Below are 62,615 nucleotides of genomic sequence, written 5' to 3' on the forward strand. Positions count from 1 at the left end.
GTATGAGCCACTACCCAGAGTCCTTGCACCTTTGTCTCCTGGCCACGGTGCAAGAATTTTGTCTCAATAAAAGTGGTTGAGATACCTGAATCTTGTTTACATGCAAGCTGTGGGGAACCTAGCCACAGTACGGGGAATTATCTACACTTGGCTGCCTACCTCCAATATACTCAAATAGAAACAAAGGAGTCTAGCATGCTGCATGTTGGAATTACGTTATTCGTCCCAGACAATGGGAGAGAAACCAGGATTGAACAATAAGTCTCATTGCAGGGTCCAAAGTACTATTCCCCATTTAGGAATGAGGAGGGGCAGGGATAAACATACCCCAGCAAGAATCCAAAGCAACTCCTAAGCTAACTGGGGAAACCTTTGGAGTGGAATTAAATTTTCTTTGCACCCCTAGCCCCCAACTTTATGGTTAACTCATTCGTCTTTTAAGTCCTTTGTATCTGCTGCAAACTGATCACACTTTGTCCATGGAGATTCTCAATTATCCAGGTCATGGTTGTCCCAAAGGTGCTTTTTCCAAAAGACTGAAGAAGCTTCTTGGATGAGAACATTTTCAAAGGAAAAACGCCAAGCCTAATTGCCCTTTGGTTAAAGTTCCTTTGAGATGACCACAGTTGGATTGGACTTTTGATTATTTTAAGGCTGCTACATGTCTTCCTTTGTTGTGTTTGTTGTGGCTGTGAATACTTTGGGACTTCTGAAAATCCAAAAAAATGGTAGCAGGGGGAAGGAGGAGCTCTGTTTCCCAGAAGACCAAAGACCCATTTTCAAGAAAGTAGATAGTGATGTTGATACGTCAGGTTTTTCAAACAAAGCTTTAAATTATAGCATTTTCATTTGATAAGGGAATTCTGGGAGTTGAAGTCCATGAATCTCGAAATGACCAAGCTTGGCTACTTTTGCTCTATAAACAAAATTCATGAAGAGAATAAACTGTTACGGCTTGCTGAAAGATGTAAAACCCAGGCAGTGTCCCTCTTCGCAGTTGTAAAAACAAATATTTCTGTTTGATTTCTTTACTCTTATATTTGCATCTCATCTTTTCTCTTTGCAGGTCAAGACACAACATTCCACGCTCATCTCGTGAGGTAAGTAGGCTGAGAGACTATGATTGGTCCCCTGCCTTGAATGGGAAACTTGAATCTGATTCTCTCCCGTCCTGGTCACATTGCTGGTCATGACATGGAGTTATCTTGCATTCATTATCCATCTCCCTATTGTAGAACCTGTCTTTGCAATTCTGTGGTTCCGACATTCCAGACTTGCAGAAGTGGATGGTTTCCGTGCTGTGATAGTTCATCATAGTCCGCTTATTTATCTGTCACATTGATGTAGCTGCCTGTCTCCCAGATTCTGGGCAGTGTCCAATGGAAAACGACTATACCTTAGTGTCATGTAAAAATGTATTTGTAACTTAACATTATACATACAGTATATTTCTTGAATTACAACCACTTGTTTAATGACATGACCATTTTTCACACTTATGACCAGGGGTCCTCAAACGTTTTACACAGGGGGCCAGTTCACTGTCCCTCGGACTGTTGGAGGGCCGGACTATTAAAAAAACCTATGAACAAATCCCTATGCACACTGCACATACCTTGTTTTAAAGTAAAAAACAAAATGGGAATGTACTATTTAGAGGGGGGGGAGAAGTCTGAAATTCATATATGTTTATGTTTTGTTTTTAATTTTCTTTTGTTAACATCTGATTGGCTATACAAGGTTTTCTTGGCTTATAGAAAAATGTATAAAGAAAGAAGGAAGCACTTTGGCATAATGGTTAATAAGTTAGAAATATAATTGGTGGTGTACTTTTTTGAGGAGGGAATTTAAGTAAAAGAAAATGAATGTAACTGGATGACAAAATTAGAAAAAAAACTTTTGCAACTTTTTTGATGATTGATATTAGTTACTAACAAAATACCACATTTTATTCATGGAAAATTAGATGTGCTCCTGTCATTCACCTGCGGGCCGGATAAATGGCCGCATGTGGCCCGCCGGCCGTAGTTTGGGGACCACTGCTTATGACTGTTGTAGCCTCCTCATTGTTCTGATCAAAATTCAGGTGCTTTGCAACCGGGATCTATTTCTGACAGTTGCCATGTTCCGAGGTCAGGTGATTCCCCCTTTGCGACCTTCTGACAAGCGAAGTCAATGAAGAACCCAGATTCATTTAACAACCGTGTTACTAACTTAACAACTGCAGTGATGCACTCAACAACTGTGGCAAGAAAAGCTGTAAAATGGGGCAAAGCTCACTTAATCAGTGTCTTGCTTAGCAACAGAAATGTTGGGCTCAGTTGAGGTCGTAAGTCAAGGACCACCTTTATAAAAAGGGGGAAAATATCCTTATCCAGTCTTTCGGTGCGAAAAGCCCCTGCCTCCTCTTTTTTCCTAGGCCCGTGCAACTCCTGAGATAGACCCAGGTAACTTTCAGCTCTAAGGATGCTTAGCAGGCTCGCAAGACCACATTCCCTCCTCTCTTTCTCCAGTGGCTCTGTCTTGATCGTCTCCCCCTGCCATTCTGCCATTTTTCAGCAGCAAACAGGAAGTCCTGGTTAATCATCAACCGGGCAGCCCCACGGTGACAGGTGTGGGCCAAGGACGCCAAGAGATAAGGAAACAGACGGTGCTGGTAGCAGTGGTGGAGCTGGAGGGGACCCACCCTGTAGATAACATGTCGCCTAGCTGTCGCTTAACCTTTTCCAGCTCATCTCCCATATGCTTTGAAAAGGCAGCAGGAGGGTTCTTGGAAAGGGAACCCCAAAGGTGATAAATCAGGACAATCCTGATACCTGTTGGACTTGGAGATGAGATCTAGGAAGTTCAATGGTCCTTGGCATCTAGGTGCTGTGTTTTTGCATGGTGTGTTTCGCGCAAAGCTCCAACCGTTTTTTATTTCAGAGTATGTGTCACACATCCGGGAGAATAACTTGTTTCCGAAATGGATATTAAAAAAAAAATAGATGCGAACTAAATGTGAGGAAAAGGTTGAGATAGTCCTTTTTTGCAGCTAAGCTACCCTGCCAGGTGTTTGGAAAAAACAAACAAACTGCCTCCAAAATGTGGACTGAAAGGGCGAGATGCAAATTTGCTGGGCTTTCCCCCCCAAAATGAAAATAGGATATTATTTATTATTTATTTATTTATTTATTTATTTATTAGATTTGTATGCCGCCCCTTTCCGTAGACTCGAGGCTGCTCACAACACAATAAAACAGTTCATGACAAATCTAATAATTTACAATTTAAAATATTTTAAAAAACCATTATTTAAGCAAACATACATTCAAGCATACCATACATAAATTGAATTGAATAGGTCCGGGGGAGATGTCTCAGTTCCCCCATGCCTGACGACAAAGGTGGGTTTTAAGGAGCTTATGAAAGGCAAGGAAGGTAGGGGCAGTTCTAATCTCTGGGGGGAGCTGGTTCCAGAGAGTCGGGGCCGCCACAGAGAAGGGTCTTCCCCTGGGGCCCGCCAGACGACATTGTTTATTTGACGGGACCCGGAGAAGGCCCACTCTGTGGGACCTAATCGGTCGCTGGGATTCGTGCGGCAGAAGGCGGCCTCAAAGGTATTCTGGTCAGATGCCATGAAGGGCATCAGACCAGAATATTGTCCCTTTGAACTTGAATTGACATCCTTTTTGTCTCCTTCAACCAGTTGTGGGGGGGGGGGGGGGAGGCAAATAGGTGAAGAGCAGGTAAATGTATTTTAGTATTAGCTCCATTAAGAGTCTTCATCAAAGGGGGCCTTCCCCTCAATTCAGCCTCCTCTGGAAGTTTGAAAGGCAAATGGGAAACAGCCCTTGAAGTGTTTATACCAGGGGTGTCCAACCTTGGCAACTTGTGGACTTCAACTCCCAGAATTCCCCAATGAGCCATGGGAAAAGAGAACAAACACAATGTCTGATCTGTCCTCTCTTTGGCTGGCATTGCCTTTGACCTACTTGTAACTGTCCTGCAGAAGGCAAAGGGCGGCTTTCGGGCAGAAATGATCCAATTTTTGCCAACTGGTGGAATCAACAGCCAGGGGCACAAAGCCTCTAAGAAATGGTGTTTGCGCGTGTACGCCTTAACTTTTCTGTTCTGTAGATCATTTGTTGTTAGTTGCAAAGTCGTGTCCAACCCATCGTGACCCCATGGACAACATTCCTGTCCTCTACCATCCTCTTTAAGCTCACACCGACGGCTTCAGTGGCTCCGTCCAGCCACCTCATTCTCTGCCATCCCCTTCTTCTTTTGCCCTCAATTTTTCCCAGCATTAGGCTCTTCTCCAGGAAGTCTGTAGATCATTCTTTCTAGATCATGGCTTGGCTTTTACCTGGCTGTGTGAATCTACTCAGCAGTGGCTGATGAAATCAACCATGATGATAATCTTATCCAATTCAGTCGCGTCAAAAATCTTGGCAATGCTATGGGCCAGTCTCTCCATATCTTCTGATCTTGTACCACCACTTTGTGGAGTTGGTGTCAGCTTTGACAGAGTCCAGCCAAACTGTGTTTTTATCCTGGTTTCCTTTTACCACTAACTCTTCCAAATTTCAATCATTCATTTTCCAGTGAATTTCCCCACATGTCATGGCCAGAGTAAGAGAGACGCAGCTTTGTGATTTTGCCTTCTAGTGATGTGCCTGGTATTACCTGCTATGATGCTTACTAGTCACTTTCAACTATAGTCAACTATCGAAAGTAAACAGAGTCAAGTCAAGCCAAGATGGTTTTAAGCAGCCCTAGCACAACGAAGAACATTTGATTTCAGACCAACAGTGGGTTGCTCGCAGTTTGGCCTGGGTCAGCAAACCAGCAGCTGTGGAAACAGGAGCTTCCACCCACCCAGGATGCTTCTGTACATGCGCAGAAGCACGTGTATGCACACAAGCACACACACAAACTGGTAACAACAGGATTTGGGACCCACTACTGTTCCAGAAACATGGCTGTCTTCCTTATTTAAATAATTTCCCCACAGTTTTCTGTCTGTCACACATTTGAATCACCATTCACATTTTTTTGCAATGGGGCAGTCCTGCAATTTCTCCTAAACCTCCCTCCCCCAGTCTAGATTCCCCCCACTTATCCTATGCTGGCCAAAAGGGTGTTTGATTCAGAGCATTTTTAAAATGTATTTATTTTTTTAAAAAAAGCATTTTATCATGATAAAGTAATGATTAAAACCCAGAAACTATCTGATCCTTAACTACGGATTCTGGGGGTGAATTTCTTGATAGAATGAAATACAAAATCTGGTATTTTTCCTTTCCTTTTTATTGGGACTATTAAAATATCAGTTTTAAAGTTAGGATTCTCTGGGCTGTCTGATTAGATTCCTGGGAACCAGCTGTGACTTTTTCCAAGAATCCAATTATTTATATATGCTTTGTTTATTTATTAGCACTTTTAAGTTGCCCTATCACCAGCTGGAGCATAAGAATATACAACCGTCCTCTAAGGTAAATACAGTGACGTAGCCCTCCAATAGAGTAAAAATTATTCCATCACTTCTAAAATGTCAGTCATAATGGTTTCAGAGGGTCTGGACAGTGTGATCAAAAGTCAAGAGGATGTTCCACACGTAAGAACTAAATGTTTGGGGGCATCATGACTTTTTTGACCTCTGGAGGGGCTAGCAAACCTTTGGAGAGGGGAAGGAATTCCAAAACTTAAGGCTGCCTTAGAAAAATCCTGCTTTCTAGAGCATTTTAAGGAAGTGTTTCTCATCCTTGGCACCTTGAGGACGTGTGGTCTTCAACTCCCAGAATTCCAGAGCTGACTGGAGCATTCTGGGAGTTGAAGTCCACATATCTTCAAACTGCCAAGATTGGAAAACACTGTATTAAGACATTAGGATCCGATTTCCAGTGGAAAAATGGCCACTAGTTATAGCCACTAAATTTTTTTTAAAAAAAATCTTTGAACCCCTCCTGGGAGGTTCTGCTTTTTCAAACCAATCTTCCCCACCCTTTTTTTTCTTTTGCTAAGGAACAAAACTTTGTGATTTAAAAAAAAATCCAGAGCCATAAAAGAGATGAGAAAAAAGAGATTCCTGATCCTACAGCTCAGAAAAGAGCCTGGTTTAACCCTGCTGTTCTGTTCGAAAAAAGTTACAAATCTTATGTTCGGGTCACATACGACCCGGACCGAAAACTCTTCATTTGAAGTGCTTATGTTTGGTCAATTTGAAAACTTTTTTCACTTGGAAAGTAGTCTGAACATTTCTGCACACAATGATATGAAAATTGAAATGAAAAAATTAATCCTTATTGGTTTATTTTGCACATAAATGTGCGGGCCCCCCCCCCCCGTTTTTGTGATTTTTATTCAATTTATGGATAGTTTTGCTTGCAAAATGCATTCTATTTTACTAAAGTTGGTGTGGGATTGGTAGCTTGAACATTACTGCACACAATGATATGAAAATTGAACTGAAAAAATTAATCCTTATTGGTTTATTTTGCACATAAATGTGCCTCCCCCCGTTTTTGTGAAATAGTCTTTACTTTATGGATAGTTTTGCTAGCAGAATGCATTCTATTTTGCTAAAGTTGGTGTGGGATTTGTAGCTTGAACATTTCTGAACATAATGATATGAAAATTGAACTGGAAAAATTGATGCATATTGGTTTATTTTGCATATAAATTTATTTCAATTTATATAAAAATTATGCTGTTAATTTCAAACTTACATACTTTTTTTTAGTAAAATGGATTTCTTTCATAAAATTAGTTATCTGGCTACAATGTGGTTGATTTTCAAAAGGATATTCCAAATATTTATAGACAAATATGTATAAACAGTGACAATAATGGCACACAGCAAGGCCGGGGGGGGTGGCCCTTTTGTGGCAAAAATAAACCAATAAGAACCATTTTTTTCAGTTCATTTATATTTTTCTCATGTTCAGAAATGTTCAATTTAGTATATCAAACCTTTTGGGGGAAAATTCCTTAGGGATTTGTAGCCTTAAAAAATATAAATTGACACGAAATTCAGAAAGGATGGGGGGAGGGAGGGGCTTTTTGATCAAAATAAAAATATAAGTCTCAATTTTTCCAGTTCAATTTTCATATCATTATGTTCATAAATGTTCAAACTAGTTTTCCAGTTGAAAAAGTTTTCAAAAAGATTAAATTCAAGTACCTAAAAAAAATATATTTGGTCCTGTCATATACGAACAGAAACAGATTTGAAGTTATGATTTTTTTTTGCCCAGAAAACAATTAGCCACCACCCCAAAAATATTTTTTGATGACCAGCATTGTTAAATTGAGTAAATGAATGCCTAAGATTTTAAAGAATATTTCGGATTTGGAGCATAAAAAAATAAAAAGTGAAAATGATTGCAAGCAGACGAGGGGGGGGGGAGGCCTTATTTCTGATGTTAAAAAACCAGTAAGAATCATTTTTTTCAGTTCCTTTATATTTTTCTTATATTCAGAAATGTTCAAGCTACCAATCCCACACCAACTCCAGTAAAATAGAATGGATTTTGCAAGCAAAACTATCCATAAATTGAAAAAAAATCACAAAAACGGGGGGGGGGCACATTTATGTGCAAAATAAACCAATAAGGATTAATTTTTTCATTTCAATTTTCATATCATTGTGTGCAGAAATGTTCAGACTACTTTCCAAGTGAAAAAAGTTTTCAAATTGACCAAACATAAGCACTTCAAATGAAGTGTTTTCGGTCCGGGTCGTATGTGACCCGAACATAAGATTTGTAACTTTTTTTGCTCAGCAAAAACTAAGCCCCCCACCCCCCCAAAAAAATTCTCATAGAGAGAACCCCTGAAATGATGAAAAGTCATGAAATTTCAAGTTTCAGATATGCAGGGAAAATTCTTTACAGGGACTCAAACTTGGCTTCGGGTCACATACGACCCGAACAGAACAGCAAGCTGTTTCCCTTCTTAGCCACTGAAATGGACCCCGTTTGCCCCTCCCCAACTCTCTGCAACCTGGAAAAAATATGGAAAAGCTCCAGTTTGGTACTTTGGGGACAAAAAGTGCCTGTGAGGCTGGTCCTTGAACTAATATGCTGGCTCTGTTAAAAAGGGCTATTGCTAACAAGTTGTAAGCCGCCCTGAGTCTAAGGAGAAGGGCAGCATAAAAAAAAATTCTAATCAAATAAATAAATAAATAAACAAACAAACAAACAAACAAACAAACAAATAAATAAATAAATAAATAAATAAATAAATAAATAAATAAGGATAAATTTTCAGACAATGGGAACAATTAGTGGAAGGGCTTGCCTCTAAGTAGGTGCTTCATCATGGAAGGTTTTCAAGAAAAGATTCGATAACCATTTGTTTGAAACGGAGTAAGGTCTCCTGCTGGGGCAAGGGGTTGGACTAGATGACCAAGGTCTTTTCTAGCTCTGTGTTCAGCGATTTGAGGCTTTAGCTTTGCACAGCTTGCAGGAACTCCTAACCAGAGGAGTGAGACCCCTTCCTTGGAAAGCTCCTGGTTCACACCTGTCCCTTTAAGAGCTCTCCTGCAGCCCTCCCTGTATAGACCTGGAGGGGGGGGAGAGTGAAATAGCCCTCAGGTAATCCCTCCTGGCAAACATGGCTTGTGTGCTCAAGATAGAGGGCCGCCCCGTCGCCTCTTCCCCCTCCTGAGTGAAAAAGCCAGGCCTCTCCCCTCAACCCCACCGCCACCCAAGGGCAAAAGTAATCCATCAAATGGGGACAGGCTTGCTGGCAGCGCATTAACCATTAACCTGGGGAAGGCTTTGCGGCCTCCCTGGGCAGCGCCAAGAGGGTGTTCCTGGGTGTCCCCGGCTTGGGTGGTACCTGTTGGTTGATGCCAATCTTTTCACTTGGCCCTTAAGAAAGAAGCTTGGCACCCACCTGGTTCCAGCTCTTGGGATGCTACCCAATCTGGCTAAGTCTTTGCTCTGGGTTCAAATTCTGCTCAGCTGCATGCCAGTGGTTTGCCTCCTGCACACAGAAATGGGCAGCAGGAGGCAAAGGAACCATTCAATTTCAATTCAATTTATTAGATTTGTATGCCACCCCTCTGCGTAGACTCGGGGCGGCATACAAATATACAGCCTTGATGGATCCTCAAGAGCTCATTGGAGGTTGACCTTGGTAGGACATTGGTGGGGGACTTCTCAGTTGATGTAACAGGACAATCATCCCAGTAGCAGGCATGGGTGAACCAGGACTTCATGGAAGTGTCCAGGAGGAGACAGATGTTAGCTGAGCTTGGTGGTTTTCTTGCAGACGTTTCATTATCCAACTAGGTCACTCCATCAGTGCACTATCTAGTTGGGTAATGAACCCTCTGTGTGAAAACCACCAAGCTCAGAAAGCACCATGGGCCCCTCATTTCAACCCTGAGCTACAAGTGGCCCTCCGTCAGGAGATATACTTTTAAATGACCTTAATCTGTTCCCTAACGTATGTGGGCTAGGAGGATGGGAGCTGTAGTCCGACCTGTTTCTAAAGAGTTCCCTAGAAGGACTTCCAGGCTGTTCAGCTGCCGGCTCTGCCCCTTCAGGTAGAGAAGAGCAGAGGTGGGGAAAAAGGACTAGACGCTCCAGCTCTTATTTTCCCTCCGTGGCTTCTGAGAATCCACTTTCTTCCACATCATCTGTGGCCTCTTTCTCCCTCCCCCTCCCTCCCTCCCCTCCAAGCCCATCTCTGTTTCCACCGGGCACACGCACGCTCGCACGCACATCTGACTTGTCCTCCGGCCCTGCACCTCTGGAGGAAGCTGGCAGCCTGGACAGGCGCATCATTATGCTGGCTGGAAGGAAGCTGAGGTCTTTGCATCCAGCCCACCTAGCCAGATACAAAGGCCCAAGTGTTTGGTGTCGTCACCCCCCACCCCACCCCCCTGGCCCCACCCCACCTTCCCCGCTGGCCTGTCCTCCAAGGCTCAACAGGCTGGCTGTGTTGATTTAAGAATGTATGGATCTATATAAAGCCGTTCCCAGCAACCGGGGCCAGGAGACGGATGTTTTCAGGGAACTCTAGTGAGGATGTGAAGAAGGGAGGACAGGCAACAGCTCAACAACAGGAGGGTCAGAGAGGAAAATCAGCTGCTTGTCCTAAAAGTGCTTTTTCCAAAGGGCAACAGGACTTTCTTGGTCGTTGTTTTTTCTCCCCCTTTCACTTCTTCTCATCATCTGAAGGCTTCTTCAGACCTTGGCTCTTCCATGTTTGGTGTCCCATTTCTGAAGCTGAAGTCTGGGACACGGACCTGGGTGGGTGGAGGAGGAAGCAGACCAACCACCTTCTTATAATTAGAGGACAGAGAAGGTTGGTTGCTTCCTCTCGCCCACCAGTTCCTAATGGACACCTTGCTGTTTCTAAAACTGACTGAAATTTTAATTTCTATATACGCTTTTTGAGGTTTAATGTTTGGAGGAGACGAGCGGTTCAGAAATATGAAAAATAAATGTATTCATTTATTTAATTGACATCCCGCCTTGATCATTTGTATAAATCACTTAAGGTGGAGAACATATTAAATACTTCCCCCTATTTCTCCCACAACAACCTTGTGAGGTAGGTTGGATTGAGAAGGAGGGACTGGCCAAAAGGCCCCCAGTTGGCTCTTGTGCCTAGAAAAGGACTAGAAATTCCAGCCATCTGCTTTTAGACTTGAACTCCTAGTCTTCTGATTGTTAACCTGGTGCCTTAACCACTAGGTCACCTGGCTCTCCAAAATAAATAAATAAATAAAGAATATTAAAATAAAACAAAACAAGTATGTTTCTCTCTTTCTTGAGCTGCCCCCCAATCTCTGGTTCTCCTTGTGTTTTAGGTTGCATCCAAGGGGTCTATTACAATTGGAACGATTTTTGCTTTCTTTTGCACAGTTGTTCTATTTCTATTTGCAGGTCTTTGCATTTCATTATCTTCTCCAGTTCTTTCTCTTCTATTCTCCTGTGTCCAGGTCCTGCCATGTCCACTATCATTATTATTATTGGCATTGTGTATGATTACACTCTTTGTGACACTTCTGGTTTTTTTTAACAATTTAAGGTAATGATGATCTGGAGCTTATCTTCACTAATACAATGCAAGGGCTCTTCCAGTAGTTAAGTAAATAAAGTAAATTGCTATTTTATTGATTGATTGTGTGTGTGCGTGCGTGCGTGTGTGTGTGCGTGTGTGTGTGTGTGTTTGTATGTAACATTTGGCTGATAATGAAAAGGGAGACTACTATATGTTAATTTATTATATGTCAGCAAGGAAGATTGGAGTTTTTCCCCTTTATCAGTGATCAACTTTGCTGCCTTTTTCACAGTTACAGAAAATCAAACACTTATCTCGGATTGATTAGATTAATTTTGAATGATATGCATTTTTCTTCATTTAATTAGCTGAATATCTCTCTGCTCTCTTTTAAGTTTCTAACATTCCCTGGAGCTTTATTCCTTTCCTACTCTTATTTTCTCTTTGGGTGTAAATTGTTTTAATTGCTTTAATTCCATGATTAAATCATTTCCATTTTTACCAGTACATCTAATGATAAGGAAGGGAAAGGGAGGGAGGGGGGAGGGGGAGAGGGGGGAGGAAGAATAGAATAGAATAGAATTTTATTGACCGTCTGATTGGACACACCAGGAATTTGTCTTTATGCTTGTTTGTTTGTTCATTAATTGATTGATTGATTGATTGATTAATTCATTGGATTTATATGCCGCCCCTCTCTGAAGACTCGGGGTGGCTCCTTGTGTACATAAAAGAAAAGACAAATTTGTCAAAAATCATAAGGTGGTGGTTTGGGTACATAGAAGCAATCATATCTAATCCAAGGAAGGAAGGAAGGAAGGAAGGAAGGGGGTGGGGGTGGGAGGGACAAGAAATGAAGGGTGAGGGAGGGAAGGACAAGGAAGGAAGGAAGGGAAAGAAAGAGGGAAGGGCAAGGAAAGAAGAGAGGGAGGAAGGATTGATTTCCACAGGTGCTTAACTGAGTGTTATTTGGGTTCCGGTCCTACCTGTGGGGGCCCACCAGTCCTCCTGATTTACTGAATCAGCCCTTTCAGATTTACATCCTCTACTATGGAACACACTTAATTGAACCCTTCCGTTCTGACGAAGGACAGGGCCACGGGGCAAGGCCTGGGCTGGCAGGAGGCAAAGCAGTGAACCGGAGCCACCGTCCCCTCCGTCCTGAAAGTAACGGAGGCAGCCGGGGCCGGTCTCTGGCGAGTGCCCCAACAGCCACCGCCCCTGCAGACGAGCATGAAAGGGGCCTTTGTAGTCTCAGGCGGGGCATGCCAGGAGCCAGGGAAAGGGCTGGGCGCTGTGCCCTCCTGCCAGTTATTTATAAGGGCCAGCAGGTATTCCATGTCCACCCAGAGCCCATTGCTGGAGTCCGTGGCAAACTCACCTGATCCTGCGTGGCTACTGCCAGCCTCCCCCCACCCCACCCCAGGGCTGAGGAGTCAAAAATTGACTGATATCATCCAGTGGCTTCTTCTGGGCTCAGGGAGTCCGCAATAAGGCCAGGCCAGACATGCATATATGTAAATAATGTCTTCTTAAAAGGCCTCATTTGGGAGCTTCCCACTCCACATTTTTAACTGGAGTCACCACCCTGCATCTCTCGAACCCCAGAGGAGGGATCAGTTATCCATCCAAAAGTGCTATCAAGCTATTCCTGCCTGCCTTTGTTTGGAAAGGAAATGCTGGGGGGGCACCAGGCTAGAAAGTGGGAGACAGGGAGTCTAGTCCTCATGGCCATGAAAGCCAGCTGGTTGACTTTGGACCAATCACTCCCCTTCAGCCCAAGTCACCTCACAGGGTTGTTGTGGTGGGAAAAAACAGTGGAGGAAGGTGTGTTGGCTACATCAGCCACCTTGAGTTCCTAATAAAATGATGAAGATGGCAAAGCAGTAATAAAAATAAAAATAAAAATAGAATTAACAACAGCATAGGAGGAGCTCTGCTCCCACCTACTACTCTCTGCCCCGTCCCGTCAACAAAATGTGTTCCCCAAGGAAAGATGATTGCACACGCCCAAAGCATTGCCAGGAAGTCTCCAGCCAGTTGCTGCAAATACCATAATCCTATCCCACATTCCACCTAGAGCAGCATTTGCACACAAGTGGGAAGCATATTTCGTAGAAATGTCACTAGGTATATGTATCTGTATTTTGTACTCCCATCCTTCAAGGAGTTGGTGTTTTTTTTAAAAAAAAAATATTGCAGTGGTTCTGCTGTGGGCTGGAAAGAAAGGCAGTATTTATATTTGGCTGAGGTTTCCTTCACCCTGATTGTTAAACAGGTCCCCAATGGCTGGGCTCACACAGTGCCTAAATTCCTAAAACATGGCTTCCAATGTTTTCACGTCAAAGAAGTAGGCTTTGTGTTGTTAGTCAGCCTGGTCTTCCTGGTGGACTAACACCCCAATTAAGTTCTGAATTTAGCCAGTTTAGTACCTCAGATGTGGGGCTCTAATTCCCTTTTTCTTTGCCTTCTTTCTTGTGCAACCTGCTTTTCCAAGACTCAAAGTTCAGCTCCTAAATTTCACCAGTGTGTCTTGTGGCTATCACCATGGCCAGAAGGTGTCAAGCTGTCAGGAACTCCTCAATTTGAAGGGAAGAGAATTCTTCAAATAGATATTTGGCAAAAAGAGGAGGGTTTTTTATTTTTTTTTAAAAGAGTACCAATAGAAGATAATATTTGTAGCTCAGAGTTGAACTGTGGTGGTCTATGAGCTTGGTTGTTTGACTGCAGAGACTTCATTATCCAACTAGTTAATGTCATCCCTGCTAGAGGGGAGGGGATTTGTGGAGGGGAGGAGGAGAATGATGACTTTGGGGGCTTGAGCTTGGTGATTTCCTTACAGATTTTTCATGACCCAGCTAGGTATAACATCATCAGTGCTGGAAGGAAGGGGATTTTGTGGGGAGGAGGAGAAGGACGGTGAGGTCCTTGCTTCTCTCTGAACTTGAGGGTTTTCTTGCAGATGTTTCATGACCCAACTAGATGACATCATCAGTGCTAGAAGTGAGTAGGGTTGGCTCTTATTTTAAGGGACTATTTTACATTTCCACATGTAGTCATTTTGAGAGGGAACAACCCAAACGTATAGAGACTTTAGTTCAGACCCTCCTGCCCTTTCTTATTTTACATTATTTTTTGTTTGTATCGAGCCTACCAAAGGTCCATTTCTTGACCTCCTCAGGCCAACATGGAGGATATGGTCTTAGCTGCCTCTGTTGTCTGAGCAAAGCAAACCCAACCTCTTCCTTAGAGCCCCAGCACTTCTCACCCAGCCTTCTCACCCAGCCCAAGGAGGCAATTCTCTGGCTTGTTTGCCCTTGTAATGCACGAATGGCAAGGACTCGCCATAGCAAAGCAAACAGATGAAATTGAATGGAGTGAAGAGCTGGGCAGGAAAGGCATCAGTTGCCACCTCCACCTGCCAGCCTCAACAAAAGCCTGGTGGGTGTGGATCAGGATGTGGGGCATCCTGGTGGAGATTGGGTGGATGCATGGGATCCTCACCTAGTGGGAAGCTGGTCTGGCAGGTAAACTCACCTTAACATACACCCCAGGTGAGGATGCTAGGTCAACAAATTCTCACGCTGGAAGGCTACCTTTGGCTGCCTTGTTGATTGATGTAGAGTAGGGTTTTCCTAACCTTGACCATTTTAAGATGGCTAGCTGGGAAATGGAGTCTAATTTAGAAGTTGGTACTCCATCAAGAGGTACTCAACCATTGAAGACACAACATTGCCAAGCAGTCCGTGGAGATAAGCACCCCCCAATGCTTGCTTGAATCTCTGCCTCCAACGTTCCTTACAAACCAGGAGGCCAATTTGGTTTAGTGGGTTAAGGTACCAGGTTAGAAAACTGGAGACCCTGAGTTCAAGATCCACCTTAAGCATGAAAGCCGGCTGGGTGACTTTGGACCAAGTCGCCAGGAGACTGGGAGGTCTAGTCCCACCTTAGGCATGAAAGCTGGCTACGTGGCTTTGGGCCACCCTCTCTCAGCCCTACCCACTTCACAGGGTTGTTGTGGGGAAAATAAAAGGAGGAAAGCATACTGGATATGTTCACCATTTTGAGTTAATTGTAAAAATAATGGCGGGATACAAACAAACAAACAAATTCCAGCCTGCAAGTGCTGCCTAACTTGCTTTGGTTTTCTGTACTTTTCCAGCCCTGAGTTCTGCCTATTCTTATTTCTGTTTTCCAGACCTGCTCTCTGAACCTCTTTCTTTCATTCATTCATTCATTTCTTTCTTTCTTTCTCTTTCTCTTTCTTTCTCTTTCTTTCTTTCTCTCTGTCTCTGTCTCTCTCTCTCTTTCTTAATCTCCTTTCTCCTTCCTCACATTGCCTGGTGACAAGCCTGGAGCTGATTTCAGGACCTTCTTTGCAGCTTCCATCTGACCATTGTGGTCAACATGAGCTAGCACACACCATGCCTTAGTATAATCAGTGTTTTGCTTAAAAGGAGGATCCATGGGAAGAAGAAGGAAGGAAAAAAACACGAGATGGACTGAAGTGTTTTTCATTTGGAATGAGAACGGAGGGTGACGCCAGGTCGTGGGCTTTGGCAGATAAATTTAGCACTTCTTAAGAGTCCAGGTGGCTGTTCTTTCTTCTTTTCTGTCTAGCCTGAACCCCCCCTGAAAAAAGATATTGAAGAAACATTCACCTGGGTCCCAAACAAGCTACAGTCCTTTCTCTCGTCTGGATGAAAGCGTTTCCAAACGGGAATGAAACTTTTTATTAGTTCAAGGGATGCTTTGCAGAGCTGTTGGGGGCATGCGTTGTAATGAGGCAGGCAGAGCAAAAATAAAATAAAACCATCTTCTTAATATTCCTTGCTCCAATCCAGGAGGACCAGTTACTACTATTTTGCCTTTTGCCACAAGTGGAATTGTCCACACTTTCAGAGATTTCTACTGCTAATCTCACTTAATCTATGGCTGCTTAATATGCTGAGGCGCCTTTAGTGCTCTGTGAGCGTGGTTGTTTTCTTGTAGACGTTTCATGACCAAACTAGGTAACATCATCAGAGCGGCACTGATGATGAGTTATCTAGTTAGGTATGTAACACCTGCAAGGAAACTACCAAGCTCAGAGAACACCAAAGACTGCACAATTCTCCTCGTCCCCTGCCTCCTCTTCTTCTCTGCAAGCCCCACTCCTTTCTAGCACTGATGATGCGACCTAGTTGGACAATGAAACATCTGCAAGAAAACAAGTAAGCTCAGGGAGCACCAAGGACCCCACAGTCTGCTCCTCCTCTTCCTCCCCTTCTTCCCTTCTACTCCACAACCCACTCCCCTCCAGCACTGAGGATGGCACCTAGCTTGCTCATGAAGTGTTTGCAAGTAAACCACCCAGCTCAGAGAGCACCAAGGACCCCTCACTTCAACCCTGAACTACAGAGATTCTCCTCCATGAGCATACTGGGTTTCCCCCACTCTTGTGCAATGTGATGTTTAAAGGATTGTGGTCCCGGTGTTTGAAGGCTGCCTGAACCACTTATCTTCACATTTCCATACTTGATTACTTCTACAGGGAGCAAAGCCGCTTTCATCCAATCCCGGGGTCCCTTCCATTCTAAAACTGCACTTCCTCTTGACTGGGTTTTGAAGAAGTGTCTTAATTATCGCCTCCCTCCTCCCCTTTCTTGGCTCCAGGAAAGAAAAGCGTTCACCTATATTCAGCTTCTTCATGGGAAACAAAAGCAAGTTTGTCTTCCGCGCATACTTTGCAGTCATCAACCTGCTGTGGTTTGGTTTTGTTCTGAAGTGCCAAAGCTTGTGCATCCATTTGCATGAGTCAGGCAGGTGGGAAACCGTTCCAGGTGAGTGAGGCCCATTCAGCCTGGGATATCCTGGTGGGCCTGGACCATTTTTGAACCAGCTCCTGGCTTCCTTTTGTCTAAGGTGGAGCTGGCCCATTGGCATCTTACCAAGGGGACTCAGAGAATGGGCATCCCCGATTGGTTTTTACGACCAAGAACTGTAAATCCCAAACCAGGAAACAATATCCTGTTCGTGTGAGGCCACTGCAGCCACACCTTGCCTTTATCACGGCGGCGCAAGAGGAGCAACCAGGAAGCTGAAGTGCCTGTGCCGGCCTCCTTCCTCTTGCTTTCTCCTGGACCCAGGCAGAGAGAGAGGTTGCCCTCCCCAGAGAGCCAAACTACTTGCTGGTGCTCCTATGGTGCTCACTGCAATGCTGAACAGTTGCCTAGCAGGACTTGGGCAGTCCAGCCTCAAAATAAAGCTTGCTATCCTCAGCAAGGCCAGCCCATAGATTTATTTTGGCTCATTTAAAAATCCCGCCTTTATTACTACATAAGTAACTCATGGCGGTGAACATATTTCCGAATATGCCTTTCTCCTCCTAGTTTCCCCATAACGACAACGGTCAGCTGAGTTGGGCTGAGAAGAGTGACTGGCCTAGTCACCCAGTTGGCTTTCCTGGCTAGTGTGGGACTAGAACTCACTGTCTCCTGGTGACTGACTAAACTCACCCTGTCTGGCTTTCATACCTAAGGCGGAACTCGAGTTAATAGAACTCCCAGCCTACTGGCGATTGGCTCAAGGTCACCCAGCTTGCTTTCAGGTCTAAGGCGGGACTATAACTCCCTGTCTCCTAGTGATTGGCACAAAGTCACCCAGCTGGCTTTCCTGCCTAATATGGGATGCTGAGCCTGCAGTTTGGCAGCTCAATTCCCGTGAACGAATAAACTGCCCAGGGACAGGAAAGCAGCCTCCCCCGGTTGCCTCCTGGCATTCAGCATCACCTGAAAAAATTCCTTTCACGGAAGCAGCCAGCCACTTCGATGATCCCTGGCTAACCTGTGCCATACACTAAAAAAAAGGGGGTGGGATAGAATTCACCATCTCCTGGTTTCTAAGCCAGCAACTTTGCCAGCTCTCTGGTAGTTTGGTGGCATCCTCTCTTAGAGGGCAGTCACGACTGCAAGTAGATCTCTGTTGAGGAACTGAGGGGCGCCCTTCGGCTCAGGGGCCTGGCTCTTTTTGCTTCTCCTTCCCTGGCAGAGGTGGCATAGAGAGGCTGCAGAGGCCTGGCCTTCTCTCCAGCCAGTCTGCGGTGTTTTCATTAAGAAGGTGTTGCTGGAATGACGTTTTGCCCATCCAGCTCTCTGAATAAAGAGCTCTTTCTGGTCAGTGCTTTATCCTAACCCACCTTGGCCTGGAAACTCTTAAAATAAAAAACAGCCCTGCGAAGGAAAGGAGAGAGATGGTCAAATGGAAAAGATGGGTGAGGCACAAGGAGGAGGAGGAGGAGGAGAGACGGTCACCTCACTTGGGAAAGCTGTCATTTTGGGCAGACTGGAGGTCACGGAGAGATTGGTGGGCACTGCAGGGATGGTTTGCGCCATCCTCCTCTACACATCAGAGTGACAGTTGCAATCAAAGCTTTGCCTCTATTATTGGCATAGACACCTCTGGGTTCCGTTTTCTATCAACCTTGCATTCATCTTTGCAGGCTTGGCTGGGGATGAGGGGAGGTGTAGCCCAGGGATAGGTTATTGTGGGTGGGGGATGCAATGGGGTAGCAAAAATGGAGCTCCACCCCAGAGCACCCAATTTGCACTGGAAAATGTTGAAAGAAAATGCGGGGCATCCTGCATAAGCCACGCCCACAGTGTGGTAGTAAAAATTTGGGTAGCCCTTCACTGGGTGTAGCTCCTCCGAATGTGAAAGGCATCTGGTCAGGAAGACCTCCGGGACACGGCTCTTGGCAAAGATGGGGGTCTACGTTAGGACCTTGCCTCTTGCAACAGCCTAAGAGGTGGGCTCTGCAACCAGGTGGTCTTTCCCTCCCTCCCTAAACATTGTCCCAACCTATAAGTGAGGGAAGATTGGAAGCCAGCCATGCTTGGACAGGCCTGCCTGGATAAAATGAAGCCATCTGGGAGGAAGCCTTTGGATGCTGAGGGGAAGGTCAGTGTAAATATCCCCCCCTCCCAATTCAATTAAACTGAGATCAGCAGACCTGGTGGTCCCATCCCACTTCCCACTTGCAGGTGAGTACCTCAATGGGCCTACCTAATAGGATTGGTGTGAGACCCATAAAGCATTTTGGACCCAGAAATTGTGGGACCATCAGAGGAGGAGAGCTGGCTGAGGATGAGAGGTGCTGTAGTCCAGGCTGTCAAGGAGTAAAAAGGCAGATTTTGGAGCGTCTGATGCGCCCTCCCCCAAGGCTTCTCCCCGCATGTCTTGACCTGGCTGTGGGGGCTGAAGGGGCTCCGGGTCGGGCGGCCTCTGGTCTTTCCCCGTCCGACCGGGCGTCGGCCACCGCCCCCCCCCCCCCCCCCGGACACAGAGGCCCCTTTTTCCCTCCCGGCCGGGGTGTTGTTTTTTCCAGGAATGTGCGGAATCGCGCTGCGTCCGGCCAGCCGGCGGATCCGCGCACACTGCCTCCATTCAAGCCGGCGGCCGAAACCGCACCGCGGGCTGGCTGGCTGGCACCCCGCGGGCAGTGGCCAATCCGCCCCTGCCAGAGCAGGCTTCGCGGCCGGCGGAGCCGGGGCGGACCAGCGCCCTCCTTCCCCGGGCTGCCTTCCGAACGGGGCGCCGGGCTGCAGCTCTCATCACCGGCCCTAAAGCATCCTCAGGCCGGCTGCCGGGCAGGAAGGGAGCGGTTCTCCCACCTCCCTTCGGGAGGGCGCCAGGTTGGGGAAGGCGGAGAGGACAGAGCAACGAGAAGGGAAGAGCCGAAAGGCGGGAGGTCCTGGAAGCCTCTTTTCCGGCTGACCCATCGGGTTAAATTGTATAGTGTTCATTTTCTTCATCAGCTGCGAGAAAACTTCCTTCGGGTAAAATGTGTTGGGCAGAAAAGGGGCGGTTTGTAGCTCAGAGTTAAATTAGGGGTCGTTGGGGGAATTTTTTTGCAGATGTTTCATGACAACTGTGGCTTCCTTTCTGAGTTTGAAGGTTTTCATGCAGATGTTTCACGACCCAACTAGATAAGTTCATCAGTGATAGGAGGGACGGGGTGTGCAGAGAGGAGGAGGGTGACTGTGGGGTCCTTGGAGTTCCCTGAGCGTTCATGATCCAATTAAGTAACTTCATCAGTGCAAATTCACTTTCTTCTACTAATGATGTTATCAAGTTGGGCAATGAAACATGTGCAAGAAACCTACCCAGCTCAAGGAGCCCCAAGGCCCCCACAGCTGTCGCCCCCCCTCTCACCCACCCTGGAAGAGCAAGGAACCCCACCTGAGATGCGCAAACTCAGAACGTGCTTTCAGGATGTCCCCCAAGCATGCTCCTCTCTGACCCCATTGCCCAGGTGTCCTGCCCCAGTGAGTTAGTGATTAATCTGCTCTGCAAGGGCAGCGGGTGGGGGTGAGATAGGAGGCCGTGGGTGTCCAAGAGATGGGCATTGTGTTTGAGGAGTAAACAACCCTGGGTCACACACTGCCCTGTGTGGGTGGCAGGAAAAGGTAACTGTTGTAGCCGTGTCCTGGGCCTTCTTGGACGGGGGGGTTTCAGAAGCTGGATGGGAGTTGAAATTAGTAGGAGCAGGAGTCCTTTGCACCCCTCTCTAGTTGCTCTTCATAGTCTACTCCAAGGCTATCCAACCTTGGCAACTTTTAAGATTTGTGGATTTTAACTCCCAGAATGCCTCAGCCATTGATGTTGAGGAATGAGCCATTAGCCACTTTCACATGATATATATATATGTATGTATGCATGTATGTATGTATGTAAATCATGCTTTGTTGGTCAGGATATCAATGCTGTAGTGTTCCTCAACCGTAGCAATTTGAAGATGGGTGGATTTCTGGGAATTGAAGTTCACCCATCTTCAAGTTGCCACGGTTGAGAAATATCTCTGTAGACACAGAAACAGAAGTTAAGAGAATTTCATAGATATTGGTTATCTATTTTTTTCTAGATTGTACTTTTCTCTTAAAAGCATTTATGCGATTTAAATGATAAGGCAGAGGTTATTTGGAGAGGGAAAGCAAGATTTCATAGTGTACCTAGGCATGGTTGACTTGGAAAAAAGATGTTAACAGTTATTCGTTTATTATCAATAATAATGCAACTATTTGTAAGGCCTCATTAAGGATTAGGAGTCATTATATCCCCAGGGCAGATTTATCAATGTTTCAGAAGTATCTTTTTGTTATTGTTCGAAAAGCAAGAGTGAAAGACACAAAATTGAAACCAAGACACCGCTCTGAGCTGTCTCTAAAGCACGATATATTAAATCAACTCTTACCCTTTTCCCAACAGAGAGCACATGTATTTAAATATAAAGCCATTACAAAAAATATATATATTTGAATTATATTCCCTGCTCCACTTCAGGCTGTGGCATAATCGTCTTTGGTGTAACCAAACCTCTTTCTGTACCTGTAACAATGGAAGTCCTCACCAAGCTTGATTCTGACCTAAACAGGTTTAAGTATCCCAAGACAAAATTTCAATCACCGACTGTAACATTTTCATTGAGACAGCAAAGTCCTAGGCTGCAGCACAATCTCTTCCCTCCTCGTTTACATATGGACATTCACCATAAGTCCATTCCTGGAGAGAGAAAACAAAACATAACTAATAACTGAAACATTCCGAGTGAGGCCTCTCAGTCCGAGATGGTGGGGTTTTGCCCTTGGGGAATCCATGCTGATCCATGACCTCCATGTCAACGTAGACGGATCCGCCACTGCTCTTAACCAGTCTGCCCTTGATAGCAGCAAGGCATAGAGCTGGGGGGGGGGGGGGGGGGTGTCTCCTGGCTGCTCCCTGCTCCCTTTTACTTTGGGCACAAGAAGCAGAAGGTGTCGTTGACCATGATGAGATTTGGAAAGTTCATCCGAATCAAGTAGGCTAGGCCTCGCGGTACGCTCCTTTCCTCTACCCATGTAGTAGCTGGCTGGTGATGGGAGGGAACATCTCGTGGATGGTCTTCCTGGTGATTTTGGCTGAGTTTCTCTGATCCGTCCGGTGTCCTTTCTTTTGATTTGGTGGTAGGGCAGCAGCCTTATGAGGCGTTGAGCAATGAACGGCTGTAGAGGCTCTGGTAGTAGGACCCGGTCTCGCCAAGTGAGGTGGAGCTCTCATAGGTATGTTTACTTTCTACCGCATGTGGGGAGTTATAGCCGCTGTACGCCATAGCCTGCTCGTAGGATTTCAGGTCAATCTTGTGGCTTTGCTCGGTGGACATCAAGTTGGTGATGGAAAAAGGATGGTTGAAGTTGAACTGAGGGTCCATTTTGAGATCATTCGGAAGATCCAGGTTGGTAATGGAGTTGGCAAAGTAGTGACTAGTCATAGATTGGGAGATGGGGGCTGGGGAGGCCTCGGACGCCGGGGAAGAGGCCTGAGCTCCTGAACAATCCAGTTGAACCAAACTTCTTTGCTCCTCAGAACCATGGGAGGTATCTGAATGGCCGGACTCGGCTCCTTCTGAACCAGGGTTGGGACTCTGACCTTCCTGGAGGCCTTCAGAAACCTTTGAGGCTTGCTCTCGGGCGTGGGAAGCCTTGGAGTTGGTCTTCTTAGCCTTATCCTCGATTTTGAAACGCTTCTGGCGTCTCAGATAGCAGCCATTTTCAAACATGTTGCCCGAATTGGGGTGGAGGGCCCAGTAGGACCCCTTGCCTGGCTTGTCTGGCGAACGGGCCACCTTGACAAAGCAGTCATTGAAAGACAGCGAATGGCGGATTGAGTTCTGCCAACGTTGCTGGTTCTCACGATAGTAGGGGAAGAGATCCATGATCCACTGGTAGATCTCGTTGAGGGTCAGCATTTTGCTGGGGGCCTGCTGAATGGCCATAGTGATGAGGGAGATGTATGAGTACGGTGGCTTGGCATGGGTCAGTGTGCGCCGGTAGGACTTGTTGATCTCCTTGGGCCTGCTCATGTTTGGGGTGGAGTAACCCAGAGGGGCCATGGGCTGGCCAATGTTTTGGTAGGGCGACAGTGAATTGAGAATGGGGGGCTGGGCTCCCAGTGGCGTCAACACTGGGCTGACCGGAGATGCCACCGTGGGGAGGCCCATGGTGCTGGTGGCGTTAGTCAGTCCAGTGACTGAAGGGCTGCTCAAGCCGCTGTTTGGGTAACTCATATTTATAGAATTGGGAGAACTCAACGGATTGAGGGTCACGTAAGAATTGATGGGGTTCATTGGCCCTAAGCTGGAGGCCATTGTGCTGACAGAAGGAAATACCTGAGAAAAAGAGAAGAAAGACTTGGTCAGAAGATACGTTCTTTAAGGAGAGAATCACAAAACAGGCAGAAAATCCATAGGTGAAGCTTTTCCCCCACAGTGGGGATCAAGCTGGACATTGATTTATGCTGCTGCTTCCGAGATAGTTCGAAGAGAAGCAGAGGGTCAGCTGCTGACAGTACAATCCTCTGAGACTTGTTGGTCTCAGGAGAGAATAATAGAAAGGGAAGACACAGCACAGTTTATCTAGGGAGCTAGAAGGACAGGGCCCCAGTGATTCATAGGGGCTAGCCCAATGTAGTTTCATGGCATTTACAGAACTCTTATCAGTTTCATTGAAGGGATCAGCCCAACATATTTTTCTGTGAGGTCTTGCATTATCTACCACTCATTGTAAGGAGGTATTTTTTTCTGTTATCTTTTCCAACAATACCCCAAAATGTTACAAAACTATAATTTTGAATGTGATTGAAGGATAAATTTAGTCAATGCCTACCTGGAATACAACCACATTTCTTTTTGTTAACTGTAAGCAGAATAAAATTTAGAAGACTAAACCTCTGGTTCCAGGGACTGACCCAGACTGGATCTTGATCACACCCGGTTTTGACTCTGTATCACTCAATTCTTCTTAAAATGCAGCCTTCAGCCCCCTGCTCAAAAGCCATGCTCAGCGTTTGCAGCATTAAAAAATTGGGATCCTTTGCCATAAATTGACAGATTGACTGATGCACAAATTTAGTAATTTCCCATTTGAGCCTAATTTTGGCTATCCAATATTTGTTGGCTCAAAATCACAGAAGAGAGAATTTAGATGCTGATGTTTGAAAGAGTGGGGACTCCATCACCACCTAGTGTTTTTTATACAATATAAGGACTTAATTGACAATATGATCTGTCTTCCTTAATTAATAGAAAGTCGTTGCCAAGGGCTCAGCCAAACCAGTTAATGTAGATTGGTGTCATGCTGGCCCTTGGCTGCGTCAGCAGAATAGCAAAAAGGAAACGGTGGATTTGCATAGGCTTTTATAGAAGACAGGAAGTGCACCTGAAGAGGTGAGCATCGGGTGGGAAAACCCAGGTTCAGATCCCAGAACAGTTAGGATATTTCCTGGATCCGAATCGTGAACACCAAGCAGGGAGGGAAAGATTAGAAAGCAGGGCTAGAGACTCAAATCAAAGAAGCTTTCTCCAAGCCAAAGTCTTCCAGATGATTTGGACTGCAGCCCCCAGACCTCACAGCCATTTCTTAGCTCTGGGATTTAAATGTAGCATTCCAACTTAATTGAAAACTCTATGATCACACACACATACACACACAGACACACACACACACAGACACACAGACATACACAGACACACCCACACAAACACAATCTCCTCAAGAAACAGGATTCTCAGACCTCTTGAGAACTTCAATCCCCAATTTCCTATAAGCCAGCAGAATGTCCTCTCATTCACACAGTGATTGTATGTGTAAAATTCTTTGGGCTATTTTAAATCACCTCTTGTGCAATAAAAGTATTCCAGAGAACATATCTGAAATTAAAAATATATATGATATATAGAAAGTGATGGCACAAATTTTGGGCTCAGTTGTAGTTGTTAGTGAAAAAGGTTGCCTGAGTAGTTCCCATCACCCCCATTGGCAACACCACGATGACTGTGAAGACTGGACCTTGTGGTTTAGCATCTATTTTTACAGTTCAATAAAAAGAGAGTATATCTGTCTCAAAGTTATCTAAGGAAGGCAGAACAAGAAGCAGTGGGTGGAAACTAATTAAGAAGGGAACAAATGTAGAAAGAAGAAGAAATTTCCTGAGAGTGAGAACGATTAATTAGTGAAATAGCTTTCTTCCAGAAGTTGTGGGTGCTCCAACCTTGGAAGTTTTTAAGAAGCCGTTGGACAACATTTGTCTGAATTATTCTATCTTAGCGTTTCCTGCCTGAGCAAGGGGTTAGGTTAGAAGACCTCTAAGATTCCTTCCAACTCTATCGTTCAATTTTGTTCCTTATGCTTGGAAAAAAACACTTTGGAAAGTCATCCTTAGATCCTCAAGCAGTAACTCATCACCTCGGAGCAAAAAACGAACTTTCGACTGACTCTGATTTGGCTGCCTTTGTCTTGGATGCCTATTGCAGCTTAGTGTGGTGGGCCAAACCTTCTAAATCCTTTTTAGAATAAGGGAAGGAGATTAGTGGTCCCAAGGCCAGGGTCCCATTGTCTCTGAGATCACAGATGGCTTTTGAACCTTCTTTCCTTATCTTAGATTAAAAGGAGCTATTTCAGGGCCACTCTTCAAGACCCTTGTCACATGGCTGGGATTTACTAGCCAGATGTTTCTTAGGTCCAGTAGGAACTTTTCCCCTTAAGATGGACAGCAACCTTTGGAACAAGCCCTGGGAGGAGGATTCCTTAACAAGGACATTTTGAAACCCATGCAAGATTCCTCATCTCTTGCTCTAGGGGTCAAATCTCTAAGGGTGAGGAGCAAATACAGCTATTTAATACCTTGATATATGACTACTGATATCTGTTGCTAAGTGAGACATTGGTTAAATGAATTTTGCTACTATCGTTAAGTGAATCACTGCAATTGTTAAGCTAGTCACATGGTTGTTAAGTGAATCCGGCTTCCTTGTAGACTTGCCTTGTCAGAACGTCGCAAAAGGGGATTACGTGACCTGGAGACACTGCAACTGTCATAAATGAATCAGTTGCTAAGCACCCAAAATTTATTCATGTGACTGTGGGGATTTTACAACACCCGTAAATGGGAAAAATGGTTGTAAGTCAATTTTTCAGAGCCATTGTAACATTGTACGGTCACTAAATGAATGGCTCTAAATTGAGGACTTCCTGTGTATCTTTATAAATGTAGGGTGATGTGTGCTGTTAGTCTCAGATCGGTCATGTATTTACCAATAAATCAACTGTGCTGCCTACTTACTGGTTTGATTGTTTCTGACACTAGAATGGATGCAGCACATAAATATATGTGCAAGGCAGCAGTTGTTCTTTTTCCTGATAGGCTAAAAATAATATGGTATGTTTGTTTATGTGTGTGTATGTTTGGTTTTTATAATAAGGGTTTTTAGTTGTTTTATTAAATTGGATTGTTACATGTTGTTTTTTATCATTGTTGTTAGCCGCCCCGAGTCTGCGGAGAGGGGTGGCATACAAATCCAATAAATAATAATAATAATGATAATGATGATAATGATAATAATAATAATAATAATAATAATAATAATAATAATAATGGTGAATCTTATCCTGGGTCAGGTGGTCGGAGTTTAAACATTTCTGCATAATTTTGTGAGCTGTGGTCATCTTTTTCTTCAAAATGAATATTCACGGACTATCTGAATTATAGACAATCAGTTACACAGCCTACAGGGTTTCCAGTCTTCCAGTACTTAAGGACTGTGATAGAGAGAAAAAGGCCAACCTATTCAGAAGCAACGGAAACTATTCAAGGAGAAAAACAACCTAGAACTAAGGAGGAATTTCCTGACAGTGAGAACAACTCACCATAGAATGGTTTGACTCCAGAAATTGTGGGTGTTCTAATACCAGAGGCTTTCAAAAATAGACAGGACGACCATTTGACAGGGATGGTATAATTGCCCCTGCTCAAGCTGGGAGTTGGACTAGGAGACCTCTGAGGTCCCTTCCATTCTCTCATTCTATGTTGTAGATCAGGGCTCTCCAAGCTTGGCAACTTTATGCCTCACCGACTTCAACTCCCAAAATTCCGGAAGTTGAAGTGCGCCAGGCTCAAAGTTGCCAAGGTTGGAGACCCCTGTTCTAGAGGGTTTCAAGTCTAATTTAAATCTGGAATTAGGAGCTCTGGGTTAAACTCTCCAGATATGGAAAACTTTGGAAGAATTAATCTTTGTTTTCCGAGAAGGCAAAGCAATTTTGCTCACACAGGGTGTGGGTTCCCTCATTTCTCCCCCCTTTTTTTTTTCATTTTCATTTGGTGAATTCCAGCATTTTTCCCTCTAGGTTTTCAAGATGGGGGAATAAAAGAGCTTGAATTGCAGTTTTGGGGAGGGAAAATTTGGTTCCTCTAGAGCGCTCTCATCTTCCCGATAGGCCCAAATCCTCTCCAAACAGCCCAGCAGACGCAGGGATTGTGCAAGTGAGCCCGGGGCCGTCACCCCTCACCCTTCCCCCTGAGTAGGCAGCCTTGGACGTTAGCATCTGTTGTTTGCCTGGGGTCTGGCAATCAGGGCTGCTGGGCTTGGTTCTCTCCCAAAAGGACAGAGGGAGCTCTTATCCCCCCCACCCCACGTGGACAAGATGACCTTTAGAACATGAGAGCAGCAGGGCTGCGGCCCACCCCTTAGTTGGGAAACCAGAGTTCAACCCCCTGGCGCAATGGAAAGAAAGACGGAGAGAGGGATGCAGAATTTAACAGAATGACCAAGTTGGAAGGGACCTTGGAGGTCTTCTAGTCCAACCCCCTGCTCACGCAGGAGATCCTATACAATCCCAGACCAAATGGAAGCCCAATTTCTTCTTAAAAACCTTCAGCGCTGAAGCACCCACAACTTCTGAAGGCAAGCCCTTTCACTGATTGAATGTTCTGATCTTTTCAAATCTTCTTCACACCTCTGTTATTTTATCAATCCAGCCGACCTCTGACCCATGGCCTGCAGATGTGCTTAGTTGCAGTTTCCATCCTGACCCCTCATCCAGTATTTCAGGTAGATATTAGGAAAAAGCTCCATTTCATCGGGATAACAGTCAATTAACTGAATTGGGACAATCATTTTGATTTCCCAGTCAGAGGGCAAGCTTGGGAAGGCTTACTCAGTCTTGCATGTGAGCCCACTCCCGTCGCAACTTCAGCCCCGAGCAATTGTGACACTGTTCACCTAGGTCCCCCAGACCACAGTTGTTTTTTAAATTCATATTTCTTAAACACCAAGCTGGTGGCGAATGACGTTTGTACGAACACCTTGAGTTGGGGATCAAGAGTTCTTAAGTAAAGAACTCTTGATCCTTTAGAGCTAATCTGGGTTCGATGAATGGGTTTTTAAAACTTCCAAGGACTAACCCATCCCCATCCTCCAAAGGTGGGATTCATTGGATCACCTTCAGTTACTTTTTGCCATATAAGGAAAGAGCCAGAAGATCTGTTCCATTTTGAAAACAGCCTGTTTCTCTTACATGATTTTCCCCCCTTAATTTTGCTCGTTTCCAGGTTATCTGGTTTATGATCCAAAATCTGCATGAGATAATAATTTCAAAGGAACATACTTTTTGGGCTTCCTTCCTTCCTTCTCTTCCTTTCCTTCCTTTCCTTCATTCCTTCCTTTCCTCCTTTTCTTCCTTCCCTCCCTCCCTCCTTCCCTCTCTTACTCACATCAAGGATCCCAGCATGGGTAAAAAAAAAATGTAAAACCTTATTTTAAAAAATCAGCTAAATATACAAAGGTAAAATAGCCATTCAGCTGGGGTCTTCAGCATGAGTGGGAGGCATCCCAGAGGAAGGGTGACTCTGCTTACCACCCACAAGTGGGATGAGGCCAATGGATTAAAGTCCCTTCCCCAACCAGGTACTCTGCCCTTGCCCTGATAACTGCAGTTCCCAGAATTCAGGGCACCAAATCAGGCTGAGTCAACCTATCCCAACCTCCCTGCAAATTTCGTTCCTCCCCCACCCCCACCCCTGCAATTTGCTGGCTTCTGGTCAAAAGCAAAACCAGAGGTACAAGGAGGAACTACGTGGCAAATGTGGTATCTGTGCTGTCCCTCGGTGTTTGTGTTGACTGCATGTTCTGTCGCTCTTGCTCAAACTTTAGCCGGCCAAATTGGACCCTTCCCCCAGACCCCTGCCATCCCTTCCCAAATCTGGCTGCCAAATTGAAAAGATTGATGTGAAAGCAGACAGGAACGGTTATGATTCAGGGTGTGCGGAGCACGGGTTATCAAATTACCATTTAATTAAGGGTAAGAACCAGAAATAAATCAATTTTGCTTCCTTCTGGATCAGCCTCTTTGGGAAGCTGTCCTCCTCCTAGCATCCTGTCCAAAAGCTGAGCGTGGCCTTGCCTGAGAAAAACCTGCGGCTTCTTTCTTAACTCCCCTATGGGATGATTTCCCCAACCCCATAGCTGACACGCCCCCCCAATCCCCAGCCCAGGTATGGTTCTAGCCTTTTGCTTTGTATATTTATTTATTTGGAAAATGTATATGGCTGCCTATTCGCTCACAGCAACTCTAGGCGGCTTGCAAGCAATAAATACACAGCATAGAAAATAAAACTATGCCAATCACCAAGAGACAATGAGTTCTAGTTCCGTCTTAGCATGAAAATTATCTGGGTGAATTTGAGTCAGTTGCTTTCTTTCTCAGCCCAACCTACCTCACAGGGTTGTTATGGGGAAAATAGGAGGAGGAGGAGGGTGTGTTGGATATGTTCACCGCCTTGAGTTATTTGTAAACACAAAGATGATGGATGGATGGAGAGAGAGAGAGGATGGACAGACAGACATGATGGACAAATGGATAATAATAATAATAATAATAATAATAATAATAATAATAATAATAATAATAATAATAATAATAATAGGCTGCTGTGTAAGGCTCCTGGGGCAGGACCCTCATCCTCTCCCGGGAGAACCGCACCCCTAGGCCAACAATCTCCCCCATTTGGAGAACTAGCCCACTTGGTATGAAACTCTTGCAGCTTCTCTCCCAGCTCAGCTCACAAAAAGTGGAGGTAATGAGTTAACCATTGTAGACCCTGAGCGGGTGGTGGGAGACAGAAGCTCCTCAAGGTGCAGGGATTAGGAAGGCTCCAAAGCAGATATGCCTTTGGGGGAGTGGAAGTACCAGAATGATTCAGCCAAAAGCCACCGATTGTGTTCTCCTGCCCGGAAATCCAGTTTCTGAAAGTCAGCCTGCACTTTCAAAATACAGGGACAAATGTCGTGCAAAACACTGGCTTCCTCTTGCACACCTCGGTCCAGTGTTTGTGGCGATGGGAGGCCCTGGGCTTCCTTTCCAACTATCCCCTGACTGGCACCTGCCAGAAAGGCCGGCTTAAAGCAAGGAGCTAAATGAGAAAAGATTGGCAACTTGAATCCTGAGGGCCTTTGCCTGCCCTAAATTTCCTCCCACTCAAATGAGCTTGTCCCTCATACCAGGACTCTCCAACCTTGGCAATATTAAGACTTATGGACTGCAATTTCCAGAATTCCTCAGCCAGCCTTGAAAGGAATTCTGGGATTTGAAGTCCACCAGTCTTAACATTGCCAAGATTGGAGAGCCCTGCCTTACATTGTTGGCGGCTGGGAAGTCATGGCTTTCTCTTGCACCCAGGTTTGTGGGTTGGTTTGTAGCCTGCCCTTACTCTTTTTGCAAATACTGTAACTCAAGGAGGTGAAGACCTCCCCCTCCTATTTTCCCACAACAAGAACCTTGTGAGGGGGGTTGGGCTGAGAGGGAAGAATTGGGCCAAAGTCATCCAGCCACTTTCATGGGTCAGGTGACACTAGAACTCACTGAAGTCACCCAGCTGGCCTTCATGGCTAAAACAGGACTAGAACTCACAGCCTCCCGCTTTCTAATCTGGTGCCTTAACCACTAGACCAAACTGGCTTCGAAAGTGGCTAAATCAAACTGGTTCCACCACCAGGTTATTGGAGCAGGAGAATCGTGCCTAGTTTTACCCACTCACCAGCCTTGATTAAAAGGCCTGGGAGATTTGTGTTTTAGCAGATGGCGTCAATCAGGCTTCTAACACTGAACCAGGATATGATTTATTTGTTTGGGAGAGTCCGTCATGTAAACACGGCCATCGGGCTTTGTTAACAGGGCTTAGCATGCTGTATGAAGCCAGCCAAAATAGTATGGGGGGGGGAGAGTTGTGGTCAGTTGCGAGGCTGCGAGGCATTTTGTGTCGTATCAAAATGTCTCATAGCCCCTCCCCAGATCTTAACCGTCCCTTCTAGCTTGCTCTTTCAACTTGGCCATTCTAGGTTTTCTTAGCAGCGCAGCAGGAGAGATTGTTAGTTCACGACAGCAAACCATTAGAAGGCATCTGAGAACTCCTTCTCCAACTAACCCATTGCATTAGATTGTATTAGTGGGGAAAAGTGCTACCAAGTTCCTCCTAATCTTAATACACAAATAATTCCTTTTAATTTTGCCTTTTTTGTGTTATAGATTGACATTGGTCCCTATACAGAGAGCCCCCCCGAGCAGTGTCAAATATCTCCCTATATTCTCCAAAGGGCTGAACCCTCAATATGTGTAAAATAAGGCCCCATCCCCCTTCCTGCTGCTTCCACGCCTTGCTAAAAACTACATTGTAAACCTGAATTTATTTTTATTGCTGAAAAACAGTACATTTTTGCTGCTGTTTTTGCTGTCGCTGCAAAGCTTTGTCTGAACGGACCCCCAAGTTTTGTCATCGTGGCGTCGATTTTCAGAATAAAGCCTCCAGCTAATTTTATCCAAAACCCAACTGAGTCCAAAATCGATCACTGAGATCTGCAATTCAGATTAGAATGAGTACAGGTAGTCCTTGATTTATGACCATTCTTTTAGTGACCATTTTAAATTACAATAGCACTTATAACCGTTTTTATACTTACAATGGTTGCAGCACCCACATGGTCATGTAATCAAAATTTGGACACTTGGCAACCACTCGTACTTATGACAGTTGCAGTGTCCCAGGATCATGTTGGTCTCCTTTTGCGACCTTCTGATCAGCGCCATCAACTGGGAAGCCAGATTCCCTTAACCACTATCTTATTAACTTAAAAACTGCAGTGATTTGCTTAACAACTGTGGCAAGAAAGAACGTAAAATGGAGCAAAACTCACTTGCTTAGGAAACACAATTTCGGGATCAATAGTGATCGTAAGACGAGGGCTACCTGTGCACTGAGTGTGTGCCTTGGTCTTGAGTTATAAATACCAATCAGACTTTTCTGACTTGGCAGAGAATCAGAATTTTTTAAAAAGAAAACCCTCTTTATATTAGCAAAAATAATGATGGGTGTTCCTCTAGGTGAAAACATAAAGTAAAATCCTGAGAAATATTTACTTAGTTGCCTTCAAAACGTGGCACAGTTTAAATTTGTGCCTATCTGCAATCCCACCCTGATTAGACACAAAGGATTGTATCAGGAGGGTAGGAAATTTGTTAGATGGAGGGATAGACGGAAGAGTGGTGAAAAATTTCCCTCATTTATAGTCCTCTCCACCATCTCTGGCCTCTGGACGGAGTGTCCATCCTGCTCAGCAGGTTTCTGTTTGCTCCATTCCACGAAGACCACAGAAGGTGCTAAAATTAAGTTGATTTTCCTGCCGGGCAATGTTTGGACCAATTTTGAAAGTCTGGGCGCTGGGCGTGATGATGGATTGGTCCACGAAGCAGGAGGGGAGGCATGCAGGGGCAAAATAGGGGTGGTTGTCTTCAAAACTGCTCCTGGCGCCAGTGCCATCTGAGCTTGCAATAGGGTCTTTTAAAAAGAATAATAATAATGAGCTCTCTAGAAAGATATCCACCATAAAGTGGCCAATTTTTTAAACGGGCTCTGCTCCTGTGCCTCTGACCTCTTTCTCTGTTGCACTGCTGAAGAGAAGTGTCTTGTCTTGCAATGCAGTCCAGTTACGACCACAGGCAAAAGAGCAGGTCTAATTTAAAAATTTGGTCAGACTCTTTTTTTTCGAGGAGTGGGATTCTGCCAGCCAGAATTGGTTCGCTAAATGAAAAGTTTCAGGTTAAGACATCCAGAAGAATGCAACCTTCTTTGGAGTCAGCTTTTTATCTGTGCCTTTCTCATGATGCTCAAAATTAAGAGTTTTCCTTAATATAGACCAGGGACTTCATTACACCCAGTATACAATATATTTCAAAAGCCCAATAAACAGTGCCAGCAAATACCATTGTTATGTTATAGACCAAACTTTAATACCGGTAGTCCTCGATTTACAGCAGTGTGTTCAGTGATCGTTCAAAGTTACAACGGCACTGACAAAGGTGACATGTCTCATTTTTCAGACGTACAACCACTGTAACATCCCCATGGTCATCTGATCAAAATTTAGATGTCAACTGGCTCCCATTTATGTTGGTTCCATTATCCTGGGGTCCTGGGAACCCTTTTGGCGACCTTCTGACAAGCACAGTCAACGGGAGGCCAGATTCACTTAGCAACCAGGTTACTATATTATGTTAGTGCAGTGATTCATTTAACAGCTGTGGCAAGAAAGGTCATGCCATGGGACAAAACTCACTTAACAACTGTCTTGCTTAGTAAAGGAAATTTGGGGCTCAATTGTGACTGTAAGTCCAGGACTACCATTACCTATAAAATACTTCATTAATAATGTCAACAGGATTCCAAGTCAAAAATACTTAAGCTAGAGCTTTTCCGTATAATCTTTTTCATTTTCTGTCTGTCTGTCTTTTGGAAATAAATGACACAGCCCTTCACACACACACATTTTTGCTTAGAACTGCTCCTTAATAGCATGGCATCAGTCCAGTTCTGTCCTGCAGTGGCAGGACCTGGAGAATTTAGTACAGAGATGTCTGGCTCTTAAAAAGTCATTTTCTTAACCTCTCTTTTTATTTCCACATTCCCGATGTTCTGGTAAAGATTCTTTTTTTTTTTTCAAAGTAAAAGCATACTGGGATTATCACTGCATTAATTATTATTCCCAGTTTTTGATAATGCAGAAATACTAACAGGAGTATCTGTGAAAGAGAGAGGAAGAGGCAAAAAAGTCAAAATGGAAGCCCCCTGTTTATGCAAATTGCAAGTCCACCACCTTAAATACATCTAATTTCATTCAATAGTATGTTCATTATCCAGCTCTTGGGGAACTGTATAAAAATACGCTCTTCACAAAACCTTGGAACTTTTAATTCGGGTTCCTGAAGTTGGCACCAGGATTCCAGAAATGGTATTTAGAAAGTTTTAGGGGTTTGCCCAGTAAGTAAAGTCCCTTTCCTGTTTTCATACTCTTGTCAATGAGCGGATGAGTCATCCTGCCCGGATCTCCAGAGGTAAATTTTAAATAAGGAGAATAACAGAGTTGGAAGGGACTTTGGAGGTCTTCTAGTCCAATCACCTGCTCAAACAGGGGGCCCTCTAGCAGTTCAGACAAATGGTTGTCCAATGATGGAGCCTCCAGAACTTCTGAAGAGAAGCTATTCTATTGATTAATAAGGAAGTTTCTCCTTAATTCTAGGTTGCATCTCTCCTTGATTAGTTTCCATCCATTGTTTCTTATCTCGCCTTTAGATGCTTTGGAAAATAGCCTCTTCTTTTTGGCAGCCCCTCAAATATTGGAGGACTGTAATCATGTCACCCCAGTCCTTCTTTTCATTGGACTAGACATTTCCAATTCCTGCAACCATTCTTCATATGTTTTAGTCTTCAAGCACGCCAGTAATCCTCACCTCCCTCCCCAAATGCCCCATGGAAGACCCACTGGTGGGTGTAATGCCAGAGGATCCCTCAACTTCCAAAGTGCTGGAAATTCATGGACACAAGATGACCACTGACTGGCCTTCCGCCGTTGATGGATCTGAAATAGTCTTCTCGGCTCAGAACAAACCTGAGACCAATTTATCTTCCAATCCCGAGTTCATGCCAAATCAGATTATTTCTTTTTACTATTCTAGCTCTAACCTGGCAGCAAATTTTTTTCCTGCTACAAGTTACATCAGGAAGTAAAAAACCCCAAAATGGCATGAATAAAAGTTGTGGTGGCAACATAAATAAAGACAAATAGGAAATAGCCTGACTTCTGTCTGGGTCAGCAGCAGCAGCGGGCACAACTTTTACAGATGAGGAATGCGGCCTGCCCCAATTCCCAAACCCCCTCCCTGATCACAGCTCATGCAGGTGAGAAATTAAGTCAATAAATATACATTTAAAAGAAGGGATATGAGCATTGTGCTCTGACACCAGATCCATCCAACTGTAAAGTTCACTTCTGGGAAAATTTCAAGCAATCGCACACATAGATGGAACCCTGGTTGGTTTCACCTTCCCAACCCAGAATGTTTAGAAGATTTAGAAGATCCTTTCTATTCCTGCTCATCTTCCAAGTTTAAAACTCCTTTAAGGGTCAGTTAGTCCTTGATTTACGACCACAATTGAGACCAAAATGTATGTTGTTAAGTGAGTTTTGTCCCGTTTTGCCACTTTTCTTGCCACTGTTGTTTGCAATTGTTAATTTAGTCGCCAAAGGATATCGTGCTACCTTGAGACACAGCAATGGCCATAAGTATGAAGCAGTCACCAAGCCTCTGAATTTTGATCACGGGACCATGGGGATGCTGCATCGGTCGTAAGTGTGAAAAAATCGGTCCTAAGTCACTTCTTTCACTTTGAACCAGTCACTAAACGAACTGTTATAAATCGAAGGACTACCTGTATGCATTTTAAAGGGGCCTCTTTTGGGTCTGTGTCTGAGATAACCTTTGTTAAGACTCTGGGCATTTTCTTGGTCCGCCCCTTGGCCTCCTATCTAAGGCTGTGCGCAGTTCACGTCCAGAAGGCTTTGTCACCTTGGGTGTGGACCACACGCTCTTTTTATTGTGCAGGTGTGTCTGCACGTAAGTTCAGCCGGGCTCTGCCTTCGGTGGGGAGGTGGTCATTCTTATCCTGGAATCATGAGGTCTACATACAATGAGCAATTTCTCTCCTGAGCGAGTAATAGCTGCCCATCCTGAGGGTTGGGCCAAAATAATACGGCCTTCAGCTTGGCAGTCCTCAATCCTTCCTTGAGTTTCCTCAAGTTACAGTGCTTCCGTTTGGATCAGAACCTTTGCTTCTCTACAAAATTAAAATGAGTAACACAGATAGTACCGTCATCAACAGTTCATCTAGCGACTGTTTGGAGCTACAACAGCACCGAAAACAATGACTTATGACCATTTCCCACACTTACGACTGTTGCACGTGATCAAAATCCAGTTGCTTGGCAATTGAGCCACATTAATGACAATTGCAGGGTCCTGGGCAGAGGTGGGTTCCTGACCGGTTTGCCTGAACCGGTAGCAGCCTGCTGGTGATACCATGATGACATTTCAGAACCGGTTCGGTTGCTGCTGGTCTGTGGATGCCACCATCTTTTTAAAAGATAATTTGGAGGGGGTGATTTTGGGGGGGGGAAATTTCCAGCATTGTGCATATGTCGCCATGTTATTTTTGAGGTTTTTTTTAATTTAAAAATTGGGGGGGGGGTGTCACTGTGCATGTGGGCGCGCACAAAGCACCCGCGCGCCCACAAGGCATGGCCACTTTGCTTGTCACAAGGTCACAAAAGGAGGAGAGCACATGACCTCAGGACCAGGGGTGGGTGCTAACGTACCTCGCTGCCGGTTCGCTTCCTCCTGAGGTCAGGTGCTCTCCTTTTGTGACCTTCTGACAAGCAAAGTCAATGGGGAAGCCAGATTCACTTAACAATTGTGTTCCTAAACAACTGCAGTAATTCACTTAACAACTGTGGCAAGGCGGGTCATACAATGAGGCGATCTTCTGTCCAACCCCCGGCTCAAGCAGGAGATCTATCCTGTTCCAGACAAATGGCTCTCCAGTTTCTTCTTAAACGCCTCCTTCTTGTTTATTGGGTTTATAATCTTTTCTCCCCAATTTTATAACTGAAACAGGAACCTCATATGATACTTTGAGCTGAGAGAGAACAACTGGTCCAGGATTTTAGGGAAGGGGGCATTAATCTGATTCTCTCCAATGCCAGTCCAACACTTAACTACCACAATCAGTTTTTTTTTAATGGGACGGAAAGGGGAAGTAATTAAACCCATCACAGGAGCATAATATTAATGGTGCTTAATTCTGACGAAATGTCAATGAAATGGAAAGCCAAGTAATGTGTGTCTTTATGCTATTTATTCCCAACTCTTGCCTCCTTAGAGGCTCTGTAAAATTTTCCTTCTTTTCTAGTTCTAATTTCATAGCTGTAAATTTAAAATTTTCTACAAAGGAGCCTCAGCAAGAAGAACAAAGCTGCTATGAATTCAGAGTTACACCAAAGCGCCAAAGTTACTGATTAATCCAAATCTTTCCAGCGGTTTACAGAAAAAGCCCCAGTCGTAAAATCTTCCGCAAGATAATAAACATATATTAATCTGCAAGGGAGATGATATGAACCATAGCAGCCTCATTTTTCCACCACGTAAAGCAAGTACCTTTAGCCCAAGCTTAGTTTTAAAGTGATTTTTGTTGGACTGCAAGTTTTTAATTGGTTTCTCCCATAAATGAAGAAATGGCAGCCTAGAATGGGCTTTGGTGGAACAGGATTGTAATTCTAAAAGTGGTGCTGAAAGTTAAGGAGGTGGTAACTATCTTGCTCCTACTTAACAAAACCTGACAATGCAGGTAGTCCTCGACTTACAAACATTCATTTAGTGACCATTTACTGGAACAGCACTGAGAAAAGTAACGTATGACCGTTTTTCATGTGACCAATGACCACAGCAGCATCCCCCGTGGCCACATGGTGGGAATTCAGATGTTTGCCAACGGATTCATGTTTATGATGGTTAAAGTGCCCCAGGATCATGTAATCTGTTTTTGCAACCTTATGACAAAGTCAGTAGGGAAGCCAGATTCACTTTACAACCGTGTTACTGTATTAAAAACAGCAGTGATTCGCTTAATAACTGTGGCAAGAAAAGTTGGACAATGGGGGCAAATCTCACCTAGGAACTGTCTTGCTAAGCAATGGAAAATTTTGGCTCCACTGTGGCCACAGGTCGAGGGCTACCTCTATAAAGTCTGTCTGTTTCCTTTTCCACAACATCTTCTCTCGTGTGGCTCTACTTAAGTCTGATTTATTAGTTTCATTTCATTTTATTTATTAAATTTGTTTATAGCCCAAGTTACCACGAGGAGATTCTGGGTGGCTAAATCGAATCAATAAAGCCATAAAGAAGATATATTTACATTCAATAAAAATACGGGTTGTGATGAAAACCTGGGGAAGGAGGGTGTGGAATGGGATCTTTGCTGAGAATAGTTCACTAAAAGAGAAGGCAGCTAAATCCTCTTCGGTCAGCCTACGGTCTGATTTTCCCCTTCGTGTTTGTTTATATCAAAGTGGGCAGTTTAGGCATGTAGGAAACTTTTCCAGTTGGGCCAACCTGAATTAGATTACGCAGATCACGGGTGACTGTCATTGAGCAACGGCACCCTGGCCTGAAGTGTCGCAACCTGGGTTATTTTATCTCAGTGGCTGAATTAAAAGAAATCTGACGAAGCCATTGACCCTGTGCCGTTTCTCTCCCTCCTTCGGCCCCAGTTCCACTTCCGGCTGCACAGGGTCCTTTCTTTGCATGGGCTCCCTGGACAAAGGGGTATTCACGGCAGGGCAACTTCCTGGCTGGCTCTGCCTGTGGAGAGGGTTGGGGTGGGGCTGGAGTATGTTTGATGCGCGTGTTTTACTTGGGGGAAATCTGAAAATGCCACCTTCCCCAAATCAGTGACCTGAAGGAGGAAATGAATGAAGAACGACTTTAGCATCGTCCCACAAGGCGGACATTGTAGGGCGCCCAGTGAAATATGGCCATTCTTTACAGACAGGCTGCTGGGAAGCAGGGCTGAGTCTGTTTTCTTCCTCCTCCTCTTTGGGGGCTTTCATCTTGTTAATATTTGGGGTGGTTTTTATCCTTGCGCTTAGTTTTTCTGCTTTGCTTGTTCAAACAGGAAGAAGAAAAAATAAGCGGAAGAAGAAAAGGAATAATATCTGAGAGAGAGAGAGACAGAGAGAGAGAGAATATGTGTTTGTGTGTTAAATAAAGAAATATAACCAGCCTTGTATTACATGATCTTGAAGGCCTCTGGGCTCAGTTTACAGCTACCGAATTCTGAGAGTTTGCAATTCCAAATCCTTGTTGACTTATATGTAGGTAGGTAGGTAGGTAGGTAGGTAGGTACCGTGTTTCCCTGAAAATAAGACCCTGTCTTGTATTTTTTGAATCCCGAAATAAGCGCTTGGCCTTCTTGCCATGCACTCAAAAGCCTGATTGGGCTTATTATCAGAGGATGTCTTATTTTGAGGGAAATAGGATATACATACATACAATTCATGTAAGACCACTTTTTATTGTGATTATTAGGTTTCATTGTACAATTAGCCAGAAGTTCAAATTGGATTTGGCTTTTTTGTCCACCTATTGAGTTGTTATTGTAATTATCATCAACTAGAATATTACTAGAATATCAGTATATAAAAGAATATTAGTATAACAATAAGAGAACTTAAGATATTTGCAGCAAGGATTTCTGTGTTTGGAACAGCAAATGATACTCTTCTCCAGGTTATTCCATTCCATACCATTTTTTTCTTCCCCAAAGTAGAATTGATTGATTGGGCTCCCTATCCACCACAATCTTCACAATGTCATGGTTTCACTCCTGCTCCTAGGCCCCTTCCTCATTGTGGGTGAATGGTCCACTTGGAGAGCCAAATTTGTTATTAATAAATAAGGATGGAGTGAAAAGAATGGGGATGGTGCCTGATGCCTCCTAGGTGATTAAAAAGTAAAAAGTAAATAGAAGATGGTTCATCACAGGGGTCTCCAGAGTTGGACTTCAACTCCCAGAATTCCTCCGACAGCCATGGAGTTGAAGTCCATAAGTCTTAAAGAGGCCAACTTTGGAGACCTCTGGTTTAGCAGGAAAAAAATGGGAAGATGATTTTGGACCTCTTGACAAGCAACCTTAGAGTCCCAAACTTGGAGACCTCCAAAAACACTAAAATGGCTTGCCTCCACTCTTGTGGTGCTCCATCACTGGTAGTTTTTAAGAAGAGATTGGAGAACTACTTGTCTTCTACTTGAGCAGAGAGATGGACTAGAAGACCTCCAAGGTCCCTTCCAACTCTGTTATTCTGTAATTCTGATATGCTAAGTCAGAGGTCTTCAAACTTGGCAACTTTAAGACTTGTGGACTTCAACTCCCAGAATTATCGAGTCAGTATAGCATAGGCATACAAATCCAATAAATAAATGAATAAATAAATAGTTGGCTGGAGAATTCTGGGAGTTGAAGTCCACAAGTCTTAAAGTTGCCAAGTTTAAGGACTCCTGTTCTAAGTGATTGTTAGGAAAGCCATCAGGTTGTCAGGATTAACATCTTGCGTGGCCTGCAATATCCAAGACCACCAATTTCACCATGGGTCCATTTCTTGGTCTTTTGGAAATGACAGCCCTCTGTGACGGGAAGTTATTTTTCTCTCGAGCCTCCCACTGGTGTTTTGTTCCCAAGACCAAGAAACAAAACCTGCAGTTCACAATACACATTAAGCAATTTATTGACTCAGGCAACTGATATCGCAGCCCGCCTTATATGCCCAAACCCTGGGCAGTTCACAACAACAGCATTGAAAACATGTTTTAAAAAATGCCATTACGTGTTTTGGGCATAGAGTGGTGACATTTGCAACAAATGGTTAAAGCCATGATGTAGCTTGAGGGTAGGAGGGAGACATCCTGCGACTCAGTGCCTGGGCCTGCATATAACCGAGAGTCCTCTAATTTGTTGGTTTGACCTTTAATCTGCAGAGAGTCCTCGATTTAAGACAACCGAGTCCAAAATTTTTATTGCTAAATGAGACAGTTAAGTGAATTTTGCCACATTTTACAATCTCTTTTGCCTCAGTTGTTGTGGGAATCGCTGCATTTGTTATGGTTATTAAATGCATCTGGCTTCCCCCCATTGACTTTGCTTGTTGGAAGGTCGCAAAAGGGGATAATGTGACCCCTGGTTTCTGCAGCCATCATAAATATGAGACAGTGACTAAGCATCTGAATTTTGTTTACGTGACCAAGGGGGTGGTGTAACAGTCATGAGTGTGAAAAAGTCATTTTTTGCTGATACGTCATTTTTTTCGGTGCTGTTGTAACTTTGAACAGTCACTAAACAAATGGTTATAAATTGAGGGCTACCTATACTAATTCATACAGCCTTCTTTACAATTATTTTCAAGTATGGTTTGTTCAGCAAATCATAAGAAACAAATCATGGTTTGAGCTGACTGGTGGTGAGCGCTTTGAGGGCTGTTCTCGGTTTGGGTGATTCCTGCTTCCGTTGGCAGAAAATAGTGGTACCGTTTTCTAGCGGCTGAAGTCACGGGTGGTTCCATCAGTGGACTAGTGTTTAGGGCAGTGTTCCCTCTAATTTTTTGGGGGGGTGGGCGGAAAAGTATAGTGTCTGAGCGGCAGTCCCTTTGGGACTGGGCAGCACAGAAATAATAAATAAATAAACAAACAAACAAACAAACAAATAAATAAATAAATAAATAAATAAATAAATAAATAAATAAATAAAAACCCACCCTGTTTTGCCTTAAAGAATTTCAAAATAAAATACTGCACTGTGTGTCTGCAACAGTGAGCTCATAATAGGGCAACTCTATCAATATCAAAATGCCACTTAAATAGTTGAGCTAGTTTCAAACTAGATTTTGATTTTCTTTCTCTCTTCCTTACTCCCATTCTTTTTCTTTCTCTTTTCCTTCCTCTCTTTTTTCTATCTGTTTCTCTCTCTTCCTCTCTTCCTCTCTCTCTCCTTCCCTCTCACTCTTTCCCTCTCGGCTTCTGGGCAGGTTTGGAAAACTCTGAGTTGATGATGATTTTTAAGTGAGCGATTGCTCACTGCTCAGCTTAGAGGGAACTATGGTTTAGGGGCTGAATGACCTTCTAAATCTAATGTATCAGTCAAGGAGTCAAGATCTCCTGCCCACTGTTGCAAATGGGGCCATAATCTGTCTCGCTGCATAACCCGTGGCTTCTGCAGATTCACATAGACCCATCCCTTTACGGTACTTATTGAACAATAATCTGCAGGTATGGACAAGTTTGTTGATGTGACCTTCCTCAAACCAATCTTTTGAGGTTTGAGAATGTGTCAGCTCAAACAAAGAGCATTCACGTGTTCAAGCTGTATGCTGGGTTGGCAAGGTTTTACCAATGTTTCTTTAGCATTGCTGGGCCTCCTTCTTCCCAGCCTAATAATCAGGCTGAATTTAATGGGCAGATCTATAAGCAGGCTTTTGTTTGTAAGGTTTGTTCATATCCTTTTAGAAAAGTGCATTATTTTAGTATGAGAAGTATACTGTGGTAATGCCTGCTATAATGGGGCATCCTTGGTGCTCTCTGAGCTTGCTTGTTTTCTTGCAGATGTTTCATTACCCAAAATAGCCAGCATCATCAGTACTAGGTTAACTCCCCTCTCTCCTTTCTAGCACTGATGATGTTACCTAGTATGGTCAATGAACTGTCTGCAACCACCAAGTTCAGAGAGCACCAAGGACCGCTAATTTCAACCCTGAGATACAAATGTTCTCCTTTATTGATAACTTGCTCTTTTTATTATTATCAACTCCATTAACTTATACTATATTGTATATACTATATACTTTAACTATATTGAGGATACAATATTTTTAAAAAAGTTTTTTCCCCCATTAATTAAAGAAGGGATCAAGTCCTATTTATCCATGGTGTGCCACCTCGGACTTTTTCGGTGTTGTTAAAAGGATCCCTTATTTGCAGAGATTGGTTAAAAATACCTGATGCTGTTTATAAAAAGTGTTCTCCCACCATTTCTGATCATCAAACCCTCTCTGCTGCCAGAAAGTGATTTTCTAGTGAAAATAAATTTGGTCCGGTTGCTTAGAGTTCCATGACTACAAAGGATATTTAAGAATCTCTTTGCAATTGACCGATCCAGCAGTGAAGATCGGCTGAAATTAAGCATTGGAAAGTTCCTTAACTTAATTTTGCAACAGAGGAAATATTTCCTTTTGTCAGCCTGGAATTTCTTGCTCATCTTTGAGTTATTGAGTTACAGAGAAAGATTGAGTTTTAAACTGCATTTACTTCCACTTTGATCAGCAGGGTGCTGCTCACAGGTAAATGGATGTTGCCTCAATCTTTTCAGAATAAAGTTCTGTTATCTTACTTAGTTGCAGAAGAGATTAAGAGCAGAATGGATGGATTTGGAGAGAGTTGCAAGGAGCAGAATTAGAAATTGCTGGCAAGGCAGGGAGGCATCTCTGGTACAAAAGTACATTCCTCAGGTGGCAAATGGTAGTTGGGCTGGTAATAGAGCATGGGCAGCATGGAAACGTCGTGCAAACAGCCAAAGACGGTTTCTGGAAAGGGTGTGTATGAAGTCAACCCTGATCAAAATCAGACAGGGAGACAATCAGTCCACCATCAACCCCCTCCCAGCAAATTCCCTTCTCTTCACTGTGCCAGTTTATGGAGCTGTTTTGGAAATTGGCATTGCGAACTCTCATAATAAGGTAGCTGTAAACTGAACCCTTCAAAATGGGTGCTTTACAAGGCTGGTTACATTTGCTTAAATTAATTAATAAAAAATTTAAAATATATTAAAATAAGGGCAAGAAAAAGGGCAGGGAGGTTGTCCCTTTTCTTGTAAGTTTTTATAAGTGCAGCTTTCATTTTATTGAATAATCGGCTCGGCTTATTAAGCAGCTCTCGTTAATTGTAATAAAAATGGCCACTACGGAAAAGTAATTGGGTTTTATTCCTTTAGATAAATATGGTGGTGTTGATGAGGATTCAAAGTAAAGCAGTACTGGTACCAATCGATCGCCAAGTTGGTTTGAAGTGCAACTCTTATCCTAGGCATTGGGGGACTGATGGAAATTTAATCCAAAAATACTGTCAGGGTTTGGGGAAAATCTGGAAGCTGTTTTGCAAGAGACCCAATTGAGAGAATTTATTAGAATGCAAATTGTCAAGGCAGCCTGAGTTTTCTTTATTTGCAAAGTTCCTCGTTTATTTTAAGAACATTTATTGGGTGCAATGCTGAAGAAATACTTTAAAAAAAAAAAAAATTAGATAAAATTATAAGCGATTTCTTTTGTTTGTGGGAGCTGAGTGGAATTTCCAGACCTGGGCAGTTTATAAATAATGAAAACTGATTTTATTCTGAATTTTCTGCAGATACTTAATTTATCGCTTTTGGAACAAGGATTTCTTAGGATTAATGGATCTTAGTTGGAGCTGGGAGTCCATTCCTCTCTTGTTAAATGTCATTGAATTGTGCTCTAAGTTGTAACTCCTTTTATTTTTCATTGGCAAAATTCTGTTCTGCCATACGAAATAATAATAATAATAATCAAAATGCAAAACTTAAACAGCTTATGTGATCAGTCTTTCTTAGTTTAATATGTACCTTAATTTAGTTTAGTTTAGTTTAAAAGTGACCGTCTTGCTATTTGTAATATTTTATAGGTTTTCCTATTTTTTTCTGTGAAATCCTATCTCAGGACCTCACTATTATTCTCTACGCATGGATCCTAAGCATAAAGGAAGCACAGAACCTTTCTTTTCCCCGAAACCACCCAGATTCCTTGAATACAACTTCTTTTTTTAAAAAACCTCAACAACCTCCCTTCCACTCCACGTACCTCTGTGGGTTCGTTGTAGTATGAGGTCCACTCAGAGATGTCGTGCGATTCCATTTTAACCGAGCCCAGCATTCCAAAATCCCGGAGAGGAAAAATAATGGCTTCTCCGTGCTTAAAATTTCAAGGAGAATGGGAAAATCCTCCAGTTGGTTTCTTAGGAAAGTTTTAATGCTCCTCTGCTTCCCCCAAGTGCGTTCGTTTTGAAACTCGGCCTAAACCCACAGTCCGAAAGAAAGAAAGATTGATCTTGGAATGGTCTGCCTTCCTTTTTTTCCCAAAGTGTGCAGTGGCACTTTGGGAGCCAAAGACTCAAGATGCCCAGAAGTCAGAAGAGTCAACAGGTTCCCATGATTATAGGACTCTGGGATGATAGGACTCCCAAATCCATCCAGTTTTGGGAACCAAAGTCCAGGAGGACTTGCAGGGGGCTGCCTTTGGGATGTATGCAAGCTGTTTGCTTCAGTCGAAACCTGGACTGCTAGTTGTCCCGCGGTCCTCTCCCAGTATCTGAAGGGCTGTCACCTGGACAGGTCTGAGTCTTTATAAAGCCACCTCTTTATCCCAACACTCCTCCTGCTGGTTGACATTTGAAAAATTACCGCGCTCTCTAGTTAGCTGGCCCTGGCAAGTGAGGGAAACCAGGTCCCCCTGCCACCTGGTGGAAGAAATTGGGTGGCTAAATGATGTCACAAGTTGGTTGAACTTTATGGGGAACAGACTGTTTTGCATCAGGCCACTAGACAGCTTGGTGATGACAAAAACATTGCAGCCTACGGGCGTATTGAATTTATTTCATTGTACATATTGTGATTTCTACTTCACACCAAGCAGGGACATATTGGCTATGTCTAGTCTAAGGAAGAGGACAATTAATGGTGATGGGATAGCAGCCTTCCAATATTTGAGGGGCTGCCCCAAAGAAGAAGGGGTCCACTTCTTCTCCAAAGCAGGAGAAGAAGCAAAGGATGGAAACTAATCAAGGAGGGATCCAACCTAATCCTAAGTAGAAATTTCCTCAACAATTTCCCTGAACAATTCACCAGTGGAGTGGCTTGCCTCCAGAAGTTGTGGGTGCTCCACCACTGGAGGCTTTTAAGAAGGGATTGGACTTACTACAATTCATTTTGTGTCGGTTTGAAGTTACAGTGGCACTAAAAAAAGGATTTATGGTCATTGTTCACACTTGAAACCTCTGCAGTATCTTCATGGTTTTTTATTTAAAATTTGGACACTTGGCAACTACTGTAGTTGCTATTTATGATGATTGCAATGTCCTGAGTGACATGTGAACCTGCTTTGCTACCTTCTGACAAGCCAGCGGGGAAGCGAGATTCACTTAACAACCGTGTTCCTAATTTATCAACTGCAGTGATCCACTTAATAACTGTGGCAAGAAAGGTCATAAAATGGAGCAAACCTCAGCAGCAAAATTGGTGCTGTTCTTCTTATTTTGGGCTTTCCTGGACCACTTCTACTGATTCTCCTTCTACCACATGAGCCAGAATTCCCCATTGCTTGGGTCAATGCTGGGAGTTGAAGTCAACAAGTCTTAAAAGTGGCCAAATTCGGAGAGCCCTGCTAAAGATCCTTGATTGCAGAGGAATGATGAGAAGGAACCACATCTCACGTGCTCCAGATCTGACCGGACTTCAGCTGACCCAGAGGTGGGCGAGCAAGTAGGCTGGGAGAAGACCCAGGTTCTTCCACTTGGTTGGAGGTCACCTTGCAGCAGAGCTGATGTTGAGAAACATGGTGAGCCTCGGTGGTGCAGTGGTTAAGAGTGCACTACTGCAAGCTACTTCTGCTGATCACCAGCTGCCTGCAGTTTGGCAGATCAAATCTCACCAGGCTCAAGGTTGACTCAGCCTTCCCTCCTTCCAAGGTTGGTAAAACGAGGACCCAGATTGTTGGGGGCAAGAGGCTGATTTTGTAAACTGCTTAGAGAGGGCTGTGAAAGCACTGTGGAGCGGTATATAAATGTATATTAAACGTTAAGTCTAAATGCTATTGCTATCACTATCACAGCTTCATGAGATGGGGCTGAGAGGTTCTCCCTTTTCTAGGGTAGCTTTGGGTAACCTGGTCTTCCAATTTGAGATTCATAAATTATTTTAGATGAATAGTTGCAAGAATTGGGAATGTTTGGTCTATTTATTTATTGGGGTTTGGATTTGTGGCCTGCCCCTCTCCGAGGACTTGGAGCGTCCACAAAAGGGAGTCAACTTATTTTCCAAAACACCTGAAGGCAGAACAAGCAACGGATGAAAACTAATCCAGGAGAGATCCAACCTAAAACTAAGGAGAAATTTCCTGATTATGAACTATTATAATCAGTGGAACAACTTGCCTTCAGAAGTTGTGAGGGCTCCATCACTGAAGGTCTTCAAGAAAAGATTGGACAGCCATTTGTCCAGAATAGGGACAAGGCAATAAGGCAAGAGTGTCCAACCTTGGCAGCTTCAAGACTTGTGGATTTCAACTCCTAGCATGGATCTCCTGCTTGATCAAGACCTCCAAGGTCCCTTCGGACTCTGTTATTTTATAATTCTCTTACACCTTCACCCTTTGCTCCTGCCCATGCTATGTGAGATTGTTGATTGTGAACAACTGCCTGTTTTGCTGGTGACATGGCTTTCATGAGAAAATGATGAACAGAACTCCACCATCTCTCTATCCCTTCTGGACTCAGACATTGTCCATGAAATGTGACTGAGATCAGACGCCCATCATCACTGTAGCCCCTGCCGTCCGTCACCTTCCTGACAAATTTGTGGGACGAATAAACTAGACAAAGGGAAAGTTCAGATGACCAGCAAACTTGTACCTAAGGTGTGTTTGTGTGTCAGTACATACACAGACACACAATAGCGGAGAAGGAGAGGAATCCATGGAAAAAAAAGATAACCAAGTTTATTGACAGAGACAAGTAAAAGAAAATACAAAAACAAGTTTAACCTTCTCTCTCTCTCTCCCCCCTCTCCCCCAAGTTTTCAATGTGGGGATCTGATCCCCACATCTTCTCCCGTCTGACCTCTTCCCCCGTCGCAACACAAACACACCCCAAAGTCAGCAGAACCATCAACAAGTGAAACAGATGTGGAACCACACACACACACGCACACACATCAGAGGTTATGGGGTGGTGCCTGTATTTTAGTCCCCTGCACCTCCAAATCCCATCACACCAAGTGTACCATAACCCCCACTCCCCCCCCTTATGGATTTATGGCCTCCCTTCTTTAATTAAGAATCCTTTTTTTCCCCTGGCTGCCTAACCCCATTTCGTCACTTGAGAACTAGGAAACCAACGGATCCAGGAGATCCTTCTCTGTCCCAGGATTCCTCTGGAGGAGGCGAGGAAGCAGAACTGGACTTGGGGGCCGGGGGTTTGCCCTGTGCCTTCCTGAGCAAGGATAAAACCCACAGCACCCCAGAACAGTCTCCCTATCCAACCTGACCCCATTATTCCCAGCTGAGCTCATCTTTTAAGCTGTGAATACACCTGAAGACGTATTCTCTGTTCTTTTATTCTTCCAAGGGAGCTCGTGCATCAGACCGAATTATGGATTGGGTCCACAATTCAGTGTTTTCCTCCGCACACCCTTCTCAATCCTGGCCTTTCTAGGACCTCTACAATCTCCCACTTGACAAATTATGCATTTTAACAACAACTAAAAGAAACCCTTATTTTTGGCGTGCATGCTTAGTCTTTTGGTATGAAAAATACCCCACCCACCCCCGCCTAACTGAAGATCAACACGCGAGGCACTTTTTCCATCCCTCTCTTCCTCCTGCTTCCTCCTAATTTCCCAGCCCTCCTTTCTCCTTCTGCCCCCCACAACCATTCCCCACGACATGCCTCCTTCCCCTCCCTTCCCCTCCCTGGATCCACACAGCAGACTGTTGAACACGAAGAACGGTGTCCAGCAACAGGCTGTGATGGCCAGGCCATATGAACGATACGTACAGAGACTGACCACCCAACGGGGAGGAGGCCTCTGAATGCAGTGGAATGGGGAAACGTGAGAACGTGAAGCTGAAACCAGGATGAAGTAGCACCTAAGGGACCGGTGTGGGGCTGGGGAAGTGTTCGGGAAAGAGTCAAACATCAAGACATCAGAGAAAAGTGGGACGTAGGATCTTTGTGGCGAGCAGGATGCCCCAAGGAACTTCTGAAATTTCAGAAATGCATCTGCTGAGCTTGTCAACCCCGCATTTCAGCCTCCCCATCCCGCAAGTGAGTAGTTCATCCCCCCTCCTCCCCTCCCCCCCTGTAGTAGGTTACATAGATGTGACTTCAGATATAAGCTGGCTATGGAAATAGGATTTAAAAAATAGAACTATTTACAGCCCCGCCCCCAAGTCTGCAGTGGGTCGCAGAGGATGTCAGAGAGGCAATAAGTTACTGCAGTCCCTGCCCCGGCTGCAGGAGCCAAAGTGGGTAGGGGGCATCCCGTGGCACACCGTCCCGGATCGTCGCTGCTCCTCCTCTGCCGCCGCCTTCACGGATCGCGCTCCTTTTTTACTTTGACATCCCCCACGAGGATGGTGGCGATCTCGCCCTGCATGAAGGCCCAGGGCACGTTGGAGCCCACCAGGGGGCACTTCTCCCCGCTGGGGCAGTAGACCTCGCCGGCTGCTCCTTGGCCTTTAATGAAATCCCGCGAACAGGGGAAGCAGAACTTGTGGCCCGGCACCGACGGACACTGCACAAAGTGGGTGTCCTCCAGCCGCTCGTGGCAGATGGTGCAGCAGAGCGGGGCGCTGCCGGCCCCTCCAGACGAGTCGGGGGCGCTCTGGGTGCCGCTGGGCTCTGCCGCCCCAGAAGAGTGGGCTCCGGAGGACGAGGACGAGGAGGAGGACGAGGAAGAAGAGGTGGTGGTGGTGGCCGCTTGGCCCGGCTCTCCGTTGCGGGGCACCAAGCGGTGGGGTCCCGAGGCGGCTGGGGAGGCTGGGCTGGTGCTGTTCTGCCGGGCGGTGGTGGAGTGGACCGGGTTGAGCTCCTTGCCGCCCAGGGTGTCGGCCACGTTCTTCAGGGCGGTGATGGGCGAGGGGTCGTTGCGCAGGGAGCCCTCGGGCAGGCCAGCCTGGGTGGGCAGGTGAGCCAGGCCCGGGGGCGGGTAGAGGCCGGCCGAGGAGGATCCCGGGGGCAGCCAGTGCTGGCGCTGTTGCTGCTGCTGCAGCTGCTCCTCGCCCGTCAGCTTCCCGGCGGCCAGGTCCCCCTCGGGCTCCGGGGAAGCCTTGCGGCGCCTCAGGCCCGGGCGGGTGGGCGGCGCGGCCCGCAGCAGCACGTTGGGCGGCCCAGCGGCCGCGGAGCCGTCGAGGAACTGCTGGGGCATGGCGTCGGGCGCGGGCAGCTCGCGGAAGTAGCGCACGGCCTCGGTGAAGAGCTCGGCCAGGAGGCGCCAGTCGCCCGAGCCGTGGCGCTTCTCGTACTCGAGGTACTTGTAGCCCGACGAGAGCACCTTGCCCGGCTCCTTCAAGCAGTCCTGGAACATCTGCTTGGCCACGGCCAGCACGCCGGCGAAGACGTTGCCCGAACCGCACGGGTACTCGGCGAAGAGCTTGAGCTCGTACTCGTAGCCCGGCCGGGCGGCGGCGTCGAAGGCGAAGATGCGGCCGGTGAGCGAGTGGTCCTTCTTGAAGCGGACGGTGAAGGGCGCGCAGCCGCACAGCGCCAGCAGCTGCTCCCGCACCGCCTTGGGCTTGCCGTGCCACTCCTCGGCGCGGGCCCGCATGGCCTCGTTCAGCTCGGCCAGGCACTCGCTGTGCCGCGCCTTCTCCTTCTCGTACTCGTAGCCCGCCCGCGACGACGCCGGCTTGGCCAGCTCGCCCAGCAGCGGCGAGGCCAGGGGCAGCGGGCCCGGCGCGGGACGCACGGCCGCCGCCAGCATCAGCCCCGGCGGAGCCACCAGCCCGGGCGGCGCCGGACCCACCAGAGCGCGCCGGGCCGTGGGGCTCTGCCGGCTGCCCTCGCCGCCCGCCTCCTCGCCGCCGCGCGCCAGGCCGTTGGGCAGCCGCGGGCTGAGCGCGTAGTCGGGGCCGGCCAGGCGGGCTCGCTCGTAGCGCTCCAGCCCGCTTCCCCCGCCGTCCTTGGCCTGCTTGGCGCCCGGCGGCCCCGGCGAGCGGCCCTCGGGCATGGCGTGGCTGCGCTTGAGCTGCCGCGCCGTCTCGATCAGGAGCTCGATGCGGTCGGCGCCCTCGAAGTTGACGCAGCCCCGGCAGACGGCCTCGCTGAAGTCCCAGATCATGGCCCACGGCATCTTGGGCAGGTCGCACAAGTAGCACCATTGTCTGCGGGACGCCTGCACCGAAGACATCTTGGCCGCCGCCGCCCCGCCTGCCCGAGCCGGCCCCCAACGCCCGAGCGCCGCCCAAACCACCGGGCCGCCGAGGGGGGGGGGAAAGCTGGCCCGCGCGGCCGAGAAGGGGCTCCGGCCGGGGCGGGGGAAGGAGGCAGGCAGGCCGGAGCCAGCAGGCAGACGAGCCCAAGAGGGAGGGGGGAAAGGAGGGGGGAATCCCCTCGCTCGCCTGCCCTCCTACATGGAGAAACTTACATAAGTCCCTCGCGGAGCCTGTCGGGAGATGGAGTCCTGGAACTGGAGGGAGGCGGGGGAAGGCGCTCTTAAAGGCCCCGCGGCCCTCTGATGGCAGGATGTCTTTGGAACCTCGCTCAGCCACTGATGAGGGACTACCCTTCCCATCTTCCACAAAGCACGGCAAAGGGGTTGGGGAGTCTGGGGGATCCCGACCAGGTGCTTGAATGGCCGGTGATCTCCAAACCTGCTGCACCCACCATCCCCGGCTAATGCAGCTACTATACCGAACTCCAATACAACACCTAGGCAGCATTACAGTTGGGCCACCCACTCCTACCCCGCTCTTATTTTTATTGCAGGGGTCTCTACACTTAGGCCACTTTAAGACTTGTAGACTTCAACTCCCAGAATTCCACAGCAGACATGCAGCTACCTGGTTGGTTGGCTGGCTGGCTGGCTGATGGAGTCTAGGAGTTGAAGAAGTCCACAAGTCTTAGTAGCCTAAGTGTAGAGACCTCTGGGCTAAAAGCCCTTAAGAGGGGGGTGGGAGTGGGTAGCCCAACTGTAATGCTGCCTGGGTGTTGCATTGGAGTTTGGTACATTTACCTGGGGATGGTGTACATTATCTGCATGATGGACATTAGCTGCATGAGCCCAGGATGATGGATGCAGCAGCCACTCCACCGGGAGGATTGAGTGGACAGCTGGTAGCAGCACCCCATAGTACCATTGCAAAACTATATTGATTAAAGCAGGTAAATCTCATGAGATGGGCAGCAAACAAATTTAACAAATAACAAATTTAGGGTGTCAAATGTTAAAACAGCTTCTTTTCCCCAAGAAATAAGGACCCCCAACTTTCTCCCTTCCCTACCTTTGCCCAGATGTTCCCGATGCCCAAATATTGTCTCTCAACTATTGCAGAAGGACCGATTCAGATAACCACTTTCCCTGTAAATCACAGATTTAATTTTCAACATTTTATCATAGGTGGTCCTGCCTCCACTGCTTTTTTGGGTGCAGGTGAAGGTTCCAAGGCCCAGGATGTCTCAGTCCCGCAAAAATCTGTCCCTGTCCCTGTGCAGAGGATGCCCAGGGTCCAGGAAAGAGTTAACTGGGCTTTTCAGTGTTAAGGAAAAGGAAAATACATTACCCACTTGGCAAAGCGGCTAGAAAGCCCGGATATTGGGCTGTGGCGCATTTCCGACTGCACCACTTCCTCTCTTTCCCCCCCCCCCCAATTTTGCAAATCACCCTCCCCTTCCCCTGCAGTTCAAAGTTCAACGTTCGGGGGTGCTGCTAAGGGGGTTCTCGACAGGCAGGGAGAAAAAATTTAAAAACCACCATAGAATCCAGAAGGAAGAGGCAGTGAAGATGCAAGCCTCTTTTTTATTCCTTTTCACCCAGCCAGAGCAAGTTCCAGGGTTCCCTTTCAGCCAGGGAGCCCTTTGCAACAATTAACGGAGACAGTGTGGTTGGTGCGCAGAGAAGAGACCCAGCATTGTTTAACCCAGTGTTTTTTCAAGCTTGGCAACTGTGAGATGTGGAGACTTCAACTCCCAGAATTACCCCTAGACAATTTTTTCCGGCTCTGTAAGCCAGGGTTCCCCAAACTTGGCAACTTTTAGGACTTGTGGACTTCAACTCCCAGAATTCTCCAGGCAGCACAGTTTGAACACCTCTGCTGTAACCCTCAAGGATGGCATTGAATGGTGGCAGTTGGCACCCCCCCTCCCTGTGGAGGATGCAAAGGGCGGCGAGGGGGGGTACTCAAGCAGGCTTCGCTTCCCTTTCAGACACCAAGGCAGCCATTCAAAATCCCTTGTTGATTTTTATAGCAGCATTATAACATTTAGACTTATATACCGCTTCATAGTGCTTTTACAGCCCTCTCTATGCGTCTTACAGAATCAGCATTTTGCCCCTAACAATCTGGGTCCTCATTTTTACCCACCTCGGAAGGATTGAAGGCTCAGCATTCTTTACTTGTGTTACAATCATTATTATATCAATTAAAATCCTTCTTCCTGCATTGGGATATTACTTTAGGTCAGTACTGATCTTGACAGAGTCAACCTTGAGCCGGTAGTGAGATTTGAACAGCTGAACTACAGCTAGCAGTTAGCTGAAGCAGTCTGCAGTGCTGCACTCTAACCATTACGCCAACCCAGCTCTTATTTATTTATTTGTTTGTTTGTTTTTTTATTTTTGGACTTCTATGCTGTCTCTCTCAGAGGACTTATTTATTTATTATGATTATTTTTGGATCAACCATGAATTTTTCTTCTTTCCCCATTTAATTTTTTAAAAACATCTAGGGTTGTGTGAGTCTTTGGAAAGAGCACTAAGTTATTTTAATCACAAAGCTAATAGTTTTCTAGAAGACTGAAATGGATGGAGCCTACCCAACCCTTGGATGGACTTTGCACAGATTTGAGGCCCCTGTGGAAACTGGGGGTCTCATTTGTTCTGCCATTTGAGCCAAACTGGTCACTTGGCAGTGCCCGATGACTGAAGGGGAGGAGATGTTTCTCCAAAAACCTCAGCCAGAGCCTGACTGGATCCCCATTGCAAATGAAGGACTCCTATAGAAGAGAATTTTGGGAGCTTGGGGCGGAAAGATGGGCTCCTTGGTGCCGCCTGAACTTGCGGATTTTCTGACAGATGTTTCATGACCCAACTAGGTAACATTATCAGTGCCAGAAGAGATTTGTGGAGAGCAGGAGGAGGGCAGAGGAGCAGGCGGAGGACAGCAGCTGTGAAGCCCGTGTTGCTCCTTGAACTTGGTTGTTTTCCTTCCAGATGTTTCATCGCCCAACTAGCTAACATCATCAGTGCTACCAATGATGACACTGAGCAAGAATGTTTGTTACTGTTTGGGTTATGAAATGTCTCGCTGAGCAGTGGAAATTGCTGTCCCAGTTGAAGTCGAAGACTACCTGTTTGAGCAAAACCAGCAGTATGAACATTTCTCCCCTTGGTGGGGGGTGTTTTTAAACGACCGACTTCACCCCTTTTGTACCTTAAGAAGGCGTGCGACAGAAAGCAGAACTCCACCTTCCCCGCTCGCTGCTCGCGTGTTAGGTGTTCAAGTGAGAACTTAACAAACCCCTTTAAAGATCTGATCATCGTATGAAAATAGTTTATTGAGCTTCTACCAGAGTGAATCCAGTGCCACCAAAGGCATCGGCCTACCACAGGCTTTCGTCTCTGCGATGCTCCCCTGGTGTTCCAGCTTTGTTTTCTGGCAATGGGTCAGACTAAAGGGGCCTGGACCAACTCCCCAGAGGGTAGGGATGGAGCAGATAAAACAGTGGCACTGTGGGAACAGAACCGCAGGAGCCCTGGCACTAACTAAGCAAGCCCATCTGTTGACTAGTAGTCCTTGACTTATAACAGTTCATTCAAAGTGAGCCCAGCACTAAAAAAAGGGACCAACGACTGTTTTTCACACAACCGTGGTCACACAATCAAAATTCGTAATGCTTGGCAACGGGTGGGGGGGGTCTCAGGGTCACGTGATCCCCTTTCGTGGCCTTCTGATCAGCAAAATCGGCAGGGAAACCAGATTCACTTTACGACCGTCTTGCTAACATAAACCACTGCAGTGGCTCACTTCTCAGCCGTGGCAAGCAAGGTCACACACGGGGCAAAGCGCACCTGAGAAATGTCTCACTTAGCAACAGAAACGTTTGGCCTCAATTATGGTCATAAGTCGAGAACTGCCTGTCCTATGTGGCCCTATCTATTTTCTTCCCTGACTTTTTCCTCCAGCAAACTTTCCTTTTGCAATTGAAGATTGACATTCCACGAATGGAGAAGTGGGTAGTGGTGCGTGGTAGCCCACCGGGCGTGGAATAAATGTTTGCGGTCAGAAGTCTTTAAACTTGGTGACTTTCGGACTTGTGGACTTCTTCAACTGCCAGAATTCTCCAGCCAGCATAGCATAGCTGGAGAATTCTAGGAATTGAAGTCCACAACTCTTAAAAGTTGCCAAGTTTGAGGACCCCTGTTCTAAGTGATTGTCAGCAGAGAGGACCTCAGGGACTGGCATGGAGTGGCGTGGGCACCATGGGCCCTGGCATTGGAAATGTGGGTAGTGCAGGGGGGTCCAGTTTGCCCTCCCTTTGGGAAATTGGAGGGGAAGACTGATACCGCCATCCCAAGGGAGCAGCCACCCCCTGCCTTTCGTCTTTGGATGTGGGGGCAAGCACATCTATCCTGATGCTCACAAATTCTTCCAGCGTCCTCTGCGTTTCCGAGTTGGCGTCGCCTTCCTTCGCTTCTGCACTGGAGGGGTCCGGTTAGGAGACGGTTCCCTTTCAGTCTCGGGCTCTTCCTGCCCCGGAGATAGCTCCGACTTTGTAGGCCCGCCCGCCCGAGGAGGGGCAGTCTCTGTTATCGGGGCTGCCGTGGGTAGACCGTATTCCCCATTTGGGGGCAGCAGACCACTTGGCAAAGCCGGAAGGAGGGGCAACAGTGCCGCCACCACATCCGTGAGCCGTTCCAGGCCTTGACGCAGGGTGTAGGTCAGCTCCCGGATGGCTGCAGCCGTCTCCCGCTGAGCCTGAAGGAAGTCCAGAGAGGGCTCGATAGGCAGGTCCTGGGGGCCACGTCGGCGCCGCAGTGGGGGTGAAATCGAAGGGCAGGGAGTGGTGCCCAGCAAGTCTCCCGCCGGGGAGTGTTCGGGATGCGGCCGGCAGCCTATGCAGGATGGAGATGGAGCCAGCTGGACAATCTGCAGTGATGAGGGCTGGCTGGGAGGGGGCGCCGGCGAGTCACACTCCTTGGGTTTCAGCAAGCACGAAGTCTGGACAGAGGTCTCGGGGCTGCTGGAGGCGTTGGCCCTGGGGGGCGGATCTGTAGGGCCCAAGGAAAGAGAGTTACTGCTACGGGGTCTTCGACGTAGTGGGGTTTCTGGGGAGGAGGAGGAGGACGGTGTGGTCCTTGTGTGATTGTCTCTGAAATTGGTGGCTCTCTTGGAGGCATTTCATGACCCATCAGCCTCTTTACCAGTTGCTTTAGTCTGGCAAGATTCTGTCTATAAACGGGGAACAATAATAGCAACAATTCCTCAGGAGTGTTGTTCTTGGGGCCTGCCAGTTACCAGCCTGCTGGCATCCCACCAAGCTGCTCTGCTTGACCCCACCACCTATAACAGGGAGCCCCCACCCCTGACACCCACACCCCCATGCCAGCATACCTGCCGGGAAATAGCACAGGTGACAGCTGAGTTTCTCTAGCCTAGATGGATATGGTGGCAGAGAAAACTCAGGGATGGGGAGGCTACAATGGCCATAAGTGTGAAAAACGGACGTAAACCACTTTTTCCGGTGCCGTTGTGACTTTGAATGGTCACTAAACAAACTGTTGTAAGTCGAGGACTATCTGTAATGGTTTGGTTGTCCGCATAAAAAAAATGCAGCACTTAAAAAAAATAGAGTTTCAAGATTGTTGCAGAGTTTGTGAAACCTACACCGAAGTCTTAAAACCCTGCAGGATTTTTGTGTGTCTTTTGCTGCAGTAAATTTCTTATGCCAGAAGTAAACATTTCATTTCTGTGGTGGCAGCCACAGTGGAGAGATGGGTCCATCTGTTGGCTCTTTGAAAATTGGGAGGGGGGCTCAAACTTTGCCTTAAGTCCCTACAACCGAAAGTGTTGTCCTGCCCCAGAGCAATCTATGAAAAGGGGCTTCTTTTTATCATTTATTCGGAGAGAAAGTTAAACAGCTTATTATGGTCACAAACCGGCTCAAAACAAATGCCAAATTTAAACCAGCTGTTCCCAAACCATCAATAATAAAAATAAGCAGGAGGACCCCGCACTCTGAAACTTTAGCGGGGTGAATAATTAGATTAATTAAACAGTGTTTAAATATTTGAGGGGTCGCCCCAAATCCCCAAAGCATCGGAGGGCAGGACAAGAAGCAACAGATAGAAGTCTTTATTGGCCGAGTGTGATTGGACACACAAGGAATTTGTCAGTGTACATAGAAGAAAAGATGCATTTATCAAGACTCCTGAGGTCCAACATTGAATGGTCATCCTAGGGTGCAAATAAGCGATCGGGAAACAATATTAATATAAATCGTAAGGATACCAACAACAAGTTACAGCCATACAGTCCTAAGTGGGAGGAAATGGGTGATAGGAACGATGAGAATATTAATAGTAATAGTGATGCAGCCTTAGTGAATAGTTTGACAGTGGCAAGATGGAAACTAACCCAGGAGCGATGCAACCTGGAACTAAGGAGAAATTCCCTGACAGTCAGAACAATTAACCAGTGGAACAACCTGCAGCCAGAAGTTGTGGGTGCTTCCATCACTGGAGGATTTTAAGAGGAGATTGGACAGCTCCTTGTCTGGAATTGCGTAGGGTCCCCTGCCTGAGTAGCAGGTTTCTCTTAGAACAAAGTGATCTGTCGGCTTGTCTATGGCAGGGAAGCCCTCGGCTCATGTTCAGAGGCACCTTGGCAAACCTGCCGCCTTTCCTCGGGTTGAGGTTGGGCCCTTTTTTCCCAGGTAGAAACCCGCTCCAGCTCCCGGCAACCGTCTCTTCCCTCACCCCCAGAACCCGCTCTGCTCCAAACGCCCGCCCACCTCTTGACAGGTTGGCCCAGAGTGTTCCAGCTCCCTGGTGCCCAACTGACCCCTTTGGCCCCAGGACAGTGGCTACTCACCGATGCCGTGCTCAGCCGCCGGTGGGTAACCGGGTGGCCCAAAGCCCAGCGTGCCCCGCAGGAGCCCCGACTCTGCCCCTGCTGGACCCGGCATCACGCCAGGCCCCAGGATGGCAAAGAGCGTCTCCTCTTCGGCCGAGAAGGCCTCGTCGCCCGTGTCGCCCGTCCCTTGGGTGGAGTGGGGCACCCGCGCCAACTTCTCCTTGGTGCGCCGCTTGAAGTCATTCCAGCGCTTCTGCACCTCCTGGCCGGTGCGCTTCCAGCTGGTGATGCTGTTGATCTTGCCGGCGATGCCCTCCCAGACCCTCCGGCGTTCGGACACTGTCACCCGCCGGCTCTGGGTGCCATAAAGCTTCCCATAGTTGGCTCGCACTTCCTGGACCAGGATCTGGTTCTCCTCGTAGGAGAAGCGAGGTTTGCGAAGACGGGTGGTCTCCTCGCTGTCCCCAGACATCTCCGGCCCCCAGGTCCCTTCTTGGGGGGAGGCTCCTTCTGCCCTGAGGACCCTCCTGGAAGTCAGGTGGATGTGGTGGGCACTGCCAGGGGCCTCAGCTGGGGGCTGCGGGGCTGGCTGTGGCCGGTGAGGTTCCGGCAGCTGAGTCTGGTCCTGCCACTCCTGGGAGCAGATGGAAAGGTCCTTCGGGCATCACTGGGCAGGAGACTGGCAGTCTGCAGGCTGGCACAGGGGAACCCCCCCACACACACAAGAAGAAAGCAACGAGAGGGGGGCAGCCTGGCTGCTGGACCCCTCTGCTTCACAGGAGGCTCTCTGGGACCGCCCTTTCCTTCAGGCCTCCCAGCTCTCCACGAATGTCCACCTAAGGCTGCCTGGCTCCATCGGATGCCAGTCTCTCTCTCTCTCCCTCCTCCTCCTCTTTCTTCCTCCTTCTCCTCCTCGGGCATGCTCACTGCTTAGCCGCACTCCCAGCAGGCCATGGGGGCAGCTGAGTGGTTTCCATAGCAACCGTGGCCTGCTGCCTGCCCCCCCCTCCAGCCAGCCCCAAAGCCTGCTGCTGCTGCTGCTGCCAATTTGAAGCGCCAGCAACACTCTGGGTCACAAACTCCAGGTGGGGGCCCCTCTTGGCCACTTGTCTTCCTCCCCCCGGTGTTGTAAAAAAGGCATAAAAAGCAGAGCTTGCCCCCCCTCCAATTCTAGGGGTTAACCCTTTGGGGGTTTTGTCATCCCGCTTTTGCAGAATGGGTCTTGCTGCTGATGGAACTCCAGGTTCCCTCTGGTTGGTCTTCAGCCAGCAGGGACCGAGCTCTTATTGGCTTCTCCTTTCCCCGTCTTTGGGCCTCCTGCAAAGGTGCTGACATGATAAAACAACATAAAAATCCCTTGGCCTGTTGTTGGGCAAATGACCAGCAGGTGGCAGTGCTGGAGCAGCTTAGCATGCAAGCCAACGCAATTCTAGGCTATGGTCCCTGTTTTGTCCTTTCAGATGTTATTAAACTTACTATATAGAGCCCTTTTTCTCAACTGTGACAACTGGACGCTTTGTTGACTTCAATTCCCAGAATTCTGGCTGGGGAATTCTGGGAGTTGAAGTTCATACAGCTTTAAGTTACCAAGTTTGAGAAACACTGCAAGAGTATCTGTAGAAAAGAGGATTCTCACTCATATACAGTATGTTAATTTTTTAATAAATGCACATTTAACTTTGGGTCAGACTTTATTTTGCTTATTTTCTATTAAAGATGGAAGGGAGGGAGGGAGGAAGCAGATAGATGCATAGGGGAAGTTCTTATCTTAAGACTACAATTGACCCCAAAATTTCCATTGCTAATGGAAAACAGAATTTTGCCCTATTCTACCGTTTTCCTTGCCACATCTGTTAAGCAAATCACTGCAGTTGTTAAATTAGTAACATGGTTGTTAAGTGAACCTGGCTTCCCCATTGGCTTTGCCCGTCACACATAGGAATCATGTGACTCCGGAACACTGCAAGCATCATAACTAGTTGCCAGGCATCTGGATTTCAGTCATCTGACCACAGGGAGGGTGCGATGGTCAATGTGTGAAAAATGGCCGTCAGTCACTCTTTTCAGTGCAGTTGTAACTTCGAATGATCCCTCAAAAGAACCATTGTAAGCTGTTAGGAGCAACTGGGAAATCCTCAAAGGTCCTGGATCATTTTGCTCAGTGAATAACTGCCTAATTTTATTGGATTGCCTGATTTTAGGAGCTGAAAGGAGGGACCACATTTTAGGCCCAGGTTTGCATACAAATATTGCATACAAATATTGAAAATTCGAAAGCATTTGCGAAGTTTCCCTCCCCGCCTCTGCTCTGTGGAGGGCACAGGCTGTGTGTGAAATTGCACAACCAATGTGCCTGAGTGTGTGTTGTCTTTTCTTTTCCTTTTGAGGACCCCCCCTAATTCTCTAGCAAGTGTAGGAGGGGGCCAGGTGGACAGAGATGAAGGGTGGATCCCCTGGGTGGATCCCTCAGTCCCCATCAGGGAAGGGGGGAGGAAGGACGTGGTGGCGGTCTCCCTTGGAAGTGGGGGTGGGGGTTTCCTTGGGGGGGCTCAGCTTCCTTTGCCCGGGATCAGACAGCAGGAGCAGGGCTGGGGGTCTCTGGGGAGTTTGTGGAGCGAGGTGGGGGGGCGCGTCCAGGCTGCCCAGAGTCCAGATGTGTCAGCCGCGGACAATAGGCAAGCAGGAAAGGACAGACAGATGGGCCGCCCGAGACAATGGCCGGCCGCTTAACATTCAGGAGCTGTTCTCCACTGACTTGCTGCCCCCCCCTCCGCTATTGAGCCAGCCAAAGACTGCCGGGATGAAAAGCCCATCTGCTCAAGGCTCTGCGCCCCCCCCCTGCGGCCCCCATTCACTCGAGAAGTAAAGAGGGCCTGAAAGAGCAGAGGCTGCTCGGCTTCCCCAGCTTCTCTGGGCCCAGGGCTGCAAATGGGGTGTGTGTGTGTGTGTGTGTGTGTGTGTGTGTATCCTTTTCTTTCTTTCTTTCTTTCTTTCTTTCTTTCTTTTTTCTCCCTTCCTTTTTCTTTCCTTTCTTTTCCCTTCCTTCCTTCCTTCTTTCCCTTCTTCTTTCCTTCCTTCCTTCTTTCTTTCTCTTTCTCTTTTTCCTTCTCTATTTCCTTCCTTCCATTCCTTTTCGTTTCTCTCCTTTTTTCTTCCTACATTCCATCTTTTCCTTCCTTTCTTCCTTTTTTTTATTTAACTTTTTTATTGGTTTACGTATTTACTAAATCCTTCCTTTCTTCCTGACTTCCTTTCTTCCTCCTCTTCTCCCTCTCCCCTCATCTTCCTTTCACCCTTTCTTCCTCTTCCTCTTTTGTCTTCCTTCTCTTTCCCCTTCCTTCCTTCCTCCCTCTTCCTTTCTCTCCTCCCTTCTTTCTTTTCCTCCCTTCTCAATTTCTCCTCCCTTCTTCCCTCCCTCCCTCCTATTGCCCGTTAGAGAACCTGGGGAAACAGAGAAAGTTATCGACTACCTACCTAAGTGTCTGGATACCAAAGCCAAGGAAGGGGGGTCAAGCCGAAGCATCTTGCAGGGCCCTGGCCAAAGGCCCACGTAGCATCCAGAGCATCTGAATGGAAACTTAAGGCGCTGCCTCCCTTCACCCAAACCGGCTGACTACACCAACTGGCGATAACCGCTGGGTGGGCAAAGAACGGCTTACTAAACATCCCTGAAGAATTTGTGTTTGCGGAGGGGGGGGAGCATGGACAAAGATGAAAATGATTTTAATAATAATAATAATAATAATAATAATAATAATAATAATAATAGTAATAATAATAAGGATGAGGATGATAATAAGAATAACAACAACAACAACAACTGTATTACTGTTTTCTGTGAGTAAAATAATAATGACAATATCCCCAAGTTTGATGAGAGATGGATGTTGAAACCGCAGCTGGGCTCAGCGTCCATCTCTAATCAAACCTGCGGATATTATTCTATTATAGCCGTAGAGCAGGATTGGGGCCAAATGGATCAGCAGCCAGGATTTGCTAAGTACTTCAGCCTCCCCATTTCAAGCTCTGCTGGACAAGTTGCTGAGCTCCTTAAAAAAAAGGCAGTTCATTTATTTTTATGCTTATGTGTGAGGTTGGGTCTGTGGAGGAAGTAAAAGGAGGGAGGGAGGGAGAGAGAGAGAGGGAAATGGGGGGGCAGCCCCGGCTGTAAACGCCCAACACCACAAATCTCGGCTTTCCACTACTGATGAGAGAGAGAATATACAGAGAGTCTCTGACCTACGACCCTAACCGAGCCCAAACCTTCCGTTGCTAAGTGAGACAGTGGTTAAGTGAGCTTAAATGAATTCCTGCAGTTGTTCGGTTACAAACACGGTGGTTCCATGAATGTGAGCCAGTTGCCAAGTGTCTTAAATTTGGATTGTGTGACCATTGTTGCAACGGTTGTTAAGTGTGTGTTGGTTGTGTGTTGTTAAGTGTGTGTTGGTCCTAAGTCACTTTTTTTGTAAGTTTGAACGGTCACTAAATGGGCGGTTGTCAGTCGGCAAAGCCGGCTGGGGAATTCTGGGAGTTGAAGTCCTCCAGGCTGAGAGTGCCCAAGGTCGGAGACCTCTGCCCCAGACTGCATCCATCCTTCCTTCTTCCTTCCTCCTGCCCCCTCCTCTCCTCTTGTGCTGTGCCACCCACTGCCCTTCTGCCTCCTCCTGGCCTACCTCACAGGGCTGTTAGGAGGCCAAAGGGGCTGTGGAGGTGGGATGTGCTCTGAGCATCAATGGGAAAGACCTCTTGGGGAGCCTGACTAAGACCA

General features: G+C 46.3%; 3 protein-coding genes across 3 annotated transcripts; all 3 read right to left on the minus strand.

Annotated features, from left to right (window-relative positions):
* Window positions 1-21,194: 21,194 nt before the first annotated feature.
* FOXA3 (forkhead box A3) lies at window positions 21,195-45,160 on the minus strand. Its single transcript, XM_070764563.1, has 2 exons — window positions 44,645-45,160; window positions 21,195-23,185 (listed from the first exon to the last, which is right to left on the minus strand). The coding sequence occupies exons 1-2, from the start codon at window positions 44,714-44,716 to the stop codon at window positions 21,998-22,000; spliced, it is 1,260 nt and encodes a 419-aa protein (XP_070620664.1). The 5' UTR covers window positions 44,717-45,160; the 3' UTR covers window positions 21,195-21,997.
* A 2,368-nt stretch (window positions 45,161-47,528) lies between these two features.
* On the minus strand, window positions 47,529-51,191 carry IRF2BP1 (interferon regulatory factor 2 binding protein 1). The gene has a single exon (XM_070764562.1). It carries the CDS (start codon window positions 50,962-50,964, stop codon window positions 49,147-49,149), a length of 1,818 nt encoding a protein of 605 aa, XP_070620663.1. The 5' UTR covers window positions 50,965-51,191; the 3' UTR covers window positions 47,529-49,146.
* Window positions 51,192-55,273: 4,082 nt separating this feature from the next.
* On the minus strand, window positions 55,274-58,319 carry MYPOP (Myb related transcription factor, partner of profilin). The gene is made up of 2 exons (XM_070764062.1): window positions 57,866-58,319; window positions 55,274-56,043 (listed from the first exon to the last, which is right to left on the minus strand). The coding sequence occupies exons 1-2, from the start codon at window positions 58,317-58,319 to the stop codon at window positions 55,412-55,414; spliced, it is 1,086 nt and encodes a 361-aa protein (XP_070620163.1). The 3' UTR covers window positions 55,274-55,411.
* Window positions 58,320-62,615: the final 4,296 nt, after the last annotated feature.

Source organism: Erythrolamprus reginae, chromosome 11 (assembly GCF_031021105.1).
Source record: "Erythrolamprus reginae isolate rEryReg1 chromosome 11, rEryReg1.hap1, whole genome shotgun sequence".
Lineage (NCBI taxonomy): Eukaryota > Metazoa > Chordata > Lepidosauria > Squamata > Dipsadidae > Erythrolamprus > Erythrolamprus reginae.

Bases quoted from the DNA above. Each gene is read 5' to 3' on its own strand.
- FOXA3 (XM_070764563.1), bottom strand. From the start codon at position 44,716: ATGCTGGGCTCGGTTAAAATGGAATCGCACGACATCTCTGAGTGGACC. The intron at 23,186-44,644 runs GTACGTGGAGTG...TCTTTTTCTCAG, and splicing joins ACTACAACGAACCCACAGAG to GTATTTCCTTCTGTCAGCAC.
- MYPOP (XM_070764062.1), bottom strand. From the start codon at position 58,319: ATGTCTGGGGACAGCGAGGAGACCACCCGTCTTCGCAAACCTCGCTTC. The intron at 56,044-57,865 runs GTGAGTAGCCAC...TGGGCCCTACAG, and splicing joins GGCGGCTGAGCACGGCATCG to ATCCGCCCCCCAGGGCCAAC.
- IRF2BP1 (XM_070764562.1), bottom strand. From the start codon at position 50,964: ATGTCTTCGGTGCAGGCGTCCCGCAGACAATGGTGCTACTTGTGCGAC.